The sequence below is a fragment of the Rutidosis leptorrhynchoides genome, chromosome 2, assembly GCF_046630445.1.
Source record: "Rutidosis leptorrhynchoides isolate AG116_Rl617_1_P2 chromosome 2, CSIRO_AGI_Rlap_v1, whole genome shotgun sequence".
NCBI classification, from domain to species: Eukaryota; Viridiplantae; Streptophyta; class Magnoliopsida; order Asterales; family Asteraceae; genus Rutidosis; species Rutidosis leptorrhynchoides.
In genome coordinates this window covers 547,652,029-547,724,117 of record NC_092334.1, presented here as the reverse complement: position 1 = coordinate 547,724,117, position 72,089 = coordinate 547,652,029, and the positions used below count along the sequence as shown (strand labels likewise).

General features: G+C 34.9%; 1 protein-coding gene and 1 long non-coding RNA gene across 2 annotated transcripts; both read right to left on the bottom strand.

Annotated features, from left to right (window-relative positions):
• Positions 1-37,275: 37,275 nt before the first annotated feature.
• On the bottom strand, positions 37,276-58,804 carry LOC139894219 (uncharacterized). Its single transcript, XR_011774854.1, has 3 exons — positions 58,697-58,804; positions 58,127-58,179; positions 37,276-37,355 (listed from the first exon to the last, which is right to left on the bottom strand). It is a non-coding gene; the product is annotated as an uncharacterized lncRNA (long non-coding RNA).
• A 1,880-nt stretch (positions 58,805-60,684) lies between these two features.
• On the bottom strand, positions 60,685-66,711 carry LOC139893043 (probable WRKY transcription factor 13). Its single transcript, XM_071876180.1, has 3 exons — positions 66,514-66,711; positions 66,099-66,344; positions 60,685-60,998 (listed from the first exon to the last, which is right to left on the bottom strand). Exons 1-3 carry the CDS (start codon positions 66,669-66,671, stop codon positions 60,821-60,823), a joined length of 582 nt encoding a protein of 193 aa, XP_071732281.1. The 5' UTR covers positions 66,672-66,711; the 3' UTR covers positions 60,685-60,820.
• Between the last annotated feature and the right edge of the window lie 5,378 nt (positions 66,712-72,089).

Below are 72,089 nucleotides of genomic sequence, written 5' to 3'. Positions count from 1 at the left end.
ATAGTAATAACAACATTATTAAATTTCTATATATATATACACATTTATTTACGCACCATTGTTCGTGAATCGTCAGGCATGGTCAAAGGGTAACTAGTCATCCAAATATAGATTTCAAACTTTCTAGACTAAAAATTACAGGTTCTTGCTTATCGTGTCGGAAACATATAGAGAATAAGGTTTAAATTTGGTCGGAAATTTCTGGGTCGTTACAACATAGGCGTAACCTCGAGCATTCAGTGTCTTTTCTTCTAAACATATGAACGGTCCGTCTCTGCATAAAGTAACAAATTCGGTATTTGAATAGGTTTGATTATTTGAACATTTACCTCCATGTGACCATTTTCCGCATTTGTGACATCGTTCTAGGTGTCGTGCTCTTCTTTTCGCTGCGGATTTTGATTTTCCTTTACCAAATTGTAACTTATTATCTTCGCATCTGGATTCTTTTCTAACTCCGTCCATTCTTTCTCTGATTACTGATACTATTTCACTCGGGAGTATGTCATTATTACATTTAGTGATCAAAGCGTGTAGCATTAGACCATGGTTTAGTTCACAGGCAGTCTTCATTTCGTAAAAACCTAAAAAAAATAAAAATTCAGAATGGGGGGAGAAGACTAGTTCTTTAGGGTCTGCTAGGGAAAGACCATTCGGGTTCCATTTTCGAGAACTACACGAAAACAGACAATCTAACTCTAACAGAAATACATATTATCCTTTAAAGACTTGATTCTCCCCACACTTAGTTAGCTGTGGTGTCGAAATTGTGATTAACTTCGTTGTCGACTTCCATCGGACCATGTATGTAATGTTTAACTCTGTGACCATTAACTTTAAATTCAATCCCATTTGAATTTATTAATTCTATCGTTCCGTATGGGAAAACTCTTTTGACTATGAATGGTCCAGACCATCTTGATTTCAATTTTCCAGGAAATAGCTTGAATCGTGAATTGAAAAGAAGAACTCTGTCTCCTTCTTTAAATTCCTTTGAACTTCTGATTCTTTTATCATGCCATTTCTTCGTTCTTTCTTTATAGATTAACGAATTTTCGTATGCTTCATGTCTTAATTCTTCTAATTCGTTTAGTTGACTTAATCGTAGACGTCCAGCTTCATGTAAATCAATATTACATGATTTCAAAGCCCAAAATGCTTTGTGTTCAATTTCAACTGGAAGATGACATGCTTTCCCATAAACAAGTCTAAAAGGTGTGGTTCCAATTGGAGTTTTGTAGGCTGTTCTAAAAGCCCAGAGTGCATCCTCCAATTTAATGGACCATTCCTTCGAATTTGATCCTACGGTTTTCTCTAGAATACGTTTTAAAGCTCGGTTGGTATTTTCAACTTGTCCACTTGTTTGTGGATGATATGCGGTGGAGATTTTATGAGTTACTCCATATCTTTTAAGAACTTTCTCAAGTTGATTATTACAGAAATGAGTACCCCGATCACTTATTAAAGCTTTCGGTGTTCCAAACCTTGCAAAAAGACGTTTTAAAAAGTTGACTACAACTCGTGCATCGTTAGTTGGGAGAGCTTGTGCTTCCGCCCATTTAGATACATAATCAATGGCTACGAGTATATATAGATTATTATGAGATTTTGGAAATGGACCCATAAAGTCAATACCCCAAATGTCAAATACTTCACATACTTGGATGATATTTTGTGGCATTTCATCACGTTGACTTATTTTTCCGGCCCTTTGACATGCATCACAGGATTTGCAAAGAAGGTGTGCGTCTTTGTAAAATGTAGGCCAATAGAATCCAGCTTCATAAACTTTTCTTGCTGTTAGTTGAGGACCATAATGCCCTCCTGTTGGTCCTGTGTGACAATGGTTTAAAATTTTACTAGCTTCATCTCCAAATACACATCGGCGTATTATTCCATCGGGACAACTTTTAAACAGATGTGGATCTTCCCAAAAATAGTGTTTTATATCACTGAAGAATTTCTTTCGTCTTTGGTACGATAATCCTTTTTCAAGGAATCCACAAACTAAGTAGTTTGCATAGTCTGCAAACCATGGGATTTCTTTATAATCTATCTTCAATAGATATTCATCAGGAAAGTTGTCTTGTATGGCCGATTCATTTAGAACTTCTAACTCAGGATTTTCAAGACGAGAAAGATGATCAGCGGCGAGATTTTCTGCTCCTCTTTTATCTCGGATTTCAATATCAAACTCTTGTAAGAGTAAAATCCAACGGATTAATCTTGGTTTAGCATCTTGTTTTGAAAATAGGTATCTAAGAGCAGAATGGTCGGTATAGACCACCGTTTTTGCTAGAACGAGATATGAACGAAATTTGTCAAAAGCAAAGACAATAGCAAGGAGTTCTTTTTCAGTAGTTGTATAGTTCGTTTGTGCTCCTTGTAATGTCTTACTAGCATAATATATAGGTTGAAATCGTTTTTCAATCCTTTGTCCTAAAACGGCTCCCATTGCAAAATCACTTGCATCGCACATTAGTTCAAATGGTAGATTCCAATTTGGTGTTATCATGATCGGTGCATTAGTGAGTTTTTCTTTAAGAATATTAAAAGATTTGATACACTCATCTGAAAAGATGAATGGCGCATCCTTTTCTAGGAGTTTATTCATAGGAGTGGCAATTTTAGAAAAATCTTTTATGAAACGTCGGTAAAAACCGGCATGCCCTAGAAAACTCCTAACTCCTCTAACATTTGTGGGATGTGGAAGTTTAGCAATTACATCTACTTTAGCTCTATCCACTTCAATTCCTTCTTTTGAAATTTTATGTCCAAGAACGATGCCTTCTTTAACCATGAAATGGCATTTCTCCCAATTAAGTACTAGATTTGATTTTTCGCATCTAATTAGCATTCGTTCCAGATTAACTAGACATGATTTAAATGTATCACCGAAGACTGAAAAGTCATCCATGAATACTTCCATGCATTCTTCTATCATGTCGTGAAAAATCGCCATCATACACCTTTGAAAGGTTGCAGGGGCGTTGCAAAGTCCAAATGGCATGCGTTTGTAAGCAAAAGTACCATAAGGGCACGTGAATGTGGTTTTCTCTTGGTCCTCGGGTGCTATTGGAATTTGAAAATATCCGGAAAATCCATCTAGAAAACAATAGTAACTATTTCCGGCTAATCTTTCCAACATTTGATCTATGAAAGGTAAGGGAAAGTGATCTTTTCTGGTGGCGTCATTTAATTTTCTATAATCAATACATACACGCCATCCTGTTACAGTCCTAGTAGGAATAAGCTCATTTTTCTCATTTGTAATGACAGTCATGCCACCCTTCTTAGGTACGCATTGAACTGGGCTTACCCATGGACTATCAGAAATTGGATATATCAAACCTGCATCTAGCAGTTTAATAATCTCTTTTTTAACTACATCTTGCATATTAGGATTTAGTCTTCGTTGGCGTTGCACATACGTTTTATGACCTTCTTCCATAAGGATTTTATGTGTGCAATACGAAGGACTTATTCCTTTAATATCATGAATCTTCCATGCAATGGCTGGTTTATGAGCTTTCAACACAGAAATGAGTTGTGATTTCTCATTTTCAGTAAGAGAAGACGATATTATTACAGGTAATTCAGATTCACCATGTAAATAAGCGTATTCTAAATGGTTTGGAAGTGGCTTTAACTCTAATTTCGGAGGTTCTTCTATCGATGATTTATATCGATATCTGTCTTCTTCTTTTAGCATTTGAATTTCTTCTGTTGTTGGTTCATATCCATTAGCTCTAAGTGTAGCTAACATTTCAGCTTCATCAATTGGTTCATTACCTTCTCCTAAAGAACATTCTCCTGTTCCTTGTAATTCTGGAAATTCTTCTAATAATTCTGCATGTGCATCTATAGTTTGAATATAATAACATGTATCATCTGCAGATTGTGGTTGTTGCATTGCTCTATCAACTGAAAAGGTAACACTCTCATCCTCTATACTTAGGGTCAGTTTCTTACCGAACACGTCTATCATTGCTTTAGCCGTGTTTAAGAATGGTCTTCCTAATATGAGAGGAACTTGAGAATCTTCTTCCATGTCCAAAACAACAAAATCTACTGGAAATACTAAAGTACCAACTTTAACTAGCATGTTCTCCATTATCCCTCTAGGATATTTTATTGATCTATCGGCTAGTTGTATGCTTATTCTTGTTGGTTTCAATTCTCCAAGGTCTAGTTTAGCGTATAGTGAATACGGCATTAGATTTATACTAGCACCTAAGTCTGCCAATGCTTCTATTGAACTAAGACTACCCAGAAAACATGGAATTGTGAAACTTCCTGGATCAGATAATTTTTCTGGTATCTTATTCAACAGCACTGCTGAACAATTAGCATTCATAGTAACAGCCGAGAGTTCTTCCATTTTCTTTCTATTTGAGATTAGATCTTTCAAGAATTTAGCATATCTAGGCATTCCTGAAATCACATCAATGAAAGGAAGATTTACATTTATCTGTTTAAACATATCCAAAAATTTGGATTGCTCGGCTTCAAGTTTCTCTTTCTTCATTTTACTCGGGTAAGGAAGTGGTGGTTGGTATGGTTTAACATAAGGTTTATCCTTAACTGTGTTATTTTCATTAACCTTTTCAACTACCGGTTCTTTTTCCTTATCTTGATCAGGTTGTGGTTCTTGTGGAATAGGAATAGTTTCATCAGAAGTTACAGGTATTTCAGGTGGTTTAAGTGTTGTACCACTTCTTGTGGTAATGGCTTTAGCTGTTTCATTCCGGGGGTTAGCATTTGTATCACTAGGTAGACTTCCCGGTTTTCTTTCACCTATTAACCTTGCTAGGTTACTTACTTCTTGTTCCAGATTTTGAATAGAAGCTTGTTGATTTCTAAATGCTTGAGCATTTTGTTCATTGGTTTGTTTCTGAGAGGTGAAAAACTGCGTTTGAGTTTCAACTAGCTTCGTCATCATATCTTCTAAATTCGGCTTCTTATCATCGGTTTGTTGTGGTGGTTTGTTTTGAAAATTAGGTCTTTGCTGATTATAAGTATTATTGGATACTTGTTGATTGCTAGGACCTTGTTGGTTGTTGTATGGAATATTTCGGTTATAATTCTGGTTTTGATTGTAAATCGGTCTTGGCGGTTGATAATTATTCTGATAATTATTTCCAGGCCTTTGGTTTATGTATAAAATATTCTCTCTTTGTTCCATTGTTAATTCAATACTGAAACAATCTTTTGTCAAATGTGGTCCTCCACACTGCTCACAACTAATTCGTATTGAGTGAATATCTTTAGTCATCTTTTCCATTCGTCTCTCCACAGCATCTATCTTTGCGGAAATGGAATCTAAGTCATGGCTAGAATTGGCTCTAGCTGCTTTAGATGATCTAATGATATCTTTTTCTTGGTGCCACTCATGTGAGTGGGAAGCAGTGTTATCAATAATTTTGTAAGCATCAGTTTCGGTTTTCTTCATAATAGAACCACCAGCTGCTATATCTATGTCTTTTCTTGTAGTGATGTCGCATCCTTGGTAGAATATTTGTACTATTTGACAGGTGTCTAAACCATGTTGCGGACATCCTCTTAATAACTTTCCATATCTTGTCCACGCCTCATATAGAGTTTCATTTGGTTTCTGTGTGAACGTAACAATTTCTGCTTGAAGTCTTACGGCTTTAGATGCAGGAAAGAATTGTTTAAGAAATTTGTCAACTAAAACGTCCCATGTATCGATCGCCCCTTCAGGTAACGATTCCAACCAATCTTTGGCTTCTCCCTTTAAAGTCCAGGGAAATAACATGAGATATATCTATTCATCCTCCACTTCTCGGATTTTAAATAGTGTGCAGATCCTATTAAAGGTACGTAGATGTTCATTTGGATCTTCCTTCGGCGCACCACTAAATTGGCATTGATTAGTCACCATGTGTAGAATTTGTCCTTTGATTTCATAATCTGGCGCATTAATGTCTGGATGAGTAATTCCGTGACCTTGGCCAGTGCGTTTAGCTCTCATTCGGTCTTCCATACTTAAAGGTTCCAGATTCTCCATAATTGAATTTGTTGAATCGGTATCACTAGATGATTCTGATTTAATGGTTCGTTCCTCAACAATCTCTGTTTGAATGATTGGTGGCTCCGGAGGAAAGTTTAATGGTTCAGGATTTATGAACCGTTCCTGAATATTCTCCGGATTCTCAATTGTGATGTTGGGTTCAAAAAATGGATTATCGGAAATTTGAACTGAAGTACTTGGTCGACTGGATGACGATTCTAAAGAAAAATCAACGGCGGTTATATTTGCTAAATGTCTTGATCTAGTTACAGGTGGTGAACGTACAAAAGGTGATGAACGTCTTGCTCGGTGCATTCACTGAATATCCTATTAGTTTTAAAAAGGAAAGAAAAAATAATAAGTTATCCAATTAATAGACTTTTCTGATTTTGCCCACGTTTCGAATAGCCAAAAGATGCAGCAGAGGGGCAGGATTCATTTGGTCTCAATATAATTGAGGACTGTTTGGCTCCAATAACCCGGTCCACGTACAAATCCAACTATTACTACGAACCAGAAAATTTTGATGTCTATCAATTTAACCACTTAAAATAAATTTTCGTAATTTTAAGAAAGTTTAGATAAGAAGTAGAATAAAAATCTATGTCCTAAAACTAGAATAGCGAGAAATAAGAAAGAAAAAGAGTTCGTCGAAAAAGGTCGAAAAAGAAAAATGGTTGAAAAATAAAAGGTGACGAAAAAAAAAAAAGAAACTTAAAAATACTAACCTAACCTTATTACTACAACTAACTTAAAATTATAATCGCAAATTGAGATTACTAATTGGAATGATAATTGATACATAGTAAAAGGTGTCTAAAAATATTAAAGCTTACAGGAAAAACTAAATCCCAAATGGAAATAACTTAAAAAGAAACTAAAACTTAAAAAGGCGTCGCAAAATTCTAAAGCACCTAAATCTTAGTCTAAAGAAAAAGCACTTAAGGAATTCTACGGCAAAGCCTAAAAATCTAGGAGTAAAAATAACTATAGCAAAAACTAAGTTTAAAATTAAATATGAGCGAAAAATACAAATATTACGCTACAACGATTAAAAAGGGACAAAATATAAAAATATACAAAAAGTTGTAAAAAGTACAATTTTTATAAAAATATTATTTTTATATTATTTATTTAATAAAACTACTAATTTTACAATTTAATTAAAACTAATTAATACTAAATACATAAATAAAAAGTAAAAGTAAAAATAAAACTAATAATAATAATAATAATAATTAGGGTTAAATAATAATTATAATTAATTAAAACCCGTAATTAATGCTGAATTAGGGCTTCTGTCGTCTGTCAGAGAAGCTCCGCGAGTCGCGGCAATTAAAGCATCAAACCCCGCGAGTCGCGGGGTTTCAAATTTCAGCTGACAGGTTTCAAATTTGACGCGTTTTTTCTTTATTTATTTATTTTTTTTTTTTCTGTTTTCTGTTTTTTTCTATATATAAAAGATATTTAATAAAATTTATATTATTATAAACTAAAATAAAGATAAAGAAACTTATAAAACTTTTAACAAACTCTTAAAAATATATAAATTTTTGTTTTTTCTTTTTATATTTTCGAATTTTTAAAACGTATTTTTATAAAAACGAATTTTAATAAAAGTTAACTAAAAATCTTTTTTTTTTATATATTAGCGTTCCGCTTCCGGCTTTTAAGATAGTTCCCCGGCAGCGGCGCCAAAAATACTTGATGTTATGCGAGGTGTATATAAAATAGTTATTAATTTTAGCAGAAAACACTATTAAATACGATACAATTTTACACAAGATATTTATTTATTTATAGAATGGATATACTTAAACCTTGCTACAACACTTATAGGCAGTGTACCTAATCGTACAGTAGTGTAGTTTTTAGTAAGTCCGGTTCGTTCCACAGGGAAATCTTTAAACAAAGCTCAACGCTATATTAGTTTACTTTTATAAAAATACAAACATATATATAAGTAATATTATTATTATAAAGGGGGGTTTTTACCGTTTAATGACCGGTTTGTCGATTTTAAGACTTTAGTCGCAGTTAAAACCTAATGTAAAATATTAAATAAATAAAAGACTTAATTTAAAGCGTAAAGTAAATAACGATAATGAAATTGCGAATAATAAAAGTGCGGTAAAATAAAATTGCGATAATTAAAGAGTACGATAATTAAAAGTGCGATAAAATAAAATAACAATAAAAATGCGATAATTAGAAGTGCAATTAAATATAAAATAAAAGAAATTAAATATGAAATAAAAGAATTATGCTTATTTAAACTTCCGTAATCATGATGTTTGACGTGTTGATTTTAGTTTTATGCCCATGGGTTAATTGTCCTTTGTCCTGGATTATTCAATATGTCCGTCTGGTTTTTGTCCATAACAGTCCATCAGTCATAAATATAAAGTGCGAGTGTCCTCGTCAAATTATTATTATACCCGAAGTTAAATATTCCAACTAATTGGGGATTCGAATTGTAACAAGGTTTTAATACTTTGTTTAATGAATACACCAGGTTATCGACTGCGTGTAAACCAAAGTTTTACTACTTTGTTAACAATTACACCAATTACCCTTGAATGTAATTTCACCCCTGTTTTAATTATTCTAGTGGCTATTAATCCATTCCCGTATCCGGTTAAATGAACGATTATTCGTACATATAATTACCCCGCCCATCGTGTCCGATCGAGTGTATATGGTAATTTATAGGGACGCCCAATTGTAAATCTTTATATTAACATTAACAAACTATCATTTAGTTAAACAAATATAAAGCCCATTAATAGCCCATAGTCTAATTTCCACAAGTGTCGTTCTTTTGTCCAAACCCCAATTATGGTACAAAGCCCAATTACCCAATTTTAGTAATTAGCCCAACATCATGATTACTTCGTTTTAAATAAGCATAATAATAACTTAGCTACGAGACATTAATATAAAAAGGTTGAACATAACTTACAATGATTAAAAATAGCGTAGCGTTACACGGACAGAATTTCGACTTACACCCTTACAACATTCGCTAACATACCCTTATTATTAGAATTAAAATTAAAATTAAAATATAAATTATATATATATATATATAAATTTTACGTATGATAAGAGAAGAAAAAGATGATGGTTTTTGATCAGAATTCGGTTGGCTTTATAGGCAGTTTTCAAATTTAGGGCTCCGCGACTCGCGGTATATTTTGCCTTCAAACTCCGCGAGTTGCGGAGTTTAAAATTCCAGCTCACACTTTGGAGTCTTTCTCTGCCGACGGTTTTTATTTATAAATATAATATAAATATAATTAATATAATTAATTATATATTATATTATATTTATATGCATAGTTAACTTGTAATTTTTAGTCCGTTGCGTCGAGCGTTAAGAGTTGACTCTGGTCCCGGTTCCGGATTTTCGAACGTCCTTGCGTACAATTTTATATTTTGTACTTTGCGTTTTGAATCTTGTACTCGTGTGATTTCGAGACGTTTCTTATCAATAATTGGAACCTCTTTGATTGTCTTTTGTACTTTTGAGCTTTTTGGTCGTTTGCGTCTTCAATTCGTCGAATCTGTCTTTTGTCTTCACCTTTTATTATTTAAACGAATATCACTTGTAAATAGAACAGTTGCAATTAAAAGCTTGTCTTTCTTGAGGAATAATGCTATGAAATATATGTTTGTTTTTAGCATTATCAACTTTCATGGTTAATTCTAATCCGGAACGGATACTATTTGATAGCGGTGCTAATTTATCGTTTGTGACTCCTCGATTCGTGTCTAAGCTTGATAAACCACTAGCTAAATTAAGTCATCCGGTAGAAGTCGGAATAGCGGATGGTAAGACGGTGCTAGGGGTTGATGTATGTAAAGATTGTGATGTTGTGTTTGGTACTGAATCCTTTAAAATCGATCTTATCCCGATGACTTTGGGTGAGTTTGATATCGTCATTGGTATGGATTGGCTCGATCTTTATAGAGCCAATATTGCATGCCATGAAAAGTTCATTCGTGTGAAGACCCCAAGTGGGGGAGAGTTAATTATTCATGGCGAGAAACGTAGAATACTTGTGCCGTTATGCACTTATGCACGGGCACGTCATTTCCTTGTTAGTGGTGGCATGGCTTTTCTTGCCCATGTGGTTGATACTCGTGAAGAGCCACCATCCATTCGTGAAATTCCGGTTGTTAGTGAATTTGAAGACGTTTTTCCGGACGATTTACCGGGGGTTCCGGCGGAAAGACAAGTTGAATTTCGCATCGAGTTGGTTCCGGGGGCTACCCCCATTGCTAAAACTCCTTATCGTTAAGCACCAACAGAGATGCAAGAATTGTTGAATCAAACCCAAGAGTTACTTGAAAAGGGTTTTATCCGACCGAGTGCTTCGCTATGGGGCCCTCCGATTTTATTCGTGAAAAAGAAGGACTGTAGTATGCGGATGTGAATCAATTATCGGGAGTTGAACAAAGTGACGATCAAGAATCGTTATCCATTGCCTCGGATTGATGATTTGTTTGACCAACTCCAAGGTGCGACGTATTTCTCAAAAATTGACTTACGGTCCGACTATCACCAAATGCGGGTCCATGAGGAAGATATTGAGAAGACGGCTTTTCGAACTCGTTACAGGCATTTTGAATTTGTAGTTATGCCTTTTGGTCTTACGAATGCACCGACGGCATTTATGGATCTTATGAACCGATTGTGCCAACCTATGTTGGACAAGTCGGTAATTGTGTTCATTGACGATATTCTTGTCTACTCGAAAGGTATGCAAGAACATGAACGTCATTTGCGTGAAGTATTGAAAACGTTGCGGAAGGAGAAGTTGTATGCTAAATTCTCAAAGTGCGAATTTTGGCTAAGGGAAGTGCAATTCCTTGGCCACATTGTGAATAAAGAAGGCATTCAAGTAGATCCGGCAAAGATAGAGACGGTGAAGAGTTGGGAACAACCGACTATGCCTACGGAAGTCCGAAGTTTTCTCGGATTGGTCGGTTATTATCGTCTTTATCCAAGACTTTTCTAAAATTGCTTCTCCATTGACAAAGTTGACGAGGAAGAACTTGAAATTTAATTGGGAGAACGAGCAAGAACTCGCTTTTCAATTGTTAAAAGAAAATTTGTGTCAAGCTCCGGTCTTGGTCTTATCGGAAGGTGTAGAAGATTTGACGGTGTATTGTGATGCATCATTAAATGGGCTCGGGTGTGTTCTAATGCAACGGGGTAAAGTCATCGCCTATGCCTCTCGACAATTGAAGGAACATGAAAATAGATACCCGACTCATGATCTTGAATTAGCGGCGGTGGTTCATGCCTTGAAAATTTGGCTCCACTACTTGTATGGTGTCAAGTGCACGATTTATTCGGATCACAAGAGTTTGAAACATATTTTTGATCAAAGGGATTTGAATTATCGTCAACGTAGATGGATGGATGTGGTAAAGGATTATGATTGTGAGATACTTTACCATCCGGGTAAGGCGAATGTGGCCGCGGACTCGTTGAGTCGATACGAGTAGGATCGTTACGCATGACAATTACTAACGATTTTCTTGTAAAGCTTGGTGAGACCCAAATTGAAGCTTTTTTAATAACAAACATGAAGAGCGAATTGTGGGGCAAACAGAGTCTATTCAATTAGGCCCTCACGGGTTATTGTCCTTTCAAAATAGAGTGTGGGTGCCAAAGATGGGGGACTTCCGAAAGGTGCTTCTCGATGAAGCGCACAAGTATAAGTACTCCATTCATCCAGGTGCGACGAAGATGTACCTCGATTTGAGAAAAGAGTATTGGTGGCCGGGCATGAAACGTGATGTTGTTAAGTATGTTGAGCAATGCGTCACGTGTTTGCAAGTAAAAGCCGAACATCAAAAGCCGTATGGTAAATTGCAACCGTTAGAAATCCCGATGTGGAAGTGGGAGCATATTACCATGGACTTTATTACAAAGTTGCCAAAAACGGCAAGAACCCAATTTGATACTATTTGGGTGATCGTTGATAGATTGATGAAAAGTGCCTTGTTCCTTCCTATTAAAGAGGCAATTACTTCGGAGGCACTTGCGAAAATGTTCATTAAAGAGGTGATATCGAGACACGGCGTTCCCGCGTCTATCATTTCGGATCGGGACACGCGTTTTACTTCTCTATTTTGGAAAAAGTTTCATGAAGATATGGGTACGAGGGTGAATATGAGTACGGCGTACCATCCTCAAACGGACGGTCAAACCGAATGTACGAATCAAACATTGGAGGATATGTTACGGGCGTGTATTATCGATTTCGGTGGTAGTTGGGATGAACGCTTGCCTTTGGTGGAATTCTCGTACAACGATAGTTATCATACTAGTATTGGAATGTCACCTTATGAGATGCTATATGGGCGTAGATGTCGAACTCCGATTTGTTAGGGTGAAGTGGGACAAAGGGAAGTCGGGAGTACCGACTTGGTTTTAGAGACTAATAACAAGATCGAGATGATTCAGACTCATTTGAAGATGGCTCAAGATAGGCAAAAGTCATATGCCGATAAACGTAGACGATTGATTGAGTTCCAATAAGGTGACATGGTGATGCTTAAGGTTTCGCCATGGAAGGGTATTATTCGATTCCGAAAATGGGGAAAGTTAGCTCCTCGGTTTATTGGACCATTTAAAGTTTTGGCTCGTGTTGGTGAAGTTGTTTATCGTTTGGAATTACATGAAGAGCTTGCGGGGATCCATAATACATTTCATGTTTCCCATATCCGTAAGTGTCTTGCGGATGATTCATCATGAATGCCATTAGACGAGATCGAGCTAAACAACAAATTAGAGTATGTTGAAGAACCGATTGCTATACACGATGAAAAGGTTAAAATGTTGAGGAATAAGGAAGTGAGAACCTTTAAAGTTCAATGGCGTCGTAGTAAGGGTTCCGAGTTTACATGGGAACCCGAAGAATTTGTGTTGGTATATCTTCCCTCTTGTCGTGCGGCTTGGATCGCGAGGACATGCTCCGATTCAAGTGGGGGAGAGTTGTAACACCCTAATATGTATTGTACATAAGTGTAAATAAGATACTTGAAGTGCGGAAAAAAGTGTGCAATTAAACTGTGATCAGAATCCTTCTAGACCATTGAGCGCGCCGTGCACAATTAAGGGAGCGCGCCGCGCACCCTTTCCAGCTGGCAGTTCCTGTTTCTTTTAATTGGATATTTTTGAAGGGCTTTTTGGTCAATTCACTTGGGGATGAGTTTAAGGCCACTAGATCAGATCTTGGGGTGTCATTACTCCATTTTCAACTACTTCATCTCTTCCACATCAATTTTAGAGAGAGAGAGATTTCTAGTGTGAGAAAGCTCAAGCAAAGGTAGAAGAAGCTAGTTTTGGGTCTTAGCTCGAGTTATAAAGTTGTTTATCTCATCACTAGCTTCGTTTTGATTGTGGTGGTAAGTCCTAATCTTGATTTCCTTGGTTTGATTTGATTAAGGGTTAGGGTTTAGGTTAATGATGAACACAAAACCCATTATGGGTGATTTTTCGGGGTTTTGGGTAAGATTGAGTCATGAGGACTCATGAATGACCAACCTAGGGTTTTAAGTAATAAATGGTTCTAAAGAGTCTTAAATGGTTAGTTAATCACTAGCCTTTAGTGATTAAGTTGGGGAGTTGAACCTCGGGTGGGTGATTCTAGTGCAAATGAGTCATAAATACCCTCTTGGGTCATAAATGCACTAGTGAGGTTAGTTGGTGCACAATCTAACTTCTTATGTGATTTAATTGGGCATAAATTGTATTAGGTGACTTGCTTTGAAGTTACAAGTGTTGGAAATCTCTCCAAGACGATAAGGTGAGTGGAATATCTATGTATGTATATATATGGTTTATTTACCCGTATTGTCGATGTCACATAGCCGTTTTGTGACCGTAAGATGTGAGGCATAGCCGTTTTGTCCACATTTAATAATTGTGCACATAGCCGTTTTGTGCACAATGTGTGAGTATAGGCTCGTCTATACTCATACGATGATTAAGTATTACGATAGCCGTTTTTCATACAAATTGGGGGTGATACCATAGCCGTTTTGGGGACACCTCGGGGTTAGAATACCATAGCCGATTTGGGCGCTAACGGTTGTTATGAACACCGATGACTCATTTGCGAGGCATTCCCTTGCGATATTGGTTAACTATGGTTTGTATATTTGTTGATGTTTCGCATTTCATTATTATTATGATTATGATGCTAATGAGGTTGCTAGTTGTACGTTTTGATGATACTAGCTTTTGTTACGAGATGACATGCGATATTATGTGGTATGTGATGTTATAGATGCGAGTAGGTAAATTGTATATGCATGTATATATTTATTCTACTCACTAAGCTTTTGTAACGACCCGAAAAAATCGTCATTTACGACGTCGTTAACTTAGGTCCCGTTACGTGGTCTTAGTCCCTATATGAGACGCGTTTGACCAAAATTATGTCGTATTCATTTGAAACATACAAGACTTGTAAAGTTTAGTTTACCAAACGGTTCGACAACAAGTTTAAATTTACAAAAGTTATAAAGTATAAATGAAATAACTTGCGACATAATTAGTTTAAAATCACGGTTGCTATAAATAGCATAATTATGTATGCTTTAAGTTTGAATCCAAAGGTGCTATCACTAGCGTAAGCATATATGCTTGACCCCAAACAAGTAATCAAAGTGTGCGGAAGTATGTATCAAGTAGCCGAGTATGAACCTGAGAAAACATAGAAAATCTGTCAACGAAAACGTTGGTGAAATCATAGGTTTAGTAAGTGAGTAAGTAAGTTGAACCACAAGATTTATAACGTTGAAGTAATAATAAAATCATTCTAAAAATTGTTATCACGAGCACCCAATTATCAAGGCTTAACTAACGTTACCCCATCACATAGTGTTAGAACCTACACTTTATTCTCGAAAATATATTTCATCCGCATAACGGTAGCGAACCGTTCGAATGAGGGTTTGTCAAACCCATATGGCCATACAACATAAGTTCTCGCCTACACCTGGCAAGTGTAATTAATGATAATCGAATTGAGGCATTTTTGTTCTAACTCGTACGTAGAATATTTGTTTTCGTACTTGTGTTCACTTTGTAAAATGAAACGTTTATGTTTTCTCATCCCAAATGTAAGTATAAAGGAGTAAAAGTGGGACTATGAACTCACCGTAGTAGCACGCCAAAGTATTTGAAATTAAACGTTGTGCAAATGAAAGTTGCTTAGTCTTGACCTAAACAAATAAGTTGTATCAATTACCAGTTACGACACAAGGTCGGGTGAAATGTGTTCAATTAGTCCTATTGCTCGTTACTACTCGATTAATATAGCATGTGAATCACGTTGTCAAGTTTCATGCAAGATATAAGTATAAAAGCAAGTTAGAACGATTGCATAAGTATTTGGTTAAGTTTGACTAAAAGTCAAACGGTCAAAGTCAACGAAAAAGTCAACGTGTTTGGGTCAGGTCTCGGAAATTTTTTCTAAGTTACATAATCATATATGAGCATCTTAGAACAACTTACATGTTAATCGGAGGTGCGTAGCATAGTTAGAATTAAACGAAAAATGACAATTTTGGACAGCTCATAATGTTACGGCCGCAATGGCCTGGGTTACGGCCGCAATGGCCCGGGTTACGGCTACAATGGCCTGGGTTACGGCCGCAATTTGGGTCCTCCATGTGCTGAAATGCTGAATTTTTCTAAGTGTTGGGCCAAACTTCTTTCAAACATAAATTAAGAACCGAAAACACTCAAAACATGTATCCTATATCATTGGAAAGGTATTTTGACAAGGAATACAACTAAACACATTTCATTAAAAAAAACATCATTTACAATAACCGAAATCTCGCCGAATGATCATTATTTAACCTTTCAAGCTCAAAAATGCAAATGGTGATTCGGGGATCCAATTTATACATACGATATGCCATTTCGAAGGTAATTAAACATAAATTGCAACTAAACACTTACTAACAACATTTCATATCATTAAATACATCAAAAATTCATATTCAAGGTTACTAAACCCTAACCAAAAATCATGAATTCAACAATTTTGTAAATGGAGCTTTTTCAAGTCAACCTACATATCAAATTGAAGTTAATGATGCTAGTAACACATTTAATACATGAACTTTAACATTTAATCACCCAAAATCAAAGATTAAACACACCCATTCAAGTGTTCATGATAGTTACTCAAAACAACAAAATCGAGCAAACAAATCACATATCCATGTGAGACTTGAGCCATAGACACTAATTAATACCATTTCAAGTCTATAAAACGAATTTGAGAAATCTAGAGTTTTTAAAAACTTTACCCCAAGTAGTGAAATTGGTACCAAAACGTAGAGGATGAAGAGAGGATTCTAAAAGTACGATTTGTTTTGATGTTAGCTTCTTAATTTGGATTTAGATGATGAATCTTTGTTGAAGATGAAAATGGTGAAAGATGGAAGTAGTAAATGAGAGAATAATGGAAAAGAAAAAGAAAATGGAATGAGTGGTGGGGAGGAGAGTTTGACCCTTTGACCTAGTTGCCACTTTGGTCCTTTGGCAACCTTAGTCCCTCGAGTTTAAAAGCGGGTGCGTGAATTAACCAAACGAATTATTTTAAATACTCGAGAGTAAACGGGAGATGTTAAGATTAAATAACGGAAATATTAAGAACGTTAGTTAACGGAAGGTACGAATTTAGATAACGAAAGATATTACAAAAAAAAAAGATGGGCGTTAAAATGAATTAACGGAAAAAGGCGGGATGTTACATTACCTACACCTTAAAAGAAATTTCGTCCCGAAATTTGGTTGAAAGTAGTAGTTGTTGTTCCTTCCTCGTGACCTTGTGTTGCCAATTCTACGTATAAGTAAGGGTACTTCTTTTGGCATTCTCACGAACTTTGACAATCGGTGTTTTTACGTTGTTTCAAGGTTTGATTTCACTATCCATAATTTCAACCAGTTCTCCTAGGAAGGGAAGTTTGTCATCGATAGGAAGTTCATCAAAAGGATAACAAGTTCTTGTTTCGCAAGACACTTCTTTAAGTTTGATACATGGAATGTAGGATGAACAGAATTTGATCGAGTTGGGAGTTCAAAACGGTAGCAACGGGTCCAATACGCTGGAAGATTTTCAAAGGATCAAAATATTGCGGATTTAGCTTACTACGTTTCCCGAAACAGATTACACCTTTTCAAGGTGCGACTTATAACGTTATGCGGCTACCCACTTGGAATTTGAAAGGTTTACGTCTAACATCGTCATAGCTCTTTTGGCGACTACGGGCCGTCTTGAGCCTTTCTTGGGTTTGAACGACCTTAACGGTTATTTCATGAATGAGTTCGGGTCCGATGGTTTGATTGTCGCTTAATTCGGCCCAACAATTTAAGATAACGACATTTGCGGCCACAATAAGTTTCGAAAAGGTGCGGCGTTAATACTCGAATGATAACTATTGTTGTAAGAGGAATCAATTAAAGGCAACAATACAAGTTCGCGATATGTTTTTCTGAGATTTGAATCGTACGTTTGCTTGGTCTGTCGGTATGTGGATGATACGCGGTACTCATGAATAATCTGGTTTCCAAAGTTTATTGTAGGGCACCCCAGAATCTAGGAGTGAAACAAGCATCTCGATTCGAAATGAAGTACATTCCTTAAAGATATATTTGAACAAGTTTAGAAGAATTGAAAACGTTTATTAGAACAAGTTTCTTATCGGTTTCTGAAAATGTTCGTTAGGACTATTCACTCTCGTAGTGAATACTAGTATAACGTGAAGAGTCTCTCCCTCCATTGAGAATTTAGGTAAAGGATTTCCTTACACGGAAGTACGAGTTTAATGCGAGAGAAGTTTCCGCCTCGATGTGAGTATATCAAGCATATTGTAGTTCGTCGATAAAACTGCGTGAAAACGAGATAGTACACACGTGTAACATGTATTTGAAGTTGAAAGAATTGGTCGTTCATTCAAAAGCATAATATGGTTCGACAATAATCAAAGGTGTGTCCTTGGTATGGTTGTTAACAATATTCTCGGAGTTTTTGGATGTCCAACAAGAAAAATGAAGTCATATACATGGTACATGGTGGTGATTAGGTTGATCGAGTCCAATCACCATCACGAGTCATTAGAACTTTGGTATGACTTACCATAATATAACCACATTGATCGAGTGTCGTTATATTACGCTAACTCATACCTCCATTCCCACATTATTCCATAGAATCAGGTTCATGTAATCGTGAAGATTTAAATGAACAAAGTGTAACGACATCTCTAACGTGACTCGTATTGAATTGGAAGAATTACTGCAACTATGAAGATGCGTTTCCCTAGGGAAGTGTATAAATGATTGTTCACATCAATGCGGTTCAAGTCGTCAATAATGTCTTTAGGTACGAAAAGAGTAACGAATTATGATAACGAGTAGTACGCAACCGTAGTGATAAGTAGTGATGACGATACTCACCTAGAGTAGTGGTGGTAGTAACAAGAAGTAGTAGATAGTAAGGAACACCGATGTAACGTCGGTAGTGGTTAGTGATTGCCATGGTGGTGAAAACTTCACAGCGCTCGTGGATAGTAAGCTGAGACGGTGGCGAATAACAACCGAGGAGACAGAGTTCCTGAACTAATGTGACTAATGAAGTCGTCGTCATCCATACGTGTATGAATCTTGAATTTACGCGTGTTACCAGAAAGTGGTAGAGTACAGGATCGTATGATGAAAATTTGGTACCATTAAGGAGTTCACCTAAGAAAGATTCAAGTATAATGCACAAGTAGTCAAGTAAGTGCTATCTATAGCAAATGCAAGTCAAAATGCAATGGTTAACTATCCAGTTGTAGTCTATATTCACTAATACGTCCTAACGACTCTGTCAGACACACTAATGCATATCCTAGTTCCCTACAACCAACGCTCTGATACCATCTGTAATGATAGATGGGGTAGAAACCCACCCAGTGCCTTTCCAGCGGTTTAACCACTTGGTGACCACTGAGCGTACCTCAGACACTGATTTTACGGCCCGCATTTTTGCCAAACTGCCAACCCTCCTACAAAGGGACCGCAAGTGGTAAGAGCCAATGCTTCATCACAGGTTACACTGTGAGAACCCCCTCTACGATTAACCCGCCAAAAAGCATAGTCCGTTTGGGTGCCCGGCATGACAGCCGACGCGCGTGACTGTGACGACCCGGAATTTTCTGACCAAATTTAAACTTTATTCTCATTTGATTTCGACACGATAAGTAAAGTCTACAATATCGAGTCTCGAAAAACTGAAACTATATTCATGTAATCAATTACACTTTGACTGTGTCCGACAATTCACAAACAATTAATTATAAATAGATATGTGTGTATATATATAAATGGATATGCATATATTTAAATATATAATAATATGAAATATTATATATTGTAATTGTTATATTTAATTATGTAAAATAATAATAATATATAATAATTATTATTTAAGAAGTAATTATATATATAAATAAAGTATATAGAATATATATTTAGAGTTTTGATGTTATTTAGTGAACGACGGTAACGCTCAATTGTCATTCGATTGATGGCAAACGAGTTAAAAAGAAACTTATATGATTTTAAAATAAACGGTGATCCAAAAATAATTTATATAAATTATAGGCTTATTAAAAGTATATTTAGGATCTAATTATTAAATTTTAACATTTTGTTTACCTGGGATCGAGCGCGGATAATGATTTAATTTTTATTTATTTAATGACCGATTTTTATACCATAAGGACCAAAATAAATAAATGTATTTAATTTTAAATATAGAATTTTTATGTATACTTTTATCCATCACTGATATATCCTTTCGGGAAAAAGAGTCGGTAGCATAAAACAACTAAACTTCACGAGATTAATTAGTGGCTACTTGTAGGACATGACTTTTTAATATATCTGTTTATTAAATTATATATATTCCATTTTAAAATTAATCTATCGCACATCCGTGAATTTAATAAAACATTATCTGTGCCAAATTGAAAATGGTGTCCTTTCTTTTCTATTCACTAGACAACTTTTACATACCACATATTTCATCGATGGCCCACAATTACTTTAATCTCCAACATATATAATTTATATTGAACTGCGCATCATGAAAATAAAATTATCCCTTAGATATTCATTCATGTTATGGTGGCACATTGCTATTTTATATATTTTAGAATAAAGAGTTTCAATCATTCAATTGCTATCTGATCACGTTCCTTTTTCAATTCAATTATCATCAATCAATATCTCTTTTGCTTTCTGTTTTCAATCTAATCAAATATCCATCTATCTTTATATATACCTATAGATAGAATAGGTATCTATATACAAACTTACATCCACTAATATATATATATATATATATATATATATATATATATATATATATATATATATATATATATATATATATATATATGGGACATCATCTAAAAGGAAAACAACCATCTCTCTTTAGCTATATCTCCCTCATATCTCTATAACCAAGAACATAATCACCACCTTCTTTAATGAAACTCATTAACAAATCATTGTTTCTGTTTTATGCCAACTATCAACAACCTGTAGTGACCCGAACTTTTTCATGATTATTCCATGATTATATATTAAATGAAAACTATATTTGCATGATTAAATGTTTCCAACATGTTAAGCAATCAAACTTGTTAAGACTTAATTATTTGAAATGAGTTTCATGTAGACAATTAACCACCCAAGTTGACCGGTGATTCACGAACGTTAAAACTTGTAAAAATGACATGATGATATATATATATTGACATATATATGGTTAACATGAGATTATGATAAGTAAGTATCTCACTAAGTATATTAACAATGTGTGATATACATAAAAAATGAGAATATTGAATTATGAAGCTCGAAACGATATACATAACGATTATTGTTATAACAACGTCTCACTAAATACATATGTATTGTATTAAGATATTGATATACTATATTTAACATGATAAAATGATAATTACGTATATCATTGAGTGTATTAACAATGAACTATACAAGTAAGATGAGACTACTAACTTAAGGATTTTGAAACAATATATATATATATATATATATATATATATATATATATATATATATATATATATATATATATATATATATATATATATAACGATTATCGTTGTAATAGTATTTTAACATATATATATGATGTTAACATATATTCATACACCATTTATCATGTTAACATAACAATTTAACATCTCATTTAAGTATAATAACAATGAATTAATTACGTTTAACAAGATCGTTAACTTAAAGGTTTCAAAACAACACTTACATGTAACGACTAACGATGACTTAACGACTCAGTTAAAATGTATATACATGTAGTATATTTAGATGTATTAGTACACTTTTGAAAGACTTTAAGACACATATCAAAGTACTTCTACTTAACAAAAATGCTTACAATTACATCCTCATTCATTTTCATCAACAATTCTACTCGTATGCACCTGTATTCGTACTCGTACAATACACAGATTCTAGATGTATTTACTATTGGTATATACACTTTAATGATCAGCTCTTAGCAGCCCTTGTGAGTCACCTAAACATGTGGGAACCATCATTTGGCAACTAGCATGAAATATCACACAAAATTACAAAAAATATTATAAATCATTCATGAATTATTTACAAAAAAACAAACTTACACATCCTTTATATCTAATCCATATACCAACGACCAAAAATACCTACAAACACTTTAATTCTTCAATTTTCTTCATCTAATTGATCTCTCTCAAGTTCTATCTTCAAGTTCTAAGTGTTCTTCAAAAATTCTATAAGTTCTAGTTTCATAAAATCAAGAATACTTTCAAGTTTACAAGTCTACTTCCAAGCTTTCTAATCCATTCCAAGTAATCATCTAAGATCAAGAAACCTCTATTATATACAGTAGGTTATCATTTTAATTCAAGGTAATATTCATATTCAAACTTTGATTCAATTTCTATAACTATAAACTATCTTAATTCGAGTAAAAATCTTACTTGAACTTGTTTTTGTGTCATGATTCTACTTCAAGAACTTTCAAGCCATCCAAGATCCTTTGAAGCTACATCCATTTTTGTCACTTCCAGTAGGTTTACCTACTAAACTTAAGGTAGTAATAATTTTTATAACATCATTTGATTCATATATATATATATATATATATATATATATATATATATATATATATATATAAATATATAACTATCTTATTCGAAGATTTGAACATGTAATCACTAGAACATAGTTTAGTTAATTCTAAACTTGTTTGCAAATAAAGTTAATCCTTCTAACTTGACTTTTAAAATCAACTAAACACATGTTCTATATCTATATGATATGCTAACTTAATGATTTAAAACCTGGAAACACGAAAAACACCGTAAAACCGGACATACGCCGTTGTAGTATCACCGCGGGCTGTTTTGGGTTTGATAATTAAAAACTATGATAAAATTTGATTTAAAAGTTGTCCTTCTAGGAAAATGATTTTTCTTATTAACATGAAACTATATCCAAAAATCATGGTTAAACTCAAAGTGAAAGTATGTTTTTCAAAATGGTCATCAAGACGTCGTTCTTTCGACTGAAATGACTACCTCTTACAATATTGACTAGTAATCTGTATTTCTGACTATAAACTTATACTTTTCTATTTAGTTTCATAAACTTAAGTTCAATATGAAACCATAGCAACTTGAATCACTCAAAATGTATTTAAAACGAAGAAATTATGGGTAAAACAAGATTGGATAATTTTTCTTGTTGTAGCTACGTGAAATTTGTAACAAATCTATACAAATCATAACTTAACTAACTTATATTGTATTATACATGTATTCTAACATATATTATGTAATATTGGGATACCATAGACACGAATACAATGTTTTAACATATCATATCGACCCATCTATATATATATTTCGGAACAACTATAGACACTCTATATGCAGTAATGCTGGAGTTAGCTATACAAGGTTGAGGTTGATTCCAAAATAATATATATACTTTGAGTTATGATCTAGCATGAGACTTGTATACACTGGGTCGTGGATTGATTCGAGATATTATATATTGATTTATTTCTGTACATCTAACTGTGGACAACTAGTTGTAGGTTACTAACGAGGACTGCTGACTTAACAAACTCAAATCATTAAAACGTAATAATAATGTTGTAAATATATTTTGATCATACTTTGATATATATGAATATATTTGTTATAGGTTCGTGAATTAACCCGTGGCCAAGTCTTACTTCCCGACGAAGTAAAAATCTGTGAAAGTGAGTTATAGTCCCAATTTTAAAAATCTAATATTTTTGGGATGAGAATACATGCAATTTTATAAATGTTTTACAAAATAGACACAAGTACGTGAAACTACTTTCTATGGTTGAATGTTCGAAGCCGAATATGCCCCTTTTGCTTCGTAACCTAAGAATTAGTAAACCAGTCTACTAATTGACGCGAATCCTAAAGATAGATCTATTGGGCCCAACAAACCCCATCCGTTGTAGCGGATGCTTTAGTACTTCGAGTTTTTATATCATGTCCGATGGATGTCTCGGAATGATGGGGATATTCTTATATGCATCTTGTTAATGTCGGTTACCAGGTTTTCATCATATGAATGATTTTTATCTCTATGTATGGGATGATGTTTATGAAAAATGAAAATATGAAATCTTGTGGTCTATTATTACGATGGATAAATATATAGGTTAAACCTATAACTCACCAACATTTTTGTTGACGTTTTAAGCATGTTTATTCTCAGGTAATTATTAAGAGCTTCCGCTGTTGCATACTAAATTAAGGACAAGATTTGGAGTCCATGCTTGTATAATGTCGTCGCCTTTCTCCTTGATAAATAGAGTCTGATCGATGACTCCTCTCCTGAAACCTTTCTCTATCATGTAGTTTGACAGAGAAGCATACCAAGCTCTCGAGGCTTGGTGAAGACCATATAGCGCTTTCTCCAAAAGATACACTTTTTCAGGGTGATGCGGATCTACGAAACCCAGTGGCTGAGTCACATACACCGTTTCTTGAAGAGTGCCATACAAGAACGCACTCTTAACATCCATGTGATATACCTTAAATCCTTTGAATGAAGCAAACACCAAAAACATAAGAATAGCCTCTAGTCTAGCAACCGGAGCATAAACCTCATCATAATCAATTTCTGGAAATTGTTGATAACCCCTGACAACCAATCTTGCTTTATTCTGAATCACGATACCTTGATCATCTTTATTATTTTTCAACACCCACTTCAGGCCATACGGTTTACATCCTTTCGGTGAAATCACTAAACGCCAAACACCCAAATGATTGAATTGTATTAGTTCTTCCTGCATAGCTATAACCCACTCATCATACTGTAGTGACTCTTTGACAGTATCAGGTTCGACTTGTGACACAAAGCAAGAGTGCGCATTCCTGAAGATTCTTCCGGTCTGATTCAAATGAGTATAAAAAGCAGTCACAACATTCGCAGAATGTGTGACATGTTCATCTGAAGTAGAAGTTCCGTCTCCTGCAACACCTGAAACACCTGCAGGGTCAATTACATAATCATCAAAAATTTTAGGGAGAGATACCGTTCTACTTGATCGTCGTAGTCCCTCAGTCTAAGTAGATTCTTTAGTAGTGGTATGAACTGGTTCCTCAGTCACTAATTCTTCAATTACTTCCTCCCCCTCAGATTAAAACACAGTCTACTCCAATTGTGGGATAGAATCATCAGAATCTCATTCATCATTATTCAGCCCAATTTCCGGAGCATTTTCCTCAGCTTCAATCGGAATGTTAGATTGCACTCGCACATCACACATGCGCTCAGTGGAGATACGCATGTTATACATCATTTGTGTAGCAATCTCCACGTCCTCGGAGTTTTTCTCAGGAAGATGGAATGACTCAAACCGATCTTCATAATCAAACTGCCATGGATACCCTTTACTAGCTACAACAGGAGCATGTCTTTGAATATCAATTTTAGTACATTCTTCAACACACCGAGAATCCAAATTATATACCCTTTTATACACATTTCCAAAATCCAAGAATCTTCCTGTGACCGCTATCGGATTGAATTTTCCACATGTATCCCAAACCATAATGGTACAAAGAGCATGAAACGGATCAAGATGTTTGATATTCGGTTTCCTTTTCAGTAGCAGTTCATAACATGTCTTGTTGTTTCGTTTAACAACAAGAACCCTATTCATAGTATAGCACGTATTTGAAATTGCTTCACTCCAAAAAGTAACAGGTAATTATGAGTCAGCCAACATTATTCTGGCAGTCTCAATTAGAGTTCTATTCTTCCTTTCAGCTACACCATTCATTTGCGGAGTATAAGGTGACAGAACTCTTCCATCTTCCGAATCTTAAATTCGGTCCGATTATCTTTCCGGATTCTTATTACCTTCAATTTATAAAGTGTTTCAAGTCTCGTGATCAACAAATTGATTTGATCAAAAGTCTCAGCTTTACTTTTCAGCATCACTACCCACGTGAAACGCGAGTACTCATCAGTAACCACCAAATAATAGAAATGACCAGTGATACTCTTCTTGTTGATTGGACCAAAGAGATCCATATGAAGAAGCTCAAGAGGAGTATCAATGGAATGATATTTCTTTACTTGGTGTTGCTTTTTGGTTTGCTTTCCTTTCTTACACGGCAAGCAGCCTTTAGGTACATGGAACCCTTTAACATTTACTCCCTCAACCAAGTTGTTGTGAACTAAATGGTTCATCTTCCTGAAGCTTATATGACCCAGCCGTTTATGCCATAGTATAGACTCCTGTTCAGTAGCTTTGGATACGAAAGCTTGTTGCCCCGTAGCTACTTTGACATAAGCCTTAGACATATCCAGAATATACAGGTCTTGACTTCGTGGTGCCGTCATAAGAATCATATTTTCAGGGACTTTATACTCGTTTCTCTTAATATAACACTGCTGCTCATCAAATAAAACTTTATGCCTTTTATCACAAACTTGAGAAACTGACAACAGGTTATTCGTCATCTCTTTAACATAGCTCACTTTATCAACACTGACCGAGGAATTTGAAATCATTCCTTGAGCAGTAATAAAACCTCCTCCTTGATCACCTGCAAAAGAAACTGGTCCTCCTTGATAGATTTAACATAGTGTAGCAAGGTCATGTTTCATGTCTTGTGCCGGGACGCCCCACTATCAACAATCCATGTATTTTTACTAGGATTGTAGGCGACCTGCATGATAAGATAAAAATGATTAGTTTAAAGGGGATACCTATGCTTTGTCAGCAATGGGTTTCCCTTTGACACTTACAACCTTTTCATTTTCCCTGTCATTAGCAGTACCTGAGCTGCTAGCCCCATTTAATCCCTCCTTTGTTTACCACATTTGATTTTTATGTAAAGGTTTCTTAAAGTAGACATTGTTTTGATCAACCTTTAAATCATTTACTGATTTGGAGGGATGTGGGCGAATCACCTATTTTTCAGACTTACCAGAGGTAGGTCTGGAAGACACATGATTCTTCGGAGGAGAAGCTGATCTGTAGTTATGGAAACGCTTGGGTGGACTCAACTCAGTTCTCCACCTAGGTGCAATAAACTTTTTAGGACAATTAAAAGCCCTGTGACCTTCCATCCCATAATGAAAACATGAACAAGTTTCCAAATTATCTCCCCTGTAGCTAGATTCAAACCTAGGGATATGTCCATTTGGGATCTATGTCTTTGAGGTCTGGGTGGAGACTTACTGTTCACCGGCGATCTTTTAGGGGTCCTAGCCGGAGTCCTTTTAGGAGGAGGTACATATGGGTGGTGAATTGCAAGCATGTCTCAAGAAATCCTCCTCTTCAAAACTAGGACCTTTTACAAACTTGATTGGTGACCAATTCCTAATATTGATTGGTCTCTGATTAGCAGGTTCTTCAGAATGGTAACTGGTTGGGATTCGGTTTTCCAGTAACATCTACCTTAGACTCATCTACCCTTTTGTTTTCTCCTACTACCATCTTAAGAGTCTTAGTGCTGTAACGACCCGACTTCGTTATTCTAAAAACACGCTTATTTTTTTTTTTCTGAAACAATACATCTGGACGGCGTCCAGCAAAGAAGACTTGGACGGTGTCCAGAAGATCTGGATGGCGTCCAAATGAACTACAAAATTCTGATCAAAGTGTCCAAATTACATGAGCGGAAAACCCGCTTTCCGACACTTTTAAACGAAAACCTTTTCACAACATGTCATAATAAGTTAAACTAAGAGATTCCCATCATCAAAACAAGTTTTACATCGTCGGGCCCACATTGGCCCGAATTACATGTTTCGTACAAAAATACAAGTTTCGACCGTTCTAGTTTAATTTCCAAACGACACTAGAGCATGGTGTTTGGGGTTAAACTACCCAAATTTTGGCCAAACTTCCAAAAAGCTAAAACCCCCGAGAGCCACTACTATTCCAAAAGAATACCTTTGTCCTTGTCCACGCCGGAGCCTAAAAAGGTAAACAACGAGAGGGTAAGCTAAAGCATAGTGAGTGCAATAGTTATACATACACATATATAACCTAATTACCTGCAATCACTTATACAATACCTCATACAAGCTAGCAATTCAACAACTATACAAACATTATGCATAAACCAATATCCGCAATTCATAATAAGCTAGCGATAACAATAGCATATAGTTCACAATTAAATATGCTAATACAAAATTCACACAACCATGGTTAACCAATCGTACAAGGGAACGGTACTCGCGAAAGACCGTCGGAGTTCATAACATCCATTAGTGTTACTTAAACACCGCGTAATCACTAATCCCCCGGGTGATGTCTTAAACACCGTGACTAACTCACTCTCATGACAATGTGGCGTCTTGAACACCGAGACGATTCCACATGTCAATCAAAACAATGAGTGGTGTCTTGAACACCGCGACAATTCCACTCCCAAGATGATGTGGTGTCTTGAACACCGCAACAATTTCACATGTCAATCAAACCAATGAGTGGTGTCTTAAACACCGTGACAATTCCACTCGTTACGTAGAATGTGGTGTCTTGAACACCATGACAATTCCACATTCCACGCTACACAAATAAATACATTATATACGTACACGCATAATTATTCCACTCACCTTACGCCTTCGGTGAATTGGTAAACCAAGCTCGAAACTTCAAAATAACGTACCTATTACATTATGCACATATATCAATCATTCGTTCAAGTTGGTCAACCAACTTATTCGCCATCCAAGTGCCATTTGGCCCATGGTGCCAACGTGACCCATTTACACCACTCATTCTAACACTAGGTCGGGATTATGTCAAACCCTTACCAACAATTTGATTATGGTCTTAATACACCTTTTAACACAAGGTTATCTCATTTTAGCACCCATTAACCCACTTAGGAAATCAAAGACTCATTTGACCCATTTTAAGGTTAACACACTCATTTGGATCACAATCATACCCAAATACACCCATTCACTTTAAACACTAAGTGTGCTAGTGATTTAATAACATTTAAGACCCATATATACAATTTAAAATTTCAAAACCCTAGGTTAGTCATCTTTGTGTCCTCATGACCCAAACTTACCCAAAACCCCCAAAACACTAACAATTGGGTTTTATGTTCATCACTAACCCAAACCCTAACCCTTAAACAATTAAAACAATAAAATCAAGGTAAAGACTTACCACTACAATCAAAATGTAGCTAGGGACTAGATGAACAACTTCAGAACTCGCACTTAGACCCGATTCGACCATCTTCTTCCTTGATTTGAGCTCTCTCACTCTAGAAACCCTTTCTCTCTCTAAATTGATTTGGAAGAGGTGTGGTAGTTGAAGATGGAGTAAATGGTGCTCCAAAAACTGATCTAGAGCCTTAAATTCGTCCACAAAGTGAAATTAACAAAATACCCATTTGTAATATCTAAAAACAAAACAGCTGGCCCGCCAGACCATTTGGACGGCGTCCCAAAAACTGGACAGCTTCCAACCCTTCTCTACTGGATGGCGTACCACAAATTTGGACGCCGTCCTAATTAAATGAACAGAGCTGAAACTGAAACAGGGTCTTACAAGTGCCCTCTATCCTCTTTCCCTTATCTTGTTCGATCTAAGTAGATGGGGGTTTGAGGTAGTCCTCTCCAATTTATTTCTCAGGTGGTGAGAAACTATAGTCATGTGCAAATGGGGGTGGACACTGCTTATAGTCACTACTAGTTTCTTTACCTCCTACGATCTGATAATACTCTAACACAAAAGCGGATCTCTTAAAACTAAATGCCTTATCTCTTTTCGTTTCAAAACTAATCCTTAGAAACTCTTTTTCTCTCTTTACGGCATCTATCTCAGCGATAGACCTCACTATGGTATGAGTATTAAGCATTACATTAGACTTCATGCCTGTCACCTGATTCCCTAGTGTTTTAATGATTTCCCCAAACTCTTTCTCTCTACTTCTATTAAACATGTTATCCTCATACTGAAATGTCCCGTTCATATTGATTATAAACGTTCCATATTAATTAATTTCGTTGCGAGGTTTTGACCTCTATATGAGACGTTTTTCAAAGACTACATTCATTTTTAAAACAACCATAACCTTTATTTTATCAATAAAGGTTTCAAAAGCATTACGTAGATTATCAAATAATGATAATCTAAAATATACTGTTTACACACGACCATTACATAATGGTTTACAATAGAAATATATTACATCGATATATATTTCTTGAATGCAGTTTTTACACAATATCATACAAACATGGACTCCAAATCTTGTCCTTATTTTAGTATGCAACAGCGGAAGCTCTTAGTATTCACCTGAGAATAAACATGCTTTAAACGTCAACAAAAATATTGGTGAGTTATAGGTTTAACCTATATATATATCAAATCGTAACAATAGACCACAAGATTTCATATTTCAATACGCATCCCATACATAGAGATAAAAATCATTCATATGGTGAACACCTGGTAACCGACATTAACAAGATGCATATATAAGAATATCCCCATCATTCCGGGACACCCTTCGGATATGATATAAATTTTGAAGTACCAAAGCATCTGGTACTTTGGATAGGGTTTGTTAGGCCCAATAGATCTATCTTTAGGATTCGCGTCAATTAGGGTGTCTGTTCCCTAATTCTTAGATTACCAGACTTAATAACAAGGGGCATATTCGATTTTGATAATTCAACCATAGAATGTAGTTTCATGTACTTGTGTTTATTTTGTAAATCATTTATAAAACCTGCATGTATTCTCATCCCAAAAATATTAGATTTTAAAAGTGGGACTATAACTCACTTTCACAGATTTTTACTTCGTCGGGAAGTAAGACTTGGCCACTGGTCGATTCATGAACCTATAACAAATATGTACATATATATCAAAGTATATTCAAAATATATTTACAACACTTTTAATACATTTTGATGTTTTAAGTTTATTAAGTCAGCTGTCCTCGTTAGTAACCTACAACTAGTTGTCCAACGTTAGATGTACAGAAAAAAATTGATATATATTATCTTGAATCAATCCACGACCCAGTGTATACACGTCTCAGGCTAGATCACAACTCAAAGTATATATATTTTTGAAATCAACCTCAACCCTGTATAGCTAACTCCCTCATTACTGCATATAGAGTGTCTATGGTTGTTCCAAATAATATATACACATGGGTCGATATGATATGTCAAAACATTTGCATACGTGTCTATGGTATCCCAAGATTACATAATATATTAGAATACATGTATAATACAATATAAGTTAGCTAGGATATGATTAATATAGATTTGTTACCAATTTTCACGTTGCTACAACAAGAAAAATTATCCAATCTTGTTTTACCCATAACTTCTTCATTTTAAATCCATTTTGAGTGAATCAAATTGCTATATTTTCATATTGAACTCTATTTTATGAATCTAAACAGAAAAAGTATAGGTTTATAGTCAGAAATATAAGTTACAAGTTTTTTTTGTAAAGGTAGTCATTTCAGTCGAAAGAACTACGTCTAGATGACCATTTTAGAAAACATACTTCCACTTTGAGTTTAACCATGATTTTTGGATATAGTTTCATGTTCATAAGAAAATTAATTTTCCCAGAAGAACAAATTTTAAATCAAATTTTATCAAAGTTTTTAATTAAGTAACCCAAAACAGCCCGCGGTGTTACTACGACGGCGTATGTCCGGTTTTATAGTGTTCTTCGTGTTTTCAGGTTTTAAATCATTAAGTTAGCATATCATATAGATATATAACATGTGTTTAGTTGATTTTAAAAGTCAAGTTAGAAGGATTAACTTTTGTTTGCGAACAAGTTTAGAATTAACTAAACTATGTTCTAGTGATTACAAGTTTAAACCTTCGAATAAGATATCTTTATATGTATGAATCGAATGATGTTATGAACATCATTACTACCTCAAGTTTTCTGGATAAAGCTACTGGAAATGAGAAAAATGGATCTAGCTTCAAAGGATCCTTGGATGGATTGAAAGTTCTTGAAGCAGAATCATGACACGAAAAACAAGTTCAAGTAAGATTTCCACTCGAAATAAGATTGTTATAGTTATAGAAATTGAATCAAAGTTTGAATATGAGTATTACATTGTATTAGAAAGATATCTTACTGTAAATAAGAAAGATTTCTTGAGGTTGGATGATCAATCTACAAGATTGGAAGTAAGCTAGCAAACTTCGAAGTATTCTTGATTTTATGAAACTAGAACTTGTAGAATTTATGAAGAACACTTAGAACTTGAAGATAGAACTTGAGAGAGATCAATTAGATGAAGAAAATTGAAGAATGAAAGTGTTTGTAGGTGTTTTTGGTCGTTGGTGTATGGATTAGATATAAAGGATATGTAATTTTATTTTCATGTAAATAAGTCATGAATGATTACTCATATTTTTGTAATTTTATGAGATATTTCATGCTAGTTGCCAAATGATGGTTCCCACATGTGTTAGATGACTCAATGGGCTGCTAAGTGCTGATCATTGGAGTGTATATACCAATAGTACATACATCTAAAAGCTGTGTATTGTACAAGTACGAATACGGGTGCATACGAGTAGAATTGTTGATGAAACTGAACGAGGATGTAATTGTAAGCATTTTTGTTAAGTAGAAGTATTTTGATAAGTTTCTTGAAGTCTTTAAAAATTGTATGAATACATATTAAAACACTACATGTATATACATTTTAACTGAGTCGTTAAGTCATCGTTAGTCGTTACATGTAAGTGTTGTTTTGAAACCTTTAGGTTAACGATCTTGTTAAATGTTGTTAACCCAATGTTTATAATATCAAATGAGATTTTAAATTATTATATTATCATGATAATATGATGTATGAATATATCTTAATTTGATATATATATATATACATTAAATGTCGTTACAACGATAATCGTTACATATATGTCTCGTTTCAAAATCATTAAGTTAGTAGTCTTGCTTTTACATATGTAGTTCATTGTTAATATACTTAATGACATGTTTACTTATCATAATATCATGTTAACTATATATATATATCCATATATATGTCATCATATAGTTTTTACAAGTTTTAACGTTCGTGAATCACCGGTCAACTTGGGTGGTCAATTGTCTATATGAAACATATTTCAATTAATCAAGTCTTAACAAGTTTGATTGCTTAACATGTTGGAAACACTTAATCATGTAAATAACAATTTCATTTAATATATATATATAAATAAACATGGAAAAGTTCGGGTCACTACACATACTGTCTCTTAAGTGTCTCATAATTTTTCTTAAGAAAATCATTTTCTTGTTCTAAGACAGTACAATTATTACAGTTTACGTAAATCTCAGTCAACTTCTTAACCTGTTCTTCCAGATTAACACATTTTGGACATGCAGTTACAGATTCTCTAAGGTCTTTAAGTTTCAGTTCTAAACTAACACAAATTTCACGAACATCATTAGTTTCATATTGTACCTTTCAATTGTTAGAAGAATCTACCATGAAAGCATAGAGACGCGTGACTTTTTCATCAACATGACCAGATTCTGATTCGGAATCCAATTCGGATTCTGAACTCGAGCTATCTGACCCAATTTCCAAGATTCCCATCTTATCACCATTAACCACATCGGCAACATTATCACCCTCAACCTTATCCTTACCAGAAATGCTTCAAGACAACTGACCTCCATTCTCACAAGATTTCTAGGATTCATCATCAGAGGATGACGACTCACTATTAGTCTATACATCACCGTCATTATGCATTGCCCATTTAAACTTCTCAGTCACTCTTTTGTTCACAATCCCTCGATGCAGAAAGTTTTCCCAGTACCATGCTTGCTCAATTCTATGTTCCATTTTGCATCCTAAGCACTTGCAGAACTTTTGTCTACCAATACACCCCATTTTCTCTCTCGCAGCTTTCTCTTTCTCAACTTCTTCCTCTGTCATTTGAACCCTCACAACGTTAGCATGATGATCATAAGTATCGGTCACATCGACTGACCAGTCATACACTTCATCCTCATACATTGCATTCAAGGCTTTGGATGACTTGTCAGCAATTGGTATGTTGATCTTACTCTTAGGTTATCTATTTTGATTGTGAAATGGGTTGTGAAAACCTGGCTGCTTTGGCTTACTACAGTTTCTCTTGAAATGACCCAACTCATTACAATTGTGACATCTCACCTTATTCATATCAAAGTCAAACTTGGTGTTCTTGTTGACACCCAAAGTCTTCTCACCAGTCTTCTATAAGTACCTCTTAACTCTCCAAATAACACTACCCATAGCCCAGAGGATGTCCATTTTCTCCATTTCATTCTCATCAATCTGATCATAGTCTTCTTGCTCTAAATTAATGTTCCCGATATGCTCATTTAGCAAATCATTATATGAATTTACAACCATCGCAACTAACACCATATCCTCTTCTACCCCCTGAATAGTTCGTGAATGTTATCAATTTTGAGAATCTCAAAACTCTCATCTTTACATGAGGTGGTATGATGAAGAACACTTTGAGGAGCAGGAGCCACATAACTGGACGTCAATTTTTGACTGTTAGAAGTGAAAGCAGTCTGAAGAGGTGCATGTTTCTTATTTAAACATATAGCAGGAGCTTTGTAGACATTTGGGTTTCGAACTACCTCTAGTCTTTTTAAACGTTCCTGCAATTCAAGTTCCTTAGCCCGCAGCTTTGTAACGAAGCTACTAAAAGAATTGTCCAATATAACACAAGAGGACTCAATTTATTGAATGATTGGGTCCTACCTAACAGGCAAACCCTCACGAAAGCATTGCACAATCTTTTTGTTCGTGAAGGTAATATCAAACCTCTTTAACTCTGTCAGCAAATGACAGAACCTTGCAACAGCAGCCTCTAAGGTCTCATCTGGCTGAACCGCGAATTGTTTCCACCTTTTCTTCAAAACCTTTCCTGTAGTCTTTCTATATTCAGCACTACCCTCAACACCACTTTCTATCGCATTCCAAACCCCATACGTGGTTGTATGCGTCTCAAACTGATGACAAACCTAATTTGAGAGAGCCTGTGTAAGATGACTGTAAGCCTTACATTCTATATTATAGTCTTCTCTCTCTTGAACAGAAAGCTCCATAGGAGTCTTAAGTTCACCGTGATCCTTTTCAAGGAACTTGTATTCAATCTTTAAACAGATATACAATCGCGAATCAATACCATTAAGTGAAATTAGGATCCTAGGTTTCCATTCAGTATAGTCGTCCAGAGATTCAAGCCTAGGTACTCTATATGAACTCCCTATCTCGTTTTCAGTTTGTAGTAGTTTGTGGAGACGAGATGAAGAGGCGCCAACTAAAGCGGATTGTGTTTCAGAATATTCAGTATGATCTGACATTGTATCCATACGGTTACAGTACACGGTTGCACTTAAACTACACGGATGCAGAGGTTAACACGGTTGTAGAAACACGAATGTAAGTTACACGGATGCAGGTGTAACCGTGTGAAAGTAATACGGTTGAAGTGTGTATCCGTACGGTTACAAGATGAATCCGTACGGTTACAGAGGCTCACGGTTATAGGAAACATGTGTAGTATTACACGGATGCAAGGATGTACCCATACGGTTGCCGTATCTGGGTGATGTATCCGTACGGTTACAGTGTGTAACTGTACGGTTGTGATCTTGGCGAATTCTGGGTAGAAAACTACACCAAAATTAGGGTTTATGGTTTGGATGGATCTAGCACTTAATCTGGATCAAGTTTACTGATTGTTTTACGTTCAACACAAAGATTTGGACCAGATTAACACTTTTGATTAACAAAAACACAGAATTATACGTAAAAAATTTAAGATTTGATGAATTCTTTCAAAAACACCAAACCCAAACCTTCAAACAAAAATTTGACACAAAAAACCGATCGATTAATCACACCTACAGCTCTGATACCACTTGTAGGATCGTGTAAACATGATTAAACGATCAAGACTTCAATATCGAGTGCGGAAGAACTCGATATTGGGTTTTATATCAAAAACAATTAACAAAACAATGATCTTAGCTTGTTATTAGACTTTAGGATGTTTAAGAACGAACCAATAGAGTGCTAGACATTCTAGAGATCGGATACAAGGCTAGGAATGGTTTAGAGTTCGTAACCCTAACAATGAACCCAAAATCAACAATAAATACTGCCAGCACTTGCAACCGTGCGGTTGCAGGATGCCACCATACGGTTGCACTCTGAAGCCGTGTGGATGCATTTTGCATCCGTGCGGTTGCCCAAACACTAAGTAAATGAACTTTAACTGTATATCAACATGTATATTATTACTCACCGTATAATAACCTTAGCGTAACACTTATAATGAACTTTAGACTAACATAAATGTACCAACAATATCCATGAAATTGAAGTGATTCTAGCTTTTAATAGAAGAAAGAATCCTAGTGGGATTATTTATGATCCCGTTAGGGTCTAGATCAACCAACAATTATATTCTTTTGTTCCACGATCCATGGTGCGTGAAAATTCTATATAGGTGACAAAAAATTTTGACAAGCGGGATTGCGCCTATCGAATGGCACCACAATTTAATAAAATAATTTCTCTACAGCACAGGGATGAAACTAATCCTAGACCAACCTTGAAATGACTCGGTACTCCTACGCTGTATTCTCGAGTTCTTTTTAAAGCTGAAAAGAATGGAAAAGAAAGGGGATGAGAGTGTTTTACTATCCTTCTCAATCCGTCCAAATATGGGAGGAGAGTGTTTGTTAACAAAAAGTGAATGTACTATCCTTCCTAATCATCTACTCTCCTTTCATTTCTGCTTAAAATAAAAACTCGAGAAACACTATTAAACCTTTAATCAGTCTGTTTCCATTGCTTTCCATTAAAAAAATCGAGAATGCGCCGTTAGAAAAATGGTAGTGGGGGTACTTTAAAATTCACATGATGAAAAGTATGTTCAAAAATGACCACTTTTCCTTGGGTTCATGTGCCCTTTGGCTTGCTAGAGGTGCAGTTGGTTATATTGGGCCAATGGGGAGTATTGTTTAATCATGTGTTTTATGTTTTCTGGTGTAATGGCCGATGCTTTATCTTGGATGATTTTGTTGCCATAAATTATAATAGAAAAAGAAGAAAAGGGGAACTAACCTTGAGAATAGTTGACCGAAAAGGGTTAATGCTTGTTGGAGATGAAGTGTAACAACCCATACCAATAACCAACCGATTACGCGAAACAAAATTTTTTTTATTACAGAATAGTGCGCCACGCGCACCACCTCAGGGTGCGCGGCGGCACAGGGCGTTTTCAGTTCTTTCCGGTTTTGTCCATTTTCAAATAAAGATCTCCCACTTCCCGACATATTTAGATGAAACGCTTTTCACAATATGTTATAATGGTAAAAACTCACCCGATTCATTAATAAAATGAGTTTTACAAAACGGGGCCCACATCGGCCGTATTACGAGTTTCATACAAAAGTTTGAGTTTCGACCACACTAGTTTAAATTCCAAATGACACTATGAGCATGGTGTTTGGGGTTAAACTACCCAAATCTCGGTCAAACTCCAAAAGCTATAACATCCAAAAGCGTCCCCTAAAAAACAAGCGGGATCTCTAATCCATACGAATGCCCTTACCCTTGTCTCCGCCGGAGCCTATAAAAAGATAAACAATGAGAGGGTAAACAAAGCTTAGTGAATGCGATAATTATACTCATATATATATATATATATATATATATATATATATATATATATATATATATATATATAATATACCTACTTGCAATCACTTACACATATACCGCATACACGCTAGCAATACAATTAGCATACCATCTCAAGTACAAAGCTAATAATCTCCAACAAACCGCTACTAGCGTAATCAATAACATATAATCGACATAATATAATGTGCTACAAAACAATACACAACCATGGTTAACCATTCTCGCGTCATGGTGCTACCGGCTCTTTGGTTCACACCATACGCATCGGTTATGATGCTACCGGCTCTTTGGTTCACTCACAACCCGAGTCATACTCGCGTTAAAGTGCTACCGGCTCTTTGGTTCACACTCTAACAACGCTAAGGTGCTACCCGAGTCATACTCGCGTTAAAGTGCTACCGGCTCTTTGGTTCACACTCTAACAACGCTAAGGTGCTACCGGCTCTTTGGTTCACACCCTAACAAATCATGCTATAGTACTACCAGCTCTTTGGTTCACACTACAACACACGTACTATGACGCTACTGGCTCTTTAGTTCACATTATAGCACGCTCGCACATACTATGGCACTACCGGCTCTTTGGTTCATACCATAGCATACAAATAAATACATTACATACATATGCATATAATCATTCCACTCACCTTAACGCCTTCGGTGAATGTTTTGTACTTCCGCAAGCTTCAAGGCAAAGTACCTAATATAATAAATACTCGATCAACAAACAAACTTGTTGGACTAAATACCAACACTTCACTCATGTGCATCTAATGACTTAATTGCATTAAATGCCCCATTTTCACCAAAACCGCCCCTTAAGGGTCAAGACCATCATTAATCACTTAAAAGCTAGTGATTAAGGTCCAACAACACTAACTATTACACAATTAGGGTATTTCATACCCATATTTCCCAACTAGGTCAATCATTAGCCCTTTGACTAATTTAAAGTCAACACACCCATTTCGGGTCATCCACTAACCCATCTAACACCCATTTACTAATTTACTAGGTGTGCTAGTGATTAACTAACTAATTAGGACTCATAAACATCATTTAACACTTTGAAACCATAGGTTAGTTACCATTGAGTCTTCATGACTCCATCTTACCCAAGAACACCAAAAATCACCAAATATGGGTTTTATGTTCTTCATTTACCCAAACCCTAACCCATACATAAATCAAAGTAAGGAAATCCAAGTTAGAACATACCACTACAACCAAAACGTAGCTAGAGAGGAGATGGACAACTTTAGAACTCGAGCTAAGACCCAAAACTAACTCCTCCTTCCTTGGCTTGAACTTTCTCACACAAGAATCACACTCTCTCTCTAAAATTGAAGTAGAAAGGATAGGGTTGTTGATAATGGAGTTATGACTTTCCCCAAACTGATCTACTGGCCTTAAACTCGTCCACAAGTGAAATAACCAAAAAGCCCATCAAAATATCTGATTAAACAAGCAGAACCCGGCTACAGTGGAGAGTGCGCCACGCGCACCAATAGGTGTGCGTTGAGCGCACCTTGCTCAGTTCAGCTTCTGACCTCAGTTTTAATACACAACGTCACCCACGCTTCATGTACTCTATTTACAGCTCTGTACAATAAATATAAGGGTCTTACAACTCTCCCCCACTAGAATCGGAGCGCGTCCTCGCGATCCAAGCTACATGACCAGAGGGAAGATAAACCAACACGAATTCTTCGGGCTCCCAAGTAAACTCAGAACCTTTACTACGACGCCATTGAACTTTAAAAGTTCTCACTTCTTTATTTCTCAACCTTTTGACCTTCTCATCGAGTATAGCAATCAGCTCCTCAATATACTCTAACTTATTGTTTAGCTCAATCTCGTCTAATAGCACCCAAGAAGAATCATCCGCAAGACACTTACGGAGATGGGAAACATGAAACGTATTATGGATCCCCGCAAGCTCTTCGGGTAGTTCCAAACGATACGCAACTTCACCAACACGAGCTAAAATTTTAAAAGGACCAATAAATCGAGGAGCTAACTTTCCCCATTTTCGAAACCAAATAACACCTTTCAATGGCGAAACTTTAAGCATCACCATGTCACCTTCTTGAAATTCGATCATTCGTCTACGCTTGTCGGCATACTACTTTTGTCTATCTTGCGCCTTTTTCAAATGATCCCGAATCATATCAATCTTGCTATTCGTATCCAAAACCAAATCGGTACTCCCGATTTCTCTTTGGCCCACTTCACCCCAACAAATCGGGGTTCGACATCTACGCCCATAGAGCATCTCGTAAGGTGGCATCCCGATACTAGTATGATGACTATTATTGTACGAGAATTCCACCAAAGGTAAGTGCTCATCCCAACTACCACCGAAATCAATAATACACGCCCGTAACATATCCTCCAAAGTTTGATTCGTACGTTCGGTTTGACCGTCCGTTTGAGGATGATACGTCGTGCTCAATTTCAATTGTGTACCCATATCTTCATGAAACTTTTCCCAAAACCGAGATGTGAAACGGGTATCTCGATCCGAAATAATAGATATAGGAATTCCGTGTCTCGATATCACCTCCTTGATAAACAATTTAGCCAAAGTTTCCGATGATATCGCTTCCCGAAAGGGAAGAAACAAGGCACTTTTCGTCAATCGATCAACTATCACCCAAATCGAATCAAATTAGGTTCTCGCCGTCTTTGGTAATTTTGTAATGAAATCCATGGTAATGTGCTCCCATTTCCACTTCGGGATTTCTAACGGTTGTAACTTACCATTCGGCTTTTGGTGTTCGGCTTTCACTTGCAAACACGTGACGCATTGTTCAACATACTTAACAACATCACGTTTCATGCCCGGCCACCAATACTCCTTCCTCAAATCAAGATACATTTTCGTCGCGCCCGGGTGAATGGAATACTTTGACTTATGTGCTTCATCAAGTAGCACTCGTCGATGATCACCCATTTTAGGCACCCACACTCTTCCTTGAAAAGATATCAAACCATGCGGACCTAAGGTAATAGACTCTGTTTGTCCTACGATTTGTTCCTCATGCTTATTGTTAACAAAAGCTTCGATTTGAGTCTCGCCAAGCTTTACAAGAAAATCGTTAGTAATAATCATGCGTAACGATCCTACTCCTATCGTCGGATGTTGACTCTTTCGATTTAACGCATCCGCAACCACATTCGCCTTACCCGGATGATAAAGTATTTCACAATCATAGTCTTTCACCACATCCATCCATCTACGTTGACCATAATTTAAATCTCTTTGATCAAAAAGATGTTTCAAACTCTGGTGATCCGAATCTATAGTACACTTGACACCATACAAGTAATGGCGCCAAATTTTCAACGCATGCACAACCGCCGCCAACTCAAGATCATGAGTCGGATATCTCATTTCGTGTTCCTTTGATTGTCGAGAGGCATAAGCGATGACTTTACCCCTTTGCATTAGAACACACCCGAGCTTATTTAGAGAAGCATCACAATAAACCGTCATGTCTTCCACCCCTTCCGGCAATACTAACACCGGAGCTTGACATAACTTCTCTTTTAACAATTGAAAAGCAATTTCTTGCTCGTTCTCCCAATTAAATCTCGCGTTCTTTCTCGTCAATTTCGTCAATGGAGAAGCGATCTTAGAAAAGTCTTGGATAAACCGACGATAATAACCGGCCAATCCGAGAAAACTTCGGATTTTCGAAGGCGTAGTCGGTCGCCCCAACTCTTCACCGTCTCTATCTTCCCCGGATCTACTTGAATGCCATCTTTGTTCACAATGTGGCCAAGGAATTGAACTTCCCTTAGCCAAAATTCACATTTGGAGAATTTAGCATACAACTTCTCCTTCCACAACGTCTTTAACACACACCGCAAATGATGTTCATGTTCCTTCATACTCTTCGAATAGACAAGTATGTCGTCGATGAACACAATTACTGACTTATCCAACATAGGTTGGCACGCTCGGTTCATAAGATCCATTAATGCCGCTGGTGCATTCGTAAGACCAAAAAGCATAACTACGAATTCAAAGTGCCCATAACGCGTTAGAAAATCCGTTTTCTCGATATCTTCCTCACGGACCCGCATTTGGTGATAGCCGGACCGTAGGTCAATTTTAGAGAAATACGTTGCACCTTGTAGTTGGTCAAACAAATCATCAATCAGAGGTAATGGATAACGATTCTTGATCGTCACTTTGTTCAACTCCCGATAATCGATGCACATCCGCATACTACCATCCTTCTTCTTTACGAATAAAACCGGAGCGCCCCATGGCGAAGCACTCGGTCGAATAAAACCCTTTTCAAGTAACTCTTGGGTTTGATTTAACAACTCTTGCATTTCTGTCGGCGCTAAACGATAAGGAGTTTTAGCAATTGGGGTAGCCCCGGAACCAACTCAATGCGAAATGCTACTTGTCTTTCCGCCGGAACACCCGGTAACTCATCCGGAAAAACGTCTTCAAATTCATTAAACACCAGAATTTCACGAATGGGTGGTGGCTCCCCACGAGTATCAACAACATGGGCAAGAAAAGTCATGCCACCACCAACAAGAAAACGACGTGCCCGTGCAAAAGTGCATATCGGCACAAGTCTTCTCCGCTTATCGCCATGAATAATTAACTCTCCCCCACTAGGGGTCTTCACTCGAATAGATTTTTCATGGCATGCAATATCGGCTCTATTATGATCGAGCCAATCCATACCAACAACGATATCAAAATCACCCAAAGTCATCGGGATGAGATCGATTTTAAAGTTTTCGGCATCAAACACAACATTACAATTTTTACACACATCAACCACTAGCACCGTCTTGCCATCCGCTATTTCAACTTCTATCGGACGACTTAACTTAGCTAATAGTTTATTAAGTTTAGGCACAAATTTCGGTGACACAAACGACAAGTTTGCACCACTATCAAAGAGTATCCTTGCCGGATTAGAATTAACCATGAAAGTACCTGAGACAACTTCGTTAGATTGCTTGGCTTCCTCATTGGTCATCAAATAATTGCGACCCCTAGCCGTACCCACCGCTTTCTCTAGCCGTTTAACATTATCGTTGCGCAAATCGGGACACTCCGGCCTCTTGTGCCCTTCTTTGTTACAATTAAAACAAACGATTTTATTGGAATATGAGTTCGTACAATCACGGACCAAGTACCTTTGTCGACCACAATTGTAGCACGTGGGCCCAAAACTCTTAGAATCCCCCTTTTTCACACTACCGACGCTCTCGGTCACACTCTTGCTCTTCTTGTTTGAGTGGCTAGTAGCTTCAAATTTTCGTTTGCCAAAGGTGAAGTCACTCTTTCTTGGAGCAAGCGACTCAAAACCCTTAGCGATATCAAATAGCTCATCAAAAGTCTTCACCGAATTCCTACTAATCCTTTCTTGATAGTTATCATTCAAGGTTCGGTAGAAATCTTCTTTCAACATATGATCATTCCCGTCATACTCCGGGCAAAATTGGGTCTTTGATAAAAAGGTGGACTTGAGAGTGTTCAAATCCATTGACCCTTGCCTTAAAGTACGTAACTCGTCCTTGAGCTTTGAAAGATCGGCCGAAGTTAGTACTCCTTGAAAAATTCTTCTTTAAAATCGTCCCACGTCAAACTCATACTTTGTTCTTCGCCATAAAGTCGGATTTTCGCGTCCCACCACAACTTGACATCACCCCTCATCATGCTACTACCAAACCTCGTCTTTTTATCGAGAGGGCACTCACTAGTACGAAAATCCCCCTCCATATCGGAGATCCATCGAGCACTCTTGAGTGGGTCTCGTTCACCTTCAAAGGTGGAAGGTTGAGCATCTTTGAAGTTTTTATAGTGGAAGTCTCGCCTTCCAGCGTTACCCTCTTTAAGAACAATCTTAACTTGTTCCTTGACTAGATTGACTACTTGTTCGTCAATCGAATCCAAGAACATCTTCTTAACATCCTCTAAGAAGGCCTCATGACGCCTTTGCATAATGGCCTCAACCTTGGCCGTAAACTCAACATCCTCGCTCGAACCCCCTTCATTGGTCTCGGGTCCGTTTCTCGTCTTCATACTATAAAACGGAAAAGGTTAAGCAACGAACGAAAAGACTTAACACATATGTATATACACCACACTACCCCATCTTGCTCAACAATTGTCGTACATTACTTGTTTGACACGATTTGAACCCGTAACAATGGTAGCTAATCATTGTTACGCGAGCACGTCGCATTAACTTGCTAGTACAACGTCTATCTCACTTGATTATTGCTAACACAACACAAAACAATTAGCGCAAGGTTAGTTCACATAAACCTAAGCACTAATCAACTCCCGGTCCGACCCGTCTCCTACAAGTCTCGCATAAATCTCATACACAAATAAATCTATGTCTAGGCACCTATCTCAAGTCGCCTAAATCCCTTAGACCATGCTCTGATACCACTTGTAACGACCCATACCAATAACCAACCGATTACGCGAAACAAATTTTTTTTTATTACAGAATAGTGCGCCACGCGCACTGTAGTGACCCGAACTTTTTCATGTTTATATATATTAATTGAGATTGATATTTACAGGATTAAATGTTTCCAACATGTTAAGCAATCAAACTTGTTAAGACTTGATTAATTGAAATATGTTTCATATAGACAATTGACCACCCAAGTTGACCGGTGATTCACGAACGTTAAAACTTGTAAAAACTATATGATGACATATATATATGGATATAGATATATAGTTAACATGATACTATGATAAGTAAACATATCATTAAGTATATTAACAATGAACTACATATGTAAAAACAAGACTACTAACTTAATGATTTTTAAACGAGACATATATGTAACGATTATCGTTGTAAAGACATTTAATGTATATATATCATATTAAGAGATATTCATACATGATAATATCATGATAATATAATAATTTAAAATCTCATTTGATATTATAAACATTGGGTTAACAACATTTAACAAGACCGTTAACCTAAAGGTTTAAAAACAACACTTACATGTAACGACTAACGATGACTTAACGACTCAGTTAAAATGTATATACATGTAGTGTTTTAATATGTATTTATACACTTTTGAAAGACTTCAATACACTTATCAAAATACTTCTACTTAACAAAAATGCTTACAATTACATCCTCGTTCAGTTTCATCAACAATTCTACTCGTATGCACCCGTATTCGTACTCGTACAATACACAGCTTTTAGATGTATGTACTATTGGTATATACACTCCAATGATCAGCTCTTAGCAGCCCATGTGAGTCACCTAACACATGTTGGAACCATCATTTGGCAACTAGCATGAAATATCTCATAAAATTACAAAAATATGAGTAATCATTCATGACTTATTTACATGAAAACAAAATTACATATCCTTTATATCTAATCCATACACCAATGACCAAAAACACCTACAAACACTTTCATTCTTCAATTTTCTTCATCTAATTGATCTCTCTCAAGTTCTATCTTCAAGTTCTATCTTCAAGTTCTAAGTGTTCTTCATATATTCTACAAGTTCTAGTTACATAAAATCAAGAATACTTTCAAGTTTGCTAGCTCACTTCCAATCTTGTAAGGTGATCATCCAACCTCAAGAAATCTTTGTTTCTTACAGTAGGTTATCATTATAATACAAGGTAATAATCATATTCAAACTTTGGTTCAATTTCTATAACTATAATAATCTTATTTCAAGTGATGATCTTACTTGAACTTGTTTTCGTGTCATGATTCTGCTTCAAGAACTTCGAGCCATCCAAGGATCTGTTGAAGCTAGATCCATTTTTCTCTTTTCCAGTACGTTTATCCAAGGAAATTAAGGTAGTAATGATGTTCATAACATCATTCGATTCATACGTATAAAGCTATCTTATTCGAAGGTTTAAACTTGTAATCACTAGAACATAGTTTAGTTAATTCTAAACTTGTTCGCAAACAAAAGTTAATCCTTCTAACTTGACTTTTAAAATCAACTAAACACATGTTCTATATCTATATGATATGCTAACTTAATGATTTAAAACCTGGAAACACGAAAAACACCGTAAAACCGGATTTACGCCGTCGTAGTAACACCGCGGGCTGTTTTGGGTTAGTTAATTAAAAACTATGATAAACTTTGATTTAAAAGTTGTTATTCTGAGAAAATGATTTTTATTATGAACATGAAACTATATCCAAAATTATGGTTAAACTCAAAGTGGAAGTATGTTTTCTAAAATGGTCATCTAGACGTCGTTCTTTCGACTGAAATGACTACCTTTACAAAAACGACTTGTAACTTATTTTTTCGACTATAAACCTATACTTTTTCTGTTTAGATTCATAAAATAGAGTTCAATATGAAACCATAGCAATTTGATTCACTCAAAACGGATTTAAAATGAAGAAGTTATGGGTAAAACAAGATTGGATAATTTTTCTCATTTTAGCTACGTGAAAATTGGTAACAAATCTATTCCAACCATAACTTAATCAAATTGTATTGTATATTATGTAATCTTGAGATACCATAGACACGTATACAATGTTACGACCTATCATGTCGACACATCTATATATATTTCGGAACAACCATAGACACTCTATATGTGAATGTTGGAGTTAGCTATACAGGGTTGAGGTTGATTCCAAAATATATATAGTTTGAGTTGTGATCAATACTGAGATACGTATACACTGGGTCGTGGATTGATTCAAGATAATATTTATCGATTTATTTCTGTACATCTAACTGTGGACAACTAGTTGTAGGTTACTAACGAGGATAGCTGACTTAAGAAACTTAAAACATCAAAATATATTAAAAGTGTTGTAAATATATTTTGAACATACTTTGATATATATGTATATATTGTTATAGGTTCGTGAATCAACCAGTGGCCAAGTCTTACTTCCCGACGAAGTAAAAATCTGTGAAAGTGAGTTATAGTCCCACTTTTAAAATCTAATATTTTTGGGATGAGAATACATGCAGGTTTTATAAATGATTTACAAAATAGACACAAGTACGTGAAACTACATTCTATGGTTGAATTATCGAAATCGAATATGCCCCTTTTATTTAAGTCTGGTAATCTAAGAATTAGGGAACAGACACCCTAATTGACGCGAATCCTAAAGATAGATCTATTGGGCTTAACAAACCCCATCCAAAGTACCAGATGCTTTAGTACTTCGAAATTTATATCATATCCGAAGGGTGTCCCGGAATGATGGGGATATTCTTATATATGCATCTTGTTAATGTCGGTTACCAGGTGTTCACCATATGAATGATTTTTATCTCTATGTATGGGATGTGTATTGAAATATGAAATCTTGTGGGCAATTATTATGATTTGATATATATAGGTTAAACCTATAACTCACCAACATTTTTGTTGACATTTTAAGTATGTTTATTCTCAGGTGATTATTAAGAGCTTCCGCTGTCGCATACTTAAATAAGGACGAGATTTGGAGTCCATGCTTGTATGATATTGTGTAAAAACTGCATTCAAGAAACTTATTTTGTTGTAACATATTTGTATTGTAAACCATTATGTAATGGTCGTGTGTAAACAGGATATTTTAGATTATCATCATTTGATAATCTACGTAAAGCTTTTTAAACCTTTATTGATGAAATAAAGGTTATGGTTTGTTTTAAAATGAATGCAGTCTTTCAAAAACGTCTCATATAGAGGTCAAAACCTCGCAACGAAATCAATTAATATGGAACGTTTTTAATCAATAAGAACGGGACATTTCAGTTGGTATCCGAGCGTTGGTCTTAGAGAACCAGAATTTTGCATTAGTGTGTCTTATCGAGTTTGTTAGGATGCATTAGTGAGTCTGGACTTCGACCGTGTTTACTTGAAAAATGATTGCTTAACAAATTTTGTTGGAAACTATATATATTTTTAACATGTGAATATTATGTGATATATTAATCTCTTAACGCGTTTGATATTATGTGATAGATGTCTACCTCTAGAACAAGTCCCATTGACTCACCTAATAATAATGAAGAGTCAAATGTAAATTGGAATGATTCGTGGACTGATTCACAAGTTCCCGAAGAGGAACCGGAAGAAGAGTCGGAACCGGAAGAAGAATCGGAACCGGAAGAAGAATCAGAACCGGATGAAGAAATAGAACCGGTGGGGGAAATAATAAAACGGTTAAGTAAAAGAAAATCCTCAACCAACCGACCAAGGTTAATTATGGTCAATGGTGTTTCCGCCAAGGAAGCAAAATATTGGGAGGATTACCAATTCTCCGATGAATCGGATTCCGACGAGAATTCCGATGATGTTATAGAAATTACCCCAACTGAATTTGAAAAGGCAAAAGAAAATAATAAGGGAAAGGGCATAAAAATAGAGAAATCTAATTCCAACCCCGATGAACTTTATATGTATCGTCAACCCCTGAAGTCCTTAAGTTGTAACAATGACCCGGGAACCTCTAAACCACCAGGTTTTTCTAAACCAATGTGGATAACGATGGCTCGTATTAGGGGAACATCATATATCCCTAGAAACTTGGCAAAACGAACCAAAACCGAAGAAGAAGAAACAAGCGAGTCGGAATAAGATAGTTGTATTCATGTGGTGTAATATATGTAATATAGTGTGCTTATGCTTTATGATATATGTAAAAATTGCTTGTATTAATAAGTATTTTTTTTTATGAATCTAACTCTTGTCTATTTTCCAGTATAAAAACACAAAATGGATAGACAACCCAATATTTTAAGAGACCTACCCAGAGACATGATTGATGAAATCTTGTCTAGAGTCGGTCAGAATTCCTCGGCACAACTATTTAAGGCGAGATCAGTTTGTAAGACATTCGAAGAACGTTCCAAGAATGTCTTGGTTTATAAGAGACTTTCATTTGAAAGATGGGGGATATCACATTGGGAAACCCATAAGTTACGATGTGTTTACTTTGACGCATATATTGCGGGGAACCCAAATGCTATTTTACGCAACGGATTAAGAAATTATTTTGACTCAATGTATCCGAATATAGGACTTCATGATTTAGAAAAAGCGGTTAACATGCAACATAAAGAAGCATGCTATGCTTATGGGTTAGTAATGTTCGCTTCTCACCAAAGTGAGAAAAAGAACATCGGGCTACAGCTATTAAACAAAACGTTCCCACAAGTGACGGAGTCGGTAATTGGGGTAAGAAATGAGGTTTTTAGATTGTTACAGGACTGTTGGACATTACGTAACCCTCGTCCCTTTGACGACGTTACAACATGCTGTCTTATCAACGGCCATAACGGTTATGTTCCACAAGACCAAGGATGGGAAGTAGTCCTAGTAAAACCAGAATGCATGACTTGTTTCTGAACGTATGAATTACGTGTCTTTATTGCCTTTGCTGAACGACTTGTGTACTAGCTAGAATTATCTTCACAACTATCTTGTATCAAAGTTATTGTGTGCTATATTTCATGCTTTATGTAAAATAAGCGGTATTGTAAGTTTGTAAAATATTGTATAAAAGTTTGAACGCGAAATATTATTATAATCAGTTTTTCATATAGAATTGTAGTAGTTGAATTGTATATTAGCTACTAAGTATGAACTTAACGGGTAGGTACTACCCGAATTTAAACTTATAAAACACTAATATGAAGAAAAAGCTTTTATAAATGAGTTCATATTATGCTACGAAATACTATTAACTACTCTTAATATTCTGTATGATTAACTTGTTCCATTTAACTATTTTGAAGGAAATGGCACCGACTACTCGACACACCGTGAATATGAATGAAGAGGAATTCCGTACTTTTCTAGCTTCAAACATAGCCGCAGTACAGGCTGCGCTACATACCAACAATAACCTTGGATCTAGCAGTACAGGAAATCGTGTAGGATGCACCTACAAAGAATTCACTGCCTGCAAACCTTTGGAATTTGATGGAACCGAAGGACCGATCGGATTGAAACGGTGGACCGAGAAGGTCGAATCGGTGTTTGCCATAAGTAAGTGTACTGAAGAGGACAAAGTGAAGTACGCTACGCATACCTTCACAGGTTCTGCGTTAACATGGTGGAATACCTATCTAGAGCAAGTGGGACAAGACGATGCGTACGCACTACCGTGGTCAGCATTCAAGCACTTGATGAACGAGAAGTACCGTCCCAGAACTGAGGTCAATAAGCTCAAGACAGAACTTAGAGGGTTACGAACCCAAGGATTTGATATTACCACGTACGAAAGACGATTCACAGAATTGTGCCTATTGTGTCCGGGAGCATTCGAAGATGAGGAAGAGAAGATCGACGCGTTTGTGAAAGGATTACCGGAAAGAATCTAAGAAGATATAAGTTCACACGAGCCTGCCTCCATACAACAGGCATGTAGAATGGCTCACAAACTAGTGAACCAGATTGAAGAAAGAATTAAAGAACAGACTGCTGAAGAGGCCAATGTGAAGCAAGTCAAAAGAAAGTGGGAGGAAAACGGTGATAAGAATCACCAATACAGCAACAACAGCAATTACAACAATAATCGCAACAATTATCCCAACAATCGCAACATCAATCGCAACTACAACAAACGGCCCAACAACAACAACAACAACAACAACAACAACAACAGCAACTACAACAATCATCCCAACAACAATAATAACCGCAACAGCAACAACAATCAGAAGCAGCTATGCCAAAGGTGTGAAAAGTATCACTCGGGGTTCTGCACCAAATTTTGCAACAAGTGTAAAAGAAATGGTCATAGCACGGCGAAGTGTGAGGTCTACGGACCAGGGGTTAATAGAACGAAAGGAACAAATGGTGTCGGAACGAGTAATGGCGGAGCAAGTTATGCCAATGTAGTTTGTTATAAATGTGGAAAACTGGGCCACATTATTAGAAATTGCCCGAACCAGGAGAACACGAATGGACAAGGCCATGGAAGAGTTTTCAATATTAATGCGGCAGAGGCACAGGAAGACCCGGAGCTTGTTACGGGTACGTTTCTTATTGACAATAAATCTGCTTACGTTTTATTTGATTCGGGTGCGGATAGAAGCTATATGAGTAGAGATTTTTGTGCTAAATTAAGTTGTCCATTGACGCCTTTGGATAGTAAATTTTTACTCGAATTATCAAATGGTAAATTAATTTCAGCAGATAATATATGTCGGAATCGAGAAATTAAACTGGTTAGCGAAACATTTAAGATTGATTTGATACCAGTAGAGTTAGGGAGTTTTGATGTGATAATCGGTATGGACTGGTTGAAAGAAGTGAAAGCAGAGATCGTTTGTTACAAAAATGCAATTCGCATTATACGAGAAAAAGGAAAACCCTTAATGGTGTACGGAGAAAAGGGTAACACGAAGCTACATCTTATTAGTAATTTGAAGGCACAAAAACTAATAAGAAAAGGTTGCTATGCTGTTCTAGCACACGTCGAGAAAGTACAAACTGAAGAAAAGAGCATCAATGATGTTCCCATTGCAAAAGAATTTCCCGATGTATTTCCGAAAAAATTACCGGGATTACCCCCACATCGATCCGTTGAATTTCAAATAGATCTTGTACCAGGAACTGCACCAATAGCTCGTGCTCCTTACAGACTCGCACCCAGCGAGATGAAAGAACTGCAAAGCCAATTACAAGAACTTTTAGAGCGTGGTTTCATTCGACCAAGCACATCACCGTGGGGAGCTCCTGTTTTGTTTGTCAAGAAGAAAGATGGTACATTCAGGTTGTGTATCGACTACCGAGAGTTGAACAAGCTTACCATCAAGAACCGCTACCCACTACCGAGAATCGACGACTTATTTGATCAACTACAAGGCTCGTCTGTTTATTCAAAGATTGACTTACGTTCCGGGTATCATCAAATGCGGGTGAAAGAAGATGATATTCCAAAGACTGCTTTCAGAACACGTTACGGTCATTACGAGTTTATGGTCATGCCGTTTGGTTTAACTAATGCACCAGCTGTGTTCATGGACCTTATGAACCGAGTGTGTGGACCATACCTTGACAAGTTTGTCATTGTTTTCATTGATGACATACTTATTTACTCAAAGAATGACCAAGAACACGGTGAACATTTGAGAAAGGTGTTAGAAGTATTGAGGAAGGAAGAATTGTACGCTAAGTTTTCAAAGTGTGCATTTTGGTTGGAAGAAGTTCAATTCCTCGGTCACATAGTGAACAAAGAAGGTATTAAGGTGGATCCGGCAAAGATAGAAACTGTTGAAAAGTGGGAAACCCCGAAAACTCCGAAACACATACGCCAGTTTTTAGGACTAGCTGGTTACTACAGAAGGTTCATCCAAGACTTTTCCAGAATAGCAAAACCCTTGACTGCATTAACGCATAAAGGGAAGAAATTTGAATGGAAGGATAAACAAGAGAAAGCGTTTCAGTTATTGAAGAAAAAGCTAACTACGGCACCTATATTGTCATTGCCTGAAGGGAATGATGATTTTGTGATTTATTGTGATGCATCAAAGCAAGGTCTCGGTTGTGTATTAATGCAACGAACGAAGGTGATTGCTTATGCGTCTAGACAATTGAAGATTCACGAACAAAATTATACGACACATGATTTGGAATTAGGCGCGGTTGTTTTTGCATTAAAGACTTGGAGGCACTACTTATATGGAGTCAAAAGTATTATATATACCGACCATAAAAGTCTTCAACACATATTTAATCAGAAACAACTGAATATGAGGCAGCGTAGGTGGATTGAATTGTTGAATGATTACGACTTTGAGATTCGTTACCACCCGGAGAAGGCAAATGTGGTAGCCGATGCCTTGAGCAGGAAGGACAGAGAACCCATTCGAGTAAAATCTATGAATATAATGATTCATAATAACCTTACTACTCAAATAAAGGAGGCGCAACAAGGAGTTTTAAAAGAGGGAAATTTAAAGGATGAAATACCCAAAGGATCGGAGAAGCATCTTAATATTCGGGAAAACGGAACCCGGTATAGGGCTGAAAGGATTTGGGTACCAAAATTTGGAGATATGAGAGAAATGGTACTTAGAGAAGCTCATAAAACCAGATACTCAATACATCCTGGAACGGGGAAGATGTACAAGGATCTCAAGAAACATTTTTGGTGGCCGAGTATGAAAGCCGATATTGCTAAATATGTAGGAGAATGTTTGACGTGTTCTAAGGTCAAAGCTGAGCATCAAAAACCATCAGGTCTACTTCAACAACCCGAAATCCCGGAATGGAAATGGGAAAACATTACCATGGATTTCATCACTAAATTGCCAAGGACTGCAAGTGGTTTTGATACTATTTGGGTAATAGTTGATCGTCTCACCAAATCAGCACACTTCCTGCCAATAAGAGAAGATGACAAGATGGAGAAGTTAGCACGACTGTATTTGAAGGAAGTCGTCTCCAGACATGGAATACCAATCTCTATTATCTCTGATAGGGATGGCAGATTTATTTCAAGATTCTGGCAGACATTACAGCAAGCATTAGGAACTCGTCTAGACATGAGTACTGCCTATCATCCACAAACTGATGGGCAGAGCGAAAGGACGATACAAACGCTTGAAGACATGCTACGAGCATGTGTTATTGATTTCGGAAACAGTTGGGATCGACATCTACCATTAGCAGAATTTTCCTACAACAACAGCTACCATTCAAGCATTGAGATGGCGCCGTTTGAAGCACTTTATGGTAGAAAGTGCAGGTCTCCGATTTGTTGGAGTGAAGTGGGGGATAGACAGATTACGGGTCCGGAGATTATACAAGAAACTACCGAGAAGATCATCCAAATTCAACAACGGTTGAAAACCGCCCAAAGTCGACAAAAGAGCTACGCTGACATTAAAAGAAAAGATATAGAATTTGAAATTGGAGAGATGGTCATGCTTAAAGTTGCACCTTGGAAAGGCGTTGTTCGATTTGGTAAACGAGGAAAATTAAATCCAAGGTATATTCGACCATTCAAGATTATTGATCGTGTCGGACCAGTAGCTTACCGACTTGAGTTACCTCAACAACTCGCAGCTGTACATAACACTTTCCACGTCTCGAATTTGAAGAAATGTTTTGCTAAAGAAGATCTCACTATTCCGTTAGATGAAATCCAAATCAACGAAAAACTTCAATTCATCGAAGAACCCGTCGAAATAATGGATCGTGAGGTTAAAAGACTTAAGCAAAACAAGATACCAATTGTTAAGGTTCGATGGAATGCTCGTAGAGGACCCGAGTTCACCTGGGAGCGTGAAGATCAGATGAAGAAGAAATACCTGCATCTATTTCCAGAAGATTCGTCAACACCTTCAACAGCTTAAAATTTCGGGACGAAATTTATTTAACGGGTAGGTACTGTAGTGACCCGAACTTTTTCATGTTTATATATATTAATTGAGATTGATATTTACAGGATTAAATGTTTCCAACATGTTAAGTAATCAAACTTGTTAAGACTTGATTAATTGAAATATGTTTCATATAGACAATTGACCACCCAAGTTGACCCGTGATTCACGAACGTTAAAACTTGTAAAAACTATATGATGACATATATATGGATATATATATATATAGTTAACATGATACTATGATAAGTAAACATATCATTAAGTATATTAACAATGAACTACATATGTAAAAACAAGACTACTAACTTAATGATTTTTAAACGAGACATATATGTAACGATTATCGTTGTAAAGACATTTAATGTATATATATCATATTAAGAGATATTCATACATGATAATATCATGATAATATAATAATTTAAAATCTCATTTGATATTATAAACATTGGGTTAACAACATTTAACAAGACCGTTAACCTAAAGGTTTAAAAACAACACTTACATGTAACGACTAACGATGACTTAACGACTCAGTTAAAATGTATATACATGTAGTGTTTTAATATGTATTTATACACTTTTGAAAGACTTCAATACACTTATCAAAATACTTCTAGTTAACAAAAATGCTTACAATTACATCCTCGTTCAGTTTCATCAACAATTCTACTCGTATGCACCTGTATTCGTACTCGTACAATACACAGCTTTTAGATGTATGTACTATTGGTATATACACTCCAATGATCAGCTCTTAGCAGCCCATGTGAGTCACCTAACACATGTGGGAACCATCATTTAGCAACTAGCATGAAATATCTCATAAAATTACAAAAATATGAGTAATCATTCATGACTTATTTACATGAAAACAAAATTACATATCCTTTATATCTAATCCATACACCAACGACCAAAAACACCTACAAACACTTTCATTCTTCAATTTTCTTCATCTAATTGATCTCTCTCAAGTTCTATCTTCAAGTTCTAAGTGTTCTTCATATATTCTACAAGTTCTACTTACATAAAATCAAGAATACTTTCAAGTTTGCTAGCTCACTTCCAATCTTGTAAGGTGATCATCCAACCTCAAGAAATCTTTGTTTCTTACAGTAGGTTATCATTCTAATACAAGGTAATAATCATATTCAAACTTTGGTTCAATTTCTATAACTATAATAATCTTATTTCAAGTGATGATCTTACTTGAACTTGTTTTCGTGTCATGATTCTGCTTCAAGAACTTCGAGCCATCCAAGGATCCGTTGAAGCTAGATCCATTTTTCTCTTTTCCAGTAGGTTTATCCAAGGAAATTAAGGTAGTAATGATGTTCATAACATCATTCGATTCATACGTATAAAGCTATCTTATTCGAAGGTTTAAACTTGTAATCACTAGAACATAGTTTAGTTAATTCTAAACTTGTTCGCAAACAAAAGTTAATCCTTCTAACTTGACTTTAAAAATCAACTAAACACATGTTCTATATCTATATGATATGCTAACTTAATGATTTAAAACCTGGAAACACGAAAAACACCGTAAAACCGGATTTACGCCGTCGTAGTAACACCGCGGGCTGTTTTGGGTTAGTTAATTAAAAACTATGATAAACTTTGATTTAAAAGTTGTTATTCTGAGAAAATGATTTTTATTATGAACATGAAACTATATCCAAAATTATGGTTAAACTCAAAGTGGAAGTATGTTTTCTAAAATGGTCATCTAGACGTCGTTCTTTCGACTGAAATGACTACCTTTACAAAAACGACTTGTAACTTATTTTTCCGACTATAAACCTATACTTTTTCTGTTTAGATTCATAAAATAGAGTTCAATATGAAACCATAGCAATTTGATTCACTCAAAACGGATTTAAAATGAAGAAGTTATGGGTAAAACAAGATTGGATAATTTTTCTCATTTTAGCTACGTGAAAATTGGTAACAAATCTATTCCAACCATAACTTAATCAACTTGTATTGTATATTATGTAATCTTGAGATACCATAGACACGTATACAATGTTTCGACCTATCATGTCGACACATCTATATATATTTCGGAACAACCATAGACACTCTATATGTGAATGTTGGAGTTAGCTATACAGGGTTGAGGTTGATTCCAAAATATATATAGTTTGAGTTGTGATCAATACTGAGATACGTATACACTGGGTCGTGGATTGATTCAAGATAATATTTATCGATTTATTTCTGTACATCTAACTGTGGACAACTAGTTGTAGGTTACTAACGAGGACAGCTGACTTAAGAAACTTAAAACATCAAAATATATTAAAAGTGTTGTAAATATATTTTGAACATACTTTGATATATATGTATATATTGTTATAGGTTCGTGAATCAACCAGTGGCCAAGTCTTACTTCCCGACGAAGTAAAAATCTGTGAAAGTGAGTTATAGTCCCACTTTTAAAATCTAATATTTTTGGGATGAGAATACATGCAGGTTTTATAAATGATTTACAAAATAGACACAAGTACGTGAAACTACATTCTATGGTTGAATTATCGAAATCGAATATGCCCCTTTTATTTAAGTCTGGTAATCTAAGAATTAGGGAACAGACACCCTAATTGACGCGAATCCTAAAGATAGATCTATTGGGCTTAACAAACCCCATCCAAAGTACCGGATGCTTTAGTACTTCGAAATTTATATCATATCCGAAGGGTGTCCCGGAATGATGGGGATATTCTTATATATGCATCTTGTTAATGTCGGTTACCAGGTGTTCACCATATGAATGTATGGGATGTGTATTGAAATATGAAATCTTGTGGTCTATTATTATGATTTGATATATATAGGTTAAACCTATAACTCACCAACATTTTTGTTGACGTTTTAAGTATGTTTATTCTCAGGTGATTATTAAGAGCTTCCGCTGTCGCATACTTAAATAAGGACGAGATTTGGAGTCCATGCTTGTATGATATTGTGTAAAAACTGCATTCAAGAAACTTATTTTGTTGTAACATATTTGTATTGTAAATCATTATGTAATGGTCGTGTGTAAACAGGATATTTTAGATTATCATCATTTGATAATCTACGTAAAGCTTTTTAAACCTTTATTGATGAAATAAAGGTTATGGTTTGTTTTAAAATGAATGCAGTCTTTCAAAAACGTCTCATATAGAGGTCAAAACCTCGCAACGAAATCAATTAATATGGAACGTTTTTAATCAATAAGAACGGGACATTTCACGCACCACCTCAGGGTGCGTGGCGCGCACAGGGCATTTTCAGTTCTGTCCGGTTTTGTCCATTTTCATATAAAGATCTCCCACTTCCCGACATATTTAGACGAAACGCTTTTCACAATATGTTATAATGGTTAAAACTCACCCGATTCATTAATAAAATGAGTTTTACAAAACGGGGCCCACATTGGCCGTATTACAAGTTTCATACAAAAGTTTGAGTTTCGACCACACTAGTTTAAATTCCAAACGACACTATGAGCATGGTGTTTGGGGTTAAGCTACCCAAATCTCGGTCAAATTCCAAAAGCTATAACATCCAAAAGCGTCCCCTAAACAACAAGCGGGATCTCTAATCCATATGAATGCCCTTACCCTTGTCTCCGCCGGAGCCTATAAAAAGATAAACAACGAGAGGGTAAGCAAAGCTTAGTGAATGCAATAATTATACCCATATATATATATATATATATATATATATATATATATATATATATATATATATATATATATATATATATATATATATATATATATATATATATATAATATACCTACTTGCAATCACTTATACATATACCGCATACACGCTAGCACTACAATTAGCATACCATCTCAAGTACAAAGCTAATAATCTCCAACAAACCGCTACTAGCGTAATCAATAACATATAATCGACATAATATAATGTGCTACAAAACAATACACAACCATGGTTAACCATTCTCGCGTCATGGTGCTACCGGCTCTTTGGTTCACACCATACGCATCGGTTATGATGCTACCGGCTCTTTGGTTCACATCACAACCCGAGTCATACTCGCGTTAAAGTGCTACCGGCTCTTTGGTTCACACTCTAACAACGCTAAGGTGCTACCGGCTCTTTGGTTCACACCCTAACAAATCATGCTATAGTGCTACCGGCTCTTTGGTTCACACTACAACACAGGCACTATGACGCTACCGGCTCTTTGGTTCGCATCATAGTACGCTCGCACATACTATGGCACTACCGGCTCTTTGGTTCATACCATAGCATACAAATAAATACATTACATACATATGCATATAATCATTCCACTCACCTTAACGCCTTCGGTGAATGTTTTATACTTCCGCAAGCTTCAAGGCAAAGTACCTAATATAATAAGTACTCGATCAACAAACAAACTTATTGGACTAAATACCAACACTTCATCATGTGCATCTAATGACTTAATTGCATTAAATGTCCCATTTTCACCAAAACCGCCCCTTAAGGGTCAAGACCATCATTAATCACTTAAAAGCTAGTGATTAAGGTCCAACAACACTAACTATTACACCATTAGGGTATTTCATACCCATATTTCCCAACTAGGTCAATCATTAGCCCTTTGACTAATTTAAAGTCAACACACCCATTTCGGGTCATCCACTAACCCATCTAACACCCATTTACTAATTTACTAGGTGTGCTAGTGATTAACTAACCAATTAGGACTCATAAACATCATTTAACACTTTGAAACCCTAGGTTAGTTACCATTGAGTCTTCATGACTCCATCTTACCCAAGAACACCCAAAGTCACCAAATATGGGTTTTATGTTCTTCATTTACCCAAACCCTAACCCATACATAAATCAACGTAAGGAAATCCAAGTTAGAACATACCACTACAACCAAAACGTAGCTAGAGAGGAGATGGACAACTTTAGAACTCGAGCTAAGACCCAAAACTAGCTCTTCCTTCCTTGGCTTGAGCTTTCTCACACAAGAATCACACTCTCTCTCTAAAATTGAAGTGGAAAGGATAAGGTTGTTGATAATGGAGTTATGACTCTCCCCAAACTGATCTACTGGCCTTAAACTCGTCCACAAGTGAAATTACCAAAAAGCCCATCAAAATATCTGATTAAACAAGCAGAACCCGGCTACAGTGGAGAGTGCGCCACGCGCACCAATAGGTGTGCGCTGAGCGCACCTTGCTCAGTTCAGCTTCTGACCTCAGTTTTAATACACAACGTCACCCACGCTTCATGTACTCTATTTACAGCTCTGTACAATAAATATTAGGGTCTTACATGAAGTTGCAGAGAGAGATTATGGAGGTTTTATGAGAATTGTGTGTGAAAATTTGTAGTTAGGGTTTGCGTATATTTATAGTTTATGATAAACGGGTCAGGTTGCACGGGTTCTAATCGTGCACGTACACGTGTCACAATCAGAGGATATGAGGACATGATCGTTTGAAATTCTCATGGTGCACAATAGCAAAATCATTATTCACATCATGGCGCGCGGGTTCGCGTGGGTTAACGCGTGTCAAAAACTAAAGCTTTATATAACATCATTTTTGTGCGTGACATTTGGGAGTGATTACCATTTAATGCAGCATGGGTACATGGGCAAGGCATTTAATGTGTGTCGTCATTCTCTTTAATTACGATTTAAGAGTTCGATGCAATGCGCTTTGCAACCCATAACATCGAATTGGGAGGACTCAATAATGCGCATATCTGCGCATACGGATTTCGCACAGTTTTTGTTTTATCATGCAGTAAACAAGGAAAGTCAAAGCGCAAGATCTTTGTTAACGCGCACTCGTTGACTGAATCTAGATGCGCGTGTGTGCATCGTGCGATACGATATGTATGGATCCCCTAAAATCGGTTAAACATATCCTGTTTGATTAAAGATAGGATTCTTTCCATAATTAAGGTGATATTATTGGAAGTTAGTTATGGAAGAGATTAAGCCGCTTTAGATTATTCTAGAATAAGAGTTTGCCTATAAATACAAACCCTTGGTCTTCATAATCAACACACAATATTTACGTAGGAATCATTATGTCGGATTACATGATATACGACAGATCACATAATAATTCGTTCTTTATGGTTTTTAGGTCAGTCTACTTACTAAGGTCACCTACAAACATGTTAGGGTCATCGATCAACAAACGTTATCGATAATTAACTTAACATTTAATCACCCCAACGAGAGTTAAATTCTAAGATCTTTAAATCTCACATAGTTCACAATCAAGGCTATATTTTCCCTAGGGGAAAATATGATTGATCAGTTCCCGAAGTTACTTATATATATATATATATATATATATATATATATATATATATATATATATATATATATATATATATATATATAACCTGTAAAGTATGAGTTTTTGGTGTGAAGTAATAATGGTGTGAGTGAGGAATGTTGTAATGACATATTAAAATATAACTGGTAAAGTAATGAAAAAAGTTTTTAAAATAGTATGTTAAAAAGTATATAATTTAATAAATCAAACCCACATCCGTGACTTTACCCGTGAAAAAGCAACGCACGCTTCCAAAATTGATCAAACCCACGCCCAATACTTGCAACTTGAGTGTGGCTTTTATGCCACGTCGTTTCCGACACCGTTGAGTTTCTAGCGATACAAATGGTCAAATATTATTCATTAACCGATTACAATGTATAGTCATTCATATTCTTATTGTCTTTAATTTACGTATTGAAATTTAATGAGGAGAAATTAAACAGCTACAAAATGTCAGTTTGTATTATGAAAACCCATTGAAAACTAAACACTTTAGAGAATATATATCAAAGGGTTTAACAAACACACAATAAAGAAAGATACGTCACTCTCATTTCATGAAGCATTCATTTACATTTGTCCAAATAAAAAAAGGACATATCATATACGAATGCAACAACTCGACACACCAACCGTATTAGCTTTTTATTGTTAAAAACCCGAAATTCAACATATATAAAGTCGATTATTTAAAGCCACAAGAAATCGCAAATCTTCGAAGAGTTAGCTTCTGAATCTTCCTCATTTAGCGATGGTGAATGTGCATGTCTTCCTTCATAAGTTGTAATCACCATTCGCGGATCCTCTGCTAATCTTTCTACTCGTTTCTTTACTCTACAATTGTCTTGTGTGCACCGATAATAACTCCTGCATTTTAAACATCTAGTCATACAACACGGTTTGATTTCTACTTAGGTTAAGTGCTTTGCTTCAAATTGTAATTGTTTATTTATTGGTTGACTTACAAAAGTGGTAAATGTATAGAGTTTTTATGTTTAGGTTATTTAGAGAAACAATACTTCAATTCAGATGTATGCGGTCTTACTGAAAATACACGGTAAGTGAAGTTTGAATATGAGATCACTTGTTAGAGCATCATGTTGTGTTACCACTAGACCACTTTGATAGTGTTTATATGGCTTGATTTACATGTTTTATAATTGACAAAGTTGACATCCGTTGTATGTAACTTTTATTATTTACTATTATTTATTCTTAGAGTTTCAAAATAACTGTCTACTTTATGACCCTGTATTTTTAATCTCGAATAATTGTTCGCTAATCAAAATAACAGTAAAAATTCATTGAAGTTCCAATTAAATCCCCTTTCCAATTAAGTCCCCTTTATTATTTGAGAGAAAGAATTAATCATGGCAATTGGTTAAGAGTCTAAGCAATCTTTAGTTCAAATTTCAAATAATTCACTAAGTGAAGACTAAATATATAGACAATTCAGTTATATTTCTTATATTCATTTAAAAGTTAAACCGGACAATAGTTGTAGGATGGAGGAAGTAATACAATTTGATTTACTTAGCATCTTTATAAATCATCTCGTCTGGGGTGTTTAATACTCAGTTAGAAACTGTTTAAATCGTATACTGAATAAAATTTGAAAAAATAAAAAAACTGAACCATAACGATCGAGCTGAACCGGATTCGAATTTGAATTCAGATATTTGTTTCGGTTTTTAGTTTTGAAAATTATGAATTTGGCTTAAGCGAATTCATTGAATTTAAAAAAGTTTAGTATGGCGACAGGTTATTGAGCGGATATTTTAAGTTTTTACGTCGATTTTTCTATAGTTAGATTTTAAATTACAATTATATCCCATATTACATTTTTCTTACTTTCTTTCATTTTACAGTACACTATTAAAACCTTATACATTTCAAGTCATCTCTCATATTCAAGTCAATCATGTGACACTCTTTAATTTTAGATATTAATCTTACAATATTTGTATGCGTTTAATTATGTACTATTTCTTTTACAAAATATATATATTTTTTGTATTTAAGTGCTATTATAGTAAATAATTTTATTTTGTAAAATCGGTGCTAACTGAAATTAAACCAAAATTTAATTATATTTTTTGGTTCGATTCGTTTTCAGTATTGAAAGTTGACTTCGAATTTGGTTTGGTTCGATTTCAATTTTATTCTCAAAATTTACAAAATCGAGAAAAACAACCAAAAATCTAACCCATAAACACCCCAATCACATGGTATCCATCAATATAATACATACATTTAACAAAATTGACTTCTATTGTATGCAAGTCCCATCGAAATAAAGTGAAAAAGATATCATTCATTTCTATTTCTATTATTATTACTATAACTAAAGTATTTCAACTTTTAGTTACAACTAAAGAGCTTTTAATCTACAAACTCTGATTTTTGAAAAAGAAAAGGAAAGAATTAAAAGTGAAGCTAGCAATTATGGTGCTCTGTTCTAGCTGTAACCTGTATGCATGCAATGAAGAAATGGTTTGCCCTCCAGACCCACCACTTAGTGACTATACCTATGTGACTATTTACGCACCAAATAATTATTTATTCCATCAATAATAGTACACACCCAGATTTTAATTATTTCCGTGTTTTTTGTCCACCAGAATATTTTTTTTAATTACCATACGATATTCACGGACTGTGATTATTAGGATAAGTTTTGAAGATTCTTTGCTATACCTTTATTCTTTATATTTGATATATGATATATGATATATGATGTATATAAATATCTACTCTAAACTAATGTGTCACTAGTGGACGTTATTTATGTAATAATTTTTTCTAATAAGGAACCCCTATGAACGAGCACATTGATTCTCCCACATCAAGTAAATCTCGGACATCAGATATCCAAGCGTTACTCCGATGTCAAGTAAAACATCTTCCACTATAAATTTCTAATTAAACTCAACTAATTTCATTAGCAGCACATGTGAGGTGGTAAGTAAAAATGATCATGAGATAACCCAATTACCAATTAGACCGAGTATATCATCAGTGGCGGTACCATGATTCCAAGTCACCGGGGGCAAAAAAAAATTAAAAACCGTGACAATTTTTTGGGCAAAATATGGAGATTTTGGGGCAAAAAATGGAGGTTTTTAAGCAAATTAAAGAGGTTTTGGGGCAAAATTTTAACATTTGTGGACAAAATTTGAAGGTTTTGGGGTAAAATTTGGAGATTTTTGGGCAAAATTTAAAGGTTTTGGGCCAAAATATATAGGTTTTGGGTCAAAAAAAAAATCCACTGGGTCAAAGTCGAAAAATCCAAAAATTTTATACTGAAAATTGCAAATCCACTGGGGGCGGCTGCCCCCGCCTGTCCCCATTAAAAACCGCCCCTGTATATCATAGATGATTACCCAACCTTTTTTTTCTGATAAACTAAAAAGAAACTTCATTTTATTTATCTCAACATTATATGTTCACTATACTATTTTGGTATATGCCATTTTAAGTGTTTATATGTATTTTAATAAATAAAAAGAGATTATGTTAAAGAGTGAATACATTTTATTTTATTGGTGAATAATAAAGTTATTAAGATTTATTAAAAATGTGTCCAATTGCATAGTGAACACTTCTAAGACCATTCTCAACCATCAATTTTTACTCGTCATTCGACCTCGCCATCCACGAAATCGATAGCATTGTCTCGCCATTGGTTCGTGTTCCATGATCCGTACTCCATTATGTCGTTTCAACACATCTTTAATGGTGAGGAAAGCATGAAATATTTTTTAGAATATTCTCCAATTATTACCATGAGATTAATAAAATAACAAAAAAAACTTCCGTTTGGTTCAAACGGTTACTTATACTTTTATATATATATATATATATATATATATATTAAATAACTTTATTTAATCATTATAAATAGATACTACTTAAGACTCCAACTCATTTTTCATACCAGATGGTCATGAAAGCTAGGGGAAAACTCATAAAGAAATATGCCAAAAAATTTGAAGAATCTAACGGCGAAGATAATTCTATTATATAGTTGATTTCGTAATTTTTTTAATTAAGTCGTATTCTAATTGTAATTGTAATTGTAATGTTTACTTTTAGTTTTATTTAAAATAAAATGTAATGTAATGTTCTTTTTCTGATTTATGGCAGCATTTTTTTTTTTTTTTTGAAAGGCAGCATTTTTAGTTTTATAAATAAATAATTGATTTATTTTAAGTTTCAATATTAAAATATTAATAGTAATAATAGTAAAATGTATAAGTATAACTACTCATTTCGTCTCACTATAAGTGTCCACATTTGACTTTCAAAGTTTTTTTATCAACTTTGACCGTAAATACTTTTTATTTGTGTTATATATTATTTAATGAAAATTATATAAATAAAATTTGTGTTATATATTATTTAAAATCATAAAAGTACTTTACTTTACGTTTACTTTCCAGTTTTACTCTTAATTTTTATTTCTCTTTTAATCATATCCACATACATTAAGGGCATAATAGAGCTTTACTTTATTATTCTTATTTATATATGAAAGTTGACTATTAATTTGAGAGAACCTAAAATGAAATACTGGACTATTAATATGGGATGGAGGGAGTAACTTTTTTCAAATATTATATAACACAAACAAATATATTTACGGTCAAAGTTAATAGAAAAAGACTTTAAAATTCAAATGTGAACACTTATAGTGAGACGAAAGAAGAATAATAAAATATAATAACTGATCGATAGGGAGTAATGTAGTCATTGATGACATTGAATCTGTTATTCATTAGTGATAGGAAGAAAATACTGATGTGACATTTAGATGATAGTTTCTCTTTAATGAAATTATTTAATGGTTTAGAGTGGTTTTATGGGACATAAGGAGTATATATTTTACTTTATCAAGAAATAATCAAAATTTGAATAATGATACACGCTCTTACATTTGTATGATAAAATGGTATGAGTATAAAGCTATCAAGATATCCTCTACAACACAATTGCAAATGCAAAGTGATCATCTTCATATGGTATATTGGATCTTTCACTTATATTGGATCTTAAAATGAGTAGCTACTCATGAAAGACTTCAAAAGTGTCTAAAATGTTTTGAAATTATTTTCATTATTGTTTAGATTGATAATACATAATCATATTATGAAGAGTTTAATTAATTGCATAATGGTGAACTTTTTGATCCATAATGATCACTGATTATTTTAGATCATGGTAAATACACATTAAGAAAGAAATGATTAGTACATAGTACATATACATTATTCATAGCCTAAAAAGGTTTAACTCCAAATTATACTATAATCTCCTTAAAGTTTGATGATTGTATCTTTCAAAGATGTACACTTAACGCACAAAATCTTTACAATACAAATTTATTCGCCAAATTTCAGTTTAAATGGCCGGAGTAGGTTGATGGCTTGCTGTTTTTTTATTTTTATTATTTTATATTTTTTTTAATTTAACACAAACCACCAAATATATTACGAGTAACATCTCACTGCTCAAATTAGACTTGAACCTAGGTTCCTCTAGTATTGCTAGCTAGCTAGGTCAAGGGCCCTGTTGTTTGTCCATGTGTGTTCACTGCCCATTCATTCTTATCGTATACGGAGTATTTTTTTTTTTTTTTTTTTTTTTTAAAAAATATGCAATATCAAACGCTTATAAGACAAGGGCCCTTGAAGAAGTAATAACTATGTCGATGTTGTTTTGTCAGTTTGAACAAGTAAATGTTTAGATTTGTGGCTAGGTATTTTTTTTTTAAATCCTGGCAGGCTGGCATACATTTAAGATCTACGGATTATTAATTTTAATTTTGTGTATATATACACATATACATAGATATGGATCTAGATCAATATCATATAAATATAACTACGATGATTATACAAAGCGTAGAAAGCTAGGTTTATATATATATATAGTAATGAATTGTATGTATGTATAGGTTGCAGGTACCTGGGGTGTTGTGTGTTCTTGACAACTTTTTGGCCATATTTTCTCCATTTGTAACCATCATCCATTACATCAACATCACTCATAGTTTTGAAGCAAAATCTTGGTTCCCTTGTTCTTTTTCTTGATTTCGACTGCTTCTTCATCATCTTTATTCCTGAAACCCCTAGATTATTATGATGATGATCATCATCATCATCTAATCTGCTTATTCCTGCTATCTTATTGCCTATTATTTCACTACATGCCCTACATATAACAATAAAAACCCCATTAATACCATACATGGTGTGTTTAATATACAGAAATTGAACCAATAATATGATGATCAGTCAAAAACAATATAAACCTAGTTTCATGATCGATTACCGGCGAATAAATATAAATTAAATAGTTGGATAAATATATATAGATTTACCAATGGTTTGTGTCTGAAGAATGTAATGGAAGATGATGAGAGGTTTGATAGTGAGAATCAGTGAAATGTTGTGGTTTAAGAGCTTGATTGGAATAATCAAATGGAAAATGAAAGAAACCCATTTCTTGATCTTCTAAAATTAGTCCTTGGTTAAGCATACTTTTTGGTAGAATATGCAATGAAAAATATGGGATAGAATTAAAGATATAGAAAAAGGATGTTTAGTCCATGCTTTATGAAGAGAAACATGAGCTAGACTCTAGTACAGACTCACTACAATCTAAAAGTTATCCTAGAAATGGTGACCCGTTTTGTTAGACCATTCGTAATGGTGAGCGGTGTCACTTGCCTTTTTGCACTTTTTTGATGAGTATGACGTGTTACTTTTCTGAGTGGAGTAGTGGTGGTGTTTCTTTTTTGGTGTTACTTTAGTGGAAAGCTTAGGTGTCAAGCTGAAATGGATATGTAATATAATAGAAAATATAAAAAAATTATAAAAAAAAATATTTGGCAACGGCTAAAAAAATCGGGCCAACCACCACCTGCCACGTCTCAAGTGATGCCGTCTCTTGCCCTGTTTCTTTTCGACCAACGCTGCAGAAACGCCAACCAAGTGCCGGCCGATACCACCATCGACCGGCGTCTCTTCTCCTCCACGTCGGAAGTGACGGGGTCACTTCCAACCGATACAACTGGTCTTAGAGTATAAAACTTATTTTTTTTTAAACCTAACACTTTATAAAATGAGTTTTTCAGGCTTAAAATTATGAACATATATAAGTTATAAACATGAAAAATATAATGTCAAAATTTTTAAAACGTAAAAAAATATGGTGTCAAAATTTTTAGGGGTTATTAACCTCTTAACACTTTTATGTGTCATTGAGTATTCATTTTTGACGTTTTTAAATGTCAAGAACTTTGTGACACTGATATATATGGTATAAAAAACATGTCAAGTTATTCACTTTAAAGCGTCAAAAATAATAAAAACGTTAAAAATGAGACTTTTTGTAGTGTTATGAAAAAGGATTATAGCTGGGGTATTTATATCTTCACACGAGATCTCAAATTTAAACATCGCCAGCATTATATTTTTCATTGCCCGGATAAATAGTCAGACATGTTCATGAAGTACCAACGAAGCATTGCTTCAATGGTACCGCGGTTACACTTGTGTACTCGCAGGGCTAGAGGTCTCGAGTTCGAGCCTCGTCACCCGCTCTAGGAATTGAAATATATTCCTTGAAGGTGGCCCAAAGGGAAGGTTTTACCGACACGCTCCGGGACTAAGATCCGGCCCGCCTGCCCCTCGGGATGGTTAAAGGGTCGGATCCTCAGAGTATGGTTCGGGTTTCCTGCCTGAAAGCGCGTGTGTGTGTGTGCAAATGATGACTAGGCTTCGGTCCGGACTGATGTAAGCTTGCCTTTCAAAAAAAAAAAAAAAAAAAAAAAAAGACATGTTCATGAAGTAACTCAGTTAGTGACCTATATTTGAGTAAAAGTACTCGTAACAAATGGAGGTAGCCAATTTTTTTATTTTGTAATAATAAAAAATTGTCATGAATATGTCTTGAGTAATGTCAATAGTAAATGGAGCAATAATTGGTAATTAAGATACTTTGATGGTAAGCCTTGCGAAGGCACTTGTTCCTAACAGGTTAAGTGCTAAAAAAATCTCATTTGTCAAAAGCTATGTGTTCAGATTCTAAGGATCTACATCCGATATTGGTATTGGTGTCGTGTCCAAGGCGAAGAAGAAGGCCAAGAAAAAATCTTATGCTTTTGACGGTTCGTTTAATCTTCGTGACTAATAAGGTGACCTCACGTTCAGGGAAGCGATTTGAAGACTTTCAATGGTGAACATGGTGGTGGTTCGATAAATTGCTCGTCTTGTCTTGATCTTGAGGGTGGCTCTTCAAATAAGGTTCCTCTTCGATCGTCTAAAGTCTTATTTTTTCCTCTAGAGCGGGCAAATTGGTGGTTTTTCAGCAAGTGGATCGGAAGCTTTAAAAGCCGGGTTCGAAGAGACGTTAAGCACTTTTGCAGCGGATTTGATAGGGTTTAGTTGATCGTTCGCTCCTGTTTTGTCTTTTTGTCGTTTTGTTGTTAGCTTGTTTGGTTCATTTGTTGTTTAGTTTATGTTTGATCTTCTAGGTTTTTTGGTTATGTTTAGTTAAGTTGTTTTGGTTGGCGAGGCTCGATTTTAGATAATGTCTTTTGTTCGCTTGGTTTGTTGTATAGTTTGTTTGTTCGTTTTCTAAACCCGAGGCTTGTCGGTCTCTCTATTGTATTTTCTTTTAATAGGTTATTTCATCTCTTAATGAAAGTTCCTTTGATTATTATATAAATTTTGTTTTTTCGGCAATAAAAAGATACTTTGACGGTTTTAAACTTACATAAATAGTTAATTGCTCTGTTGTAATAATTTTATTGTCCATTAATTCATTTATAGATGTTACTTATTAAATAGATAGTAAATAATAATAAAGAGATAAGTTTTTCTAAGCTTTTAAAGTATGCATGTAAGACAACATAAAAATTAAGTAGTAGAACTTGAAAGTAAAAAAATAAATAAAGTGTAATAATAACATTTCTTAAATTGTATGTTTTTATTTAAAATCATAGAGTTAAATGAAGGGAGTATATATTTATATTTTTACATTTAAGTTTCTGTTATGATACACAAAGTCAAGGAATTGTCTGCACAATTTTATTACTACTACTATTTCACCTACTAAGTAATGAATATGGTCATAATTTGTACAGTAGACTTGTTAGTATAAATATGGATTCAGTTGAAAGCATATGATGTACCAATACTTCAATAAACTACTGAAGTTTACATTTCCTCTCTTCTAATATTACAAGTTTAAATTAGAGCATAGGCTACTAAAGATAGTTATTATCTACTCAATTATAACACGTTATCAGCACGAAAAGCTTAGTGTAATTAAAAGATATCTCAAACGATCACGAATCACTAATCAAGGTATGAAATTATTAATAATTTTCAGACTCGAATATATCAAATTTTGGACTATTAACATTTATATTTTTGTTATTTAAGTTATATATGGTCGGTTATACCACCTGAATTATATTTCTGTAATCTAACTTTTACTAACTTCACTAACATTTATATTTATGTTATTTAAGTTATATATGGTCGGTTATACCACCTGAATTATATTTCTGTAATCTAACTTTTACTAATTTCACTAACATTTATATTTATGTTATTTAAGTTATATATGGTCGGTTATACCACCTGAATTATATTTTCTGTAATCTAACTCTTATTAACTTCACTAACATTTATATTTATGTTAATAAGACCTCATGATTGTACGCAACACGTCATTTGACAACACGGTACTTTATGTACGCAACACGTCATTTGACAACACGGTACCATGGGTCGAGATTAATTCCGATCAATACGAATACGACGGGGTCTTTATATGTTATCTAACATTTATGATTACTTATGCAATTAATCATTATTTATTTCATGCATACTAATGTTTATTCTTAAATTTATAATTTTAAAAGTTAAAATAAAAAAATAGTTTGTATTTTTATTAAAAGTAAATCTTAAAAGTTAAAATAAGAAAAAGTAGTTTGTACTTTTATTAAAAGTAAATCTTAAAAGTTAAAATACAAAAAGTAGTTTGTATTTTTATTAAAAGTAAATCTTAAAAGTTAAAATAAGAAAAAGTAGTTTGTATTTTTATTAAAAGTATATCTTAAAAGTTAAAGTAAGAAAAAAAAAGGGGATGGTAAAATGGAATAGTTTTTTTGTCAAAAATGAAGTATTGAAAATGAAGTGGTCTCCTTCTATAACTAAAAAATATATATATACTTTTATCAAATGAATTTTTTTGTGGCCGACAATTTCAAACACGAGTCCGTGTTTAGTTTATCAAGAATATCTCTTGCTTTGGTGAAAGGTCACGATCACGATATCAGGTGTTGTGAAAGAATTAAAAAATTGGTCAAGTGGCCTTTTAAAAACTAGAAAAAAAAATTTAAACAAAAAGTTTTTTTTATATATTTATAATTTACGGGTAACGTAAAAAAAAGGAAGTTTTTTTTTAAAAAAAAAAAACAAAGAAAGTGTTTAAATGAGTTTTACAGAAAGGGGGAAAGCAAAGTAAAAAAAAAACTTTTTTCCAAACAAAGGTAAATGAAAGTAGGACTTAATACAAGAAAAAAGTAAACATCTCCTAGACGTGATAAAATCTATCAATGATAAGTATTAGACTTGATGAGCTAAATGTGACAAAAATGTTTCAACATGTCTTATGTTAATTTTCTAAAATAAGTTATTATTATTCCGAGTTTAACACATATACATATGTTAATTAAAAATAACCTTTTTGTTCTTATGTAGTGTTGGGTTGCAATTTTAGTTGTATGCCATAATTCCATCCAGTAGAGTGACAATAGAAAACTTTTGATGATAATCAATAAAAAACTTTTTTCCAAACTTGTCAAATGTTTTGTTAAAAACGTGACCGTTGAAAAAAGGAGGTTGAATAATAAAACTTAAAAAACAAATTATTTTTTTAAGATTGTGCATTAAAATGGCCCGTTTAATAATGGGGAGTAAAAATATAGTCAAATTGTTTCAACGAACAAGGGTTCAATTGGATGTCTCTTAAAAAAATCTGCGGGTACGGGTGATGGATCCAATGGATCCGCATCCACGACCCGCGGGTGCTATCCCTAATTGTGACAAGTACAAATCAACTAAAAGTCTAAAAAATAAATGCTCTTATAGGGACCAAATGTTCACAATAATTGCCTAAGCTAGATATGAAACAAATAGTTCATAAAAAAAAAAAAGGTCGTTGTGCGTTTTCGGGATGATAGCCGAAATACACTTACAAAAGTAGGTCAGCCGTCAATTCTTTATGGCCATATCAACGTAGATCAATAAAATCATTTATGGTTTTGATAAAAGATTAATTAAAAATTAATTATTTTTTTGGTTTTGGATTCTCGGTAACAAAAGCAAAGGTTGTTTTTGGTTGCCACAACAAACAAGACAGAGGTTGTTGACTTTTGTTGTTAAACATGGCACAAGTGAACAATAACAATAGATTATTATTTTTGAAAAGAATAATGATGCGTTAATTTTATTGTATAAAATAAAATTAAAGAAAATAGTTTTCATTGATGACTATGAACAAACGCAAACAAAGTGTTTGTGGTATTTGGTGATTAAAAAAAAAGTGCATCTAAAGCTTCTACTAAAAATAATATGCATCTAAAGCTTCTACTGAAAATTAATGTGCAAGATACAACGTATAACTATATGGTCAAATTCATTTGAGCCTTCGGAGTCACAAGTATATGATGTATATATATATTACTCAATTAACAAAATAGTAAATCTAAATTAATTCATATGAATAGTAAAACGAAATTAATTAATTTACTATTCACATAAAAAAGCGCATATGATAAAAAGCGCATCGCATATGATAAAAAGCGAATATGATGAAAAGCACAACGCATATGATGAAAATCGCATATGATTAAAAGCGCATATGGTGAAAAACACAGCG

Coding starts and splice junctions, on each gene's coding strand:
- LOC139893043 (XM_071876180.1), bottom strand. CDS start 66,671: ATGCTTAACCAAGGACTAATTTTAGAAGATCAAGAAATGGGTTTCTTT. Junction 66,345..66,513: donor TCTTCAGACACAAACCATTG/GTAAATCTATAT, acceptor TGTTATATGTAG/GGCATGTAGTGAAATAATAG. Junction 60,999..66,098: donor AAGAACACACAACACCCCAG/GTACCTGCAACC, acceptor TTTAAAATGCAG/GAGTTATTATCGGTGCACAC.